We start from the raw sequence: 72,089 nt of genomic DNA on the forward strand, positions 1-72,089 counted from the left end.
TATCTTCGTATAATGTTGTTGAAAGGAGTTTACTAGAAAACAAACTACATGGTTCCTAAATGTGTTGAGTCATCGATCTTAACCATACACATTCTCAACTAGCCTCATGAATTGCAAGAATTTCGACATGATTTGAGGAGGTGTCTGTTTATGGTTTGTTTCACTGATCGCCAAGATATAACAATTCCTCCATATGTGAATAGATAATTTGTTTGAGATCTAGTTTTGTGTGGATCAGATAATTATCTAGAATCTGCAAAACCAACTAAGTTAAAATTTTATCTATTTGAATAAAATAATTCTATATTAATTGTTCTTCGAAGATAACGAAGTATATGTTTAATTTCATTTAAATGCCTTTTAGTTAGAGAGGAAATGTATCTAGCTAATAAATTTACTGAAAATGCTACAACATTGGAAACAAAGTTGAAGTTAAGGACTATCCAGACCTTAGAGGACATGTTGAGAGCATGTGTCCTTCAGTTTAATGGAAGTTGGGGTACCGACTTATCACTCATGGAGTTCACTTACAATAACAACTATCAGTCTAGTATCGACATAACACCATTTGAGGTTTTGTATGGCAAACCATGCATAACTCCTGTGTGCTGGAACGAAGTGGGAGAGCGAAGTTAGTTGGTCCTAAGTTAGTACAAATCACGACAGATAGTATTAAGTTGATAAGAGAGAACTTGAAAATAGTTCAAGATCAACAGAAGAGCTATGCATATAAATGACGAAGAGACTTGGAATTCCAAGTTGGAGATCAAGTTTTCTAGAAGTTATCTTTGTGGAAAGGTATTCTTCGCTTTAGGAGGAAAGAGAAGTTGAGTCCTAGATATATTGTTCCATACAAGATAACAAAACGAGTTGGGCCAACAACCTATAGAGACGACCTACCTTCAAAGAGACGACCTACCTTCAAAGAAGGAGACAATTGGAGCTCGTACTGATAATGTATTGTGAAAACGAGGTACAACCGAAATAGGGAAATCGAGAAAACATAATATTAAAATAATAAAATATGATATATAAAATAAATAAATAAATAATAAAATTAAGAAATTAGGAAAATTATAAAAACTAAAAATTTAATTTTTCCACTTTCTTTGGATTTCTCTCCAAATAAAAGTGCATCTTACAACTCCATGTCAATATTTACGGTCAATTTGGCAAGCATGAGATAAGACACATAACATGAGTGTTAGAATGATTAAAGGGTTGACATGTGATTATGACTAGCGTGGACACTAATAGACATCTATTATAAATAAAATTTATAATAAATTAGCCGAAAAAAAAGTAAAAAGAAAAATTCTTTTGTTAGGATATTTTTGCAATTAAACCGATATAGTTACTTAGAAATACTCATCATCTGCTGCAGCGCACGGTCATGCCAATCTCACCGTTTCGATTTCTTTCTTCTCTCTTCATTATCACCGTTTTCATTGTTGAGCCGACACGCCAACGATCTAGAATCGGGAAATAGAAGCGTTTCCCTCCATTCCCGGGAGGAATTAAGCGGTGGTGGAGAGTGGTTTTTCTTGGGCTAGGGTTTCCTAACAGCCGGTGCTTGAAAAGTTGAATAGCCATGGAGAGCGCCTTTGCGAGCGCCTCTGCTATATCAGACCAGAGGCAGAAGATCGAACAGTATAAACACATTCTGTATAATGTATTGTCGTCGAACGATAGGGTTCAAGCCAAGAAGTTTATCGATCACAGTTAGCTGCCTCCCATTTTTTTTTAAAGTTTAATTTAATACGTTGATGCTTTTTCTCCAAACTCGTCCATTTCTTCATTTTAGTGTGTAGGGCTAATCATCTGACGGTTCTTCACGTGCAGCACTATCCGACGAAGTTCCACTTGTAGTTTCGCGGCAGCTCTTGCAGACTCTAGCGCAAGAGTTGGGGAAGTTGGAGGGGGAGATTCAGAGAGAGATTGCCCATTACATCCTCGCTCAGATTCAGCCGCGAGTCGTCTCTTTCGAGGAGCAGGTTTAGTTCTGGTTTTATTATTTTATATGATATAGAAATGATGCTTCTCAGTTGTGTGAATGACAACGAAGCACCAATATTACTTCTTACTCAATTGAAACGGGAACCTGACCTTGCTATTCGTCTAAATATTCATCTAAATGGATTTTATACCTTGTTTTGTTGATTACAATTTTCCGGAAGAATGGTCATGCGTGTTTCCTTGGTTTATATTGGAATTGAATGGAAATCTTTTTTTCAATTTACTATTAACGGAAGAATTTGGGGTTCTTTTAATCACCAAACCGTCAGATATTCATTGCTTTTGGATTCATATACAGAACATTGTAAGTGCACGTTTGGTCTTTTATCAAACGGAAACAATACTTTCATTGAAATAATGAATGAGTTTCATGCTCAAAGTACAGAAGAGGAAACAAAATTAGAAAAACTTCAAGCAAGTCATACTAGGCTAAAACCAAATTACAACTTAGATACTAAAGCCCTGTAGAAAAACAAAGAACAATCCAAATCACCAAATAACTCAATAAGAAAAATCAGCAAAAAGCTTAGTAAGAGATACGGTCAAGGATTTAAACCTGAGGAAACCTAAAACGATTAGAAATGAAGCAACCATCGCATCAGCCCACAAAGTTGAACCTGAGATATAATGTATGGCCAACTAAAAATAATTGGCGAGCTCCAAAACCAAAGAAGAAACCAGCTCCCTGCAACCAGGCCGGCACCGACTTATAACAATTTCAGAGAAAATAGTAAGAAAAACTCCAAACTTAAACAAACAAAGAAATGCGCATCAAGTCTATCTACCGGTTGATTTATCCACTGTCTTTGGTGGAAAAATTAGAACAACTCTGACTAGAGCAATATCACTTATTTATAATCAATGTTTGTTTTTATTTTGTCGTCAGTTCCTATGTTTTTCTCTCATATTGTTTTGAGTGTGGCTAGGGTCAGCAGTTTTAACTACTTTTGGTCATGGATCTTGACTTGCATGGTCCATAGATTAAGGAAGTAATTTGACTCTGGTGAGTTGCAGGTGCTGATTATTCGGGAGAAGCTTGCTGAATTGTATGAATCAGAGCAGCAATGGTCAAAAGCTGCACAGATGCTCAGTGGCATCGATCTAGACTCTGGAATGAGGTACAACAGTCACTTTCCTTTCAATATGTGTATATTTTTTTTGTAAAAAGTAGGATTTTAGTAAATTCTGGACTCTCTCTTTATTGATTATGTCTTTTTGTGGTTGCTGTCAGGGTGATTGATGAGTCATACCGGTTGTCAAAATGTGTTCAAATTGCTCGTTTATACCTTGAGGTACAGTTTATTTCTGTAATTGCAGTTTGAATCTTATGACAGTTCTTATTACAAAGGGTTATATGTTAGTAATGGTAATTTGCTACGATGTGTAAAGGCATAGAGCTCTATATGGTGGAGGAGAGTGATTTCAGGTTCCACTATCCATGATATAATAGTGCAGCTGTTTTCAATTACATTGAATGTGCTTTACAGTAATTAATTGTTTAATGTTTATACTTACAAGGACAAGGAACTTTGTTTAGTCTTAGGTACTTGAGCACTCAATATTGCTCAATTTTTTCTTCCACAGGATGATGATGCTGTTAATGCTGAGGCCTTTATCAATAAAGCTTCATTTTTGGTTAGCAATAGTCAGCACGAAGTCCTTAATTTACAATACAAGGTTAGGAATCTTTCCAATTTTTGATGACTCTAACTCAGTAATGGCCATATGGTTTTTCTTCTGTGTAAATCCCCTCCATTTCATTCCTTTCGCAGGTTTGTTATGCTAGGATCTTGGACTTGAAAAGGAAGTTCTTGGAAGCAGCACTTCGTTATTATGATATATCTCAAATTGAAAAGAGACAAATAGGAGATGAGTAAGTAAACTTGAACATTCTTTTCGTGGAATACAAGTGTTTTTAGATTTGTTAAACAACCATCATTCACTTATATACTGTTTTTGGCCTTTTAGGATACCGATCTTAAACATTTGCACATGATTGGAAGTTCCTTTATTTTTACAGAACTTCCAGTTTATGTGTCAAGTTTATGCATTCTTGACATTCTTTTTGTGCTTTTTATTCACTGCGTAATTGCTAGCGTTTATTTAGTTATTAAAAATGACAGACATACCGATAAGCATTTTTCACTTGTGCTTTGTTTAGAACTTCAGAATTACCAAAAAGAAAAATTTAACTAAATTCAAAGCCAAGATATCTGTTTTATTTCTACAAAGTTCATGTCTTGATAATGTTTCAAAGGCTATCATTTTTAACCTTTTCTTTTAAGTGTACAATGGAACTGCAAAATTGGGCTGATACTACTATAATTTTTTGTGTTTGTTAGAATTGACGTTGACCAATTTTGTGACCTCTTCATTGATGTATTGTACAAAAAAGTATTCTTTTGTTGATTTTCCTTGTATATTTCACCCTGCTAAGCCTTTTCCTTCAACCATTTTCTACAATTATATTATGTATTTCACTCTTAATTTCAGTTGCTCTGGCTTTTTATTATGTATGAGGAGCTATTAACTTCAATTTTTTGAGCATTGTACATGCATGGACGAAAGTAATTTTTTTCTATAAATATCTTTTTTATGTAAAACTCTCTTTCTCAACCTATTAAACAGTCTAGTGCCTCCTTTGCAAAAGAAAATCCTGTTCTCACATACTTCTAATAACTGAGTTTCAACAAATTGGTATGATTTGTATTCCTTTTTTTCTATTCCTTTTTTTTTTTTTTTAGGAAACAGAGACAATTCATTTCACTGATATGATGAAAATGATATGATTTGTATTCTACCTTTGAGTTTGGAAATTCATGTTTTTATGATGAAAAATATGAATTCATTCATCTTGATTTTTGAAGAGATTGGTTAGGAAATGATACCATCTAACCATCTTCGGTTGACCTAGTAGAAAAAAAGAAAGTTTCAATAAATGGGTAGGAGGTCAAGGGTTTAAACCCATGGTGGTCGCCTACCTAGGAATTATATTTTCTACAAGTTTTCTCGACTCTTACATGTTGTAGTGTCAGATGGATTGTTCCATGAGATTAGTTGGGGTGTTCGTAAATTGGCCTAGACACTCACATATATATAAAAAAAAAGTAAATGATACAACCTCTCTTAACGAATGTTATTAGTTACTTTATTTGTTTTTTTTAGAGAGATTGACGAAGAAGCATTGGAACAAGCTTTATCTGCTGCAGTGACGTGTACAATATTGGCTGCTGCTGGTCCACAGAGATCCCGAGTTCTTGCCACATTATACAAAGTAAATTTTTTTTGATTTATTGATTTATTTATTGCTAATGGAATGTATCTATCATTTTGGAGGGGAGTGACTTTAACTATGTCCTTTCTAAGTGTTGATGCTTTGATGTAGGATGAACGTTGCTCGAAGTTAAAAATCTATCCAATACTGCAAAAGGTTCCCTTCCCCCTTCCTCCCTCCCTCCCTCCCTCCCTCTCTCTCTCTCTTCTAACATTCAAGAGTGTATTCTGTTTGTTGCCCTTAATAAGTGCATAAGAGTGATATTCTGTTCAATGCCCTTAATGAGTGCATAATTGAACTATTAGGTTTACTTGGAAAGAATTTTGAGAAAACCAGAAATTGATGCATTTGCTGAAGAGCTAAAACCTCACCAGGTTATGATTTTCACTCTTTACCTCGTTCTAGATTCTGGCATCACATCAAATATTAAAAATCTCTCTTTTTTAACATTTTTTCAACAGCAAGCCCTTCTGCCAGATAATTTTACTGTGTTGGATCGTGCTATGATTGAGCATAATCTTCTTAGTGCAAGCAAACTTTACACAAATATAAGGTTAATTATGTGCAGTATACTTTCTCCTTCTCCTTTATTCCTTTTCTTCTCGTTATTCTATTGTTTTTGGTTATTCTATGGCAGTTTTGAAGAATTAGGCACTTTGCTGGGTATTCCTCCTCATAAGGTGTGTGATATATCTATTATTCTTATTATGCTTTGGCAAAAATCGTTAACTTCTTGTTAATGATCTATTATGTTCCTACTGTCTGCGTAAAAATGATCCTTAAATTATTGGTTTTTAAATGAAAAGACATAAGTGAGATGGATCCTATCATGAACCTGCTTAACGGTAGGTTCCTCTATTTGAAACAAATTTCCTTTGCATTTAAAGCCATTTTAATGAAGGACCAATCAACCATATCATATTATATTTTAATATCCAGTTTGAAGATCAACCTTTTCCTCTTTTTCTTCACCTCATCAACCATCTTGTTTGAAGGATAGGTTTCAAAATTTATAAACCTCCTACAGGGCCAGCTTGGCTCTCGAAAATTATCACAAGGAGGACCCTTAAGTCTATCCACAAACTCTTGGGAGTGAGACCAGCAGGTCTAGATCATATCTGGCTTGGCAGCCAAAGATTTATTGCGAGTCCTGCATGTATAAGTTTCATTAGCGCATTTGTTTTACTTGTTTTAACGTTAATATTCAGCAGTAGCCAGTAAGACTGCATGGGCCTATAGTTTTGTCAGCCTATAAACTGCTGACAGCTAAAAATATAAACCCACTCATTTTAATGCCTTCCCAACACTAACTTGTTGTCCTCTACAATCCATAGTAATAAACCTGTCGTTTACAAAGCGTTTGGCTTTCCTGGCCCTATAGGGATTGGCAAATAATTGCGGTCATCAGAATACTTATTCTAAAAGTTGGCATCTGGCTTGTTGGGTACTTGGGATGTTTTATGGAGGACTAAGAGAACTGTTGACTTGATCTTTGATGTTTTATGGAGGACCAAGATTCCAAAGAAAATGAAGTTCTTTTCCCGATAAGTTTTGCTTGGTCATGTGAATACGAAGGATAGGATTTTTCGAAAGATGCCTTCTTTAATGGGGCCTTTTTTCTTGTATCTTTTGTTAGAAGGCGGATGAAAACCTGGATCACCTTTTTCGGAGTGTCAGTTTGCGAGATCTGTTTGGAATGGTTTCTCGCAAGAGTTTAATTTTTTGCTTGCTCGCTAGAGGGATGTTCGCTTGATGATCAAGCCTCCTCCATTTGCTTGCCAAAGAGAGCTGTTTGCAAGGGTGTGTGCTTTGTTGTGGGATCTTTGGGGAGAGAGGAACAAAGTGTTTTGAGGTGTGGAGAGGGAGCCTAGCAAAGTTTGGTATTTGGTGAGGTTTCATATTTCCATTTAGGCTTCAGTTTCAAAGACTTCGTAATTATTCTCTGGGTAATATCTTACTTAGTTGGAAACTCTTTCTATAGTGAGGTTTTTGTGGGCTTTCTTTTATATTGCCCAGGTATTCTTTTATTTTTTTCCTCAATGTAAGCAATTGTTTATATATGTGTGTGTATATATAAAAAAGAAAAATAAAGAGGGAAACTTTCTCATTTTTGATTGAAATGGGAGGTTTGGGTATCAACATTCTCACTATAAAAAATAGTGCTCTTCTAGCCAAATGGGGTTGGAGATTTCTCACCAAAAAGGATGCTCCTTGTTGGCAGGTGCTTGCTTCTAAGTTCTAAATATAAATGGTACGAGAATAGTTAGTAGACTTCCATGAAGGGCTCTTGGCTGCATAAAGGGCCATAGATTCAAATTATGAACAATATTACTCCCAGAGGACTGTGGGATAAAACCAAGATCTGGAAAGATAAATGGCTTATTGCCTCGCCCCTTTGTGTGGAATTTTGTTTACTTTTCAGAATTGTGACTATTAAGGACTCAATGATAAGTCATTGTTGGTTGACTCTCTTATGACCAGCTCTAAGCCTTTATGCCTTATAATAGAGATGATCTTATTTTGTGGATGTGGATGTTGGAAAATGATGGTTTCTTTTCAGTTATGCCTTTCTCTCAAGTTTGTTGTGAAGGAAGCAGCCTTGAACAGATGGAGATTTGATCTTAGATGGAAAGCTGGTTGTGAAGATCAAAGTCTTCACATGAATTTTCTCCTTTAAAAGGCTGAATACTTGTTGAAGATCTGGAGAACCCGGTAGAATTATGCCTTCTTCCCTAATTGGTGTGGTTTGTGTAAAAGAAGTGTGGAGTCCTTGCCTATTCTTTTTTTTGCCCCCTTGGTGTGTATTGTTGGGAAGGTTGTTTAGCTTGTCCAGCTTGCAGTGCTGTTGGCCTAGCAAAGCCTCTGATGCTTTTCTTCAGCTTATTAAAGGGCCCCAGGTTTCATGCTCAAGTGAAAATCCTTTGGTCCAATGGGATCTTTGCCCTTCTCTAGAGCCTTTGGTTTGAACAAAACTCAAAGATTTTTCTGGTCATGAACTAGATTTTTGGGCTCTTTTCACTCTTTTTGCTTCTACTCGGTCTTCTACTGCTAAATTCTTTTGAAATTATACCTTAACTCATATTTACACTAGTTGGGTTTTGTTTTTGTAACCTGTCAGTGTGTGAGATATCTATCTTTCCCGCTTTTGTATTCTCTCTTTGTTATTGAAAGTTATGATTCTTATTATTGTTAAAGAAATATGTTGGGCCACCAATCATTTGGCAGTATAGTAGAAGAGGAAATAAGGGGAGCGCACACGTTATGGGGAGTGTGGTTGCTAGAGCTGGGACCCACAATTAGTTAGTTGGAGGCAAGAGAGGTATAAATAGTGAAAGGGAGGGTCTGCGAGTGGGCATGAGAGTTTTTGTCAATCATTTGTCTACATACTTGAAAGATAGGAGAGGCAGTGAGGGGGGTAATTCTTTTTTTGTTCTTCTTTACCAATTACTTTCTGTTTAGGGATTGCTAATCTATCAATCCTGTGTATCTATTCTGATATTTTCATTGAATAAAACTCATCTCGATTCCGGAGTTCTATCATATTGGTGTCAGAGCATCTTAACCTGGGAAAGGAGAAGAGAATGGCATAAAGGAGAATTGAGGGGAAACTGGAAACGTGCGACCAAGAAATTTCTGGTATGAGAGTAGAGTTGCACTAATCACCGGCGGTTGAAGAAAATCTCGCTTCATTGAAAGGTTGGGAGAATAGGAGGAGAAGCAACAACAATTGTTGATGAATTTTTTGTGAAAGGAAAACCGAATACGTCTAGAGAAATGGAGGAATCTTCGATTAAAGGAAAACCGATCGGGAGCAATGTTGAAGGAGGAGATACGACGATGAATGAAATCAAATCTGAAGGAAGCGATATCCCTTACGATCGCAGCAAGTTCAAGAAGGTTGAGATGCCCGTATTCAGCGGCAATGATCTGAGTTCTTGGTTGTTTCGAGTAGATTGTTATTTCCAGATTCATAAGCTGACGGATTCGGAGAAGATGACTGTGGTTGTTGTTAGTTTTGATGGAGCAACTTTGGATTGGTACCGGTAGGAAGAACGAGATCCTTTCAAGGATTGGTTGGATTTGAAATAGAGATTGATGGTTTGCTTTAGATTGGTGAGAAAAGGATCAATCTGCGGACGATTCTTAGCAATCAAGCAGGAAACGATAATGGAAGAACATAAGAATTTACTCAATAAATTGGTTGCGTCGCTACCATAGTCGTGAAGGAGGTGTGGGAAGAGACGTTCATGAATGGGCGTAGTCCATGGATTAAGGCCGAGGTAGAGTGCTGGGAAACGGTTGGGCTTGTGCAAATGATGAAATTAGGCCAACGCGTGGAGAATTGTGAGATAAAGAGGAGGGAAGCGGGCCTCGATAATCTAACGGAAGTTAAGGCCCAAATGCCTTTATCTTTTAATAAACCTAACATTCTGATTTCTGTGAAAGATAACAAATCGGGAGAGAATTTTCTTGTACGCACGATTATGTTGAGAGGAGCGACGACGTCGGGGAATCGGCGTGAAGGTCCAATGAAACGTATGATGGACGGGGAATTTCAGGCTTGGATAGATAAGGGACTCAGTTTCAAGCGAAAGGGATAGTCGAACTCCCAATTAATTTTGTGGTTGGGTTGACTAATCCAGGAACGATGATGTTAAAAGGGAGGTTCTGAGAAGAATTAGTGATTACATTGATAGATTGCGCTGCAACGCACAATTTTATTTCAGAAAAGTTAGTGTCATTGTTGAGAGTTTTTGGTAATCATTTGTCTACATCCTTGATAGGAGAGGCAGTGAGGGGGGTAATACTTTCTTTGTTCTTTACCAATTACTTTCTGTTTAGGGATTGCTAATCTATCAATCCCGTGTACTTTCTGATATTTTCATTGAATAAGATTCATCTCCATTCCGGAGTTCCATCACAATACTTATTCCAAAACCTCTAGATATTGAAAATTCCATTTCTTATAAAAAAATACTTATTCTAAATGTCTAGCAAGGAGACACTAGAAAGTCTTTCGAGAAATAAGGTTCTTTTCTACTCCCCGCTCTTCTATGGAAGAGAGGTACTTTCACAGTCTCAGAGCAAAGGTTTACGTTTTTGCTTTCAAAGTCTCCCCTAGTTATGATCTGCTCTTTTCATTGAGAAAGATGAAAAGTTAAAGCTATACCATTAGATTCATAGTAAAGAAAGGTCTTGTTTTTGCCCCTCTCTCTTACAAAAGACAAATACCAGATTGAGTTGATATCTCCAAAGACTACATACAATAAGTTACAAAAGATGAATGGTTATATCAAAGGTTTAGTTAGAGAATGGCAAATGTAGCGAGAGCAAAAGAGCTTGTTTGATATTTTCTGCTTCTGGCTTGCAAGCAGATGCTCATTCACTCATGAAGTCCACTTTGCTTGCTAAATTAGACTCCTCTCTCTTTGTAGGCTGAGAAGATAGCATCAAGAATGATATACGAGGACAGAATGAGGGGATCGATTGACCAGGTTACTTCTCTTCTCTGTCTCCACTCGCCCAAAAAGAAAAGGGAAAAGGGAAAAGGGATCATGTTCAGACTCCCATGAAATGAAGGAACTAATGGAAAAACGATTTATATTTAATTAGCTCTTCAGAACTGTTTGCACATTATATTTAATACAAACCTGCTATCAGGTAGAAGCTGTGATCCATTTCGAGGACGATATTGAAGAGCTGCAACAATGGGATCAACAGGTATTCTCTCTCTGCATTTTGGTTTCTATCCATTTATTGCTCGTTGCTAAATTGCATTGTACATGTTATGTTTATGGATAATTTTAGATATCTGCATTTATTGCACCTTTTTTTTTTTGTTCAATTATATTTAAGATGCCTTTACTTAATACATAAATTTTTGATATTGTGGATCTACTGTGTAATTAATTTTTCTTGGTTGGTCTGTTTAGATTGTTGGTCTCTGTCAAGCTCTGAACGACATCTTGGATAGCATGGCAAATAAAGGTGTCTCCCTTCCTGTTTGATCTTTTGTGCTCTTAAGTTGTTCCAATCCAATCCAGTGATTTTGTAATATCTTAGAAACTTCTATCTTTTCCCCCCATAGTATGAGGCTATTTTAGTTTTTTTCTTTTCTTTTTTTTTCTTTTTTTGGAGAGGTTGAAAATTACTATTCTTTTTAGCAGTGAGGGTCATTTTTTTGTCATTGGTGTAAAAAAAAAAAGAAAAAAAGAAAAGAGCGAAAGAGAGGAGGGACATGTTGAGTTATGAAGCCTTTCTATGGGAAAAAAAGGAGAAAAAAACTTAACTTCCCCCCCGAGAAAAGGGAACAAGAAAAAGATAAAACGAAACACTGGATTTAACAAATACTGCAGACCAAATCTGGTAGAAAGTCCAAATTTGCAAAAAGATAAAATGACCTATTTGGAAATTTAAATTTTAACATATTGTAGATGAGTCCTAATTTGAGTGTGTCGTGTATACATGGATTTATCTCGTTACAGTAAACTCACTGTTTTGCGCAGTGGCTATGAATGATAGATATCTTGGATTTTTCCTTGTGGCTTCTCATTTCACAGGAATCACTTCAAATTGAACCGTTTGTGAAACCAAATAACATCCAATTCTGTGGTTCTGTTCGGTTTAATGTAATCCCAAAATCGTCCCTCTCAGCCCACCCCCATAGCTCAGCTCTCACTGCCCCTTGGTATCCCAAACTCTTGCTTCCATCTCTCCTCTTGTTGATTCTCTGACCTCTGACCCGTTATTGTTGTCAGATCTCAGATTTGACTCCTTAGTGTTGGGTCTTCGTCCAGCCGTTGTCAAGTTTTATTTCTGATGACAAAATATTCTGCAACCTAAAACTGAGTTGAATCAATGGTTCAGTGAATTAATCGCTTCATGAAATTTTTAATATTTTTCATTTAATTTTGTGCAATTATGCTTTCTTGGTAAGTTCTCACTATATGTAAAATCATTCATCTTAGTTAACTACTATTGCAAAGTTTTAAATGAAATGATTGAATTTTTTTCTGCTAAATTTATGGAGGTTATTCAGGTTTATTGTTAGAAAGGATTAACTGTCAAATTGTCCATATTTATAATCTACATTTCAATGTTCAATTTGTCGTTAGTCTAATAAAATCTGAATTTTAGATATAATTATTTAATGTATATGTATTAAATAATTGGAGTATTATTGTTAGAAAATACTTAAGTATAGCAAATTTTAGATTCTAATAAATTTAAAGGTTATATTTTGTAAAAGTGAATGGAGATAAATTTAAAATTTTCTAGTTTTGAAAATCCTTTCATAATAACAACAAAATTTTAAAATATTAATGTGGGGATGGTCTGTATTTGTTTAGTTTGGGAGTTTCTCCCTCTCTTTCATTCCCCTCAGAATTGTAGAAATAGTAATACTTAGTGAAAATGAACTCCACTTCTATCCCTTTATACCAAGGTAATCGCAAATTTTCGGAGCCTTAACTTTAGAAGGATTTGAAATTTTAACAATAATAGCTCATTGCAAGGGTGAAACCATAGAGTTTTGAGATAGAAAGATAAAGAAAGACATTTGGAGGGCAGCTCAACATTGGTTGGCTGTCTCAGCCTAAAGAATCAAGGTCGATCAAGCTCTACTTGACTAGATTGAGATTAAGCTGTCTAGTTTGGGCCAACCCAATCGTTTAACGTAGGTACATAGTTGAACCCATGGCCTTTCTCAACGGGCCTGAACGAGATTGAGCTCAAAGGGGTTGGCGTAAAGATAAGTTCATATCCAATTCAATTCATGAAAAATGCTAGGTTATCTCAGATTGTTCAAGGGAAGTTGGATAGAAGCTCATGTTTGAGAGTTCGGTTTTGAAAAACAGCAAAAATAATTTTTTTAAGAATTGTGCGAAACCAACCTTGCTTCCCTTGCAAACTGTCTAAGAGTATTTCAAAAGTGTCCTTCAAATTTACCTCACGAAATTGTAATCAAATCTCCATTTTTCAAATTTAAATATTTAAGTTGAATTGTTTTAAAACTTCATAGCTGTTTTTTCCTTGTTTGGCTCGATTTACCTTTTTTTTTTTGAAGAAAAAAGAAATATCATATCTTTTAAAATACTTTCAATTTAGTATGTTTAAAAATAAACTCTATAAGTATATAACAATGGTGATAACGACCTTGAATGACATCAGAGTCATAACAGTCTACTTTCTCTCTCCTTTTCTCTTCTTTCTAATGGAGTAAACTCCACTCGGAATCTGGGGTGGAATATGGTAAGATTCTAGTCTTTTAAAGTTTTTGTTCTTTCCAATAATTCTTAATTTATTCCTTGTCTCAAATTACATTTTGGTGACTCTCTTACCTTGAGTCTCTTCTCAATTTAAAAGGATTAGTTCTCAGAATTCATGATAAAGGCGTGGTTAACCTCATGATGGAGAATAATCAATTTAAATCTTTAAAGAAACCCAAGTTCAAGATCGATTGATCGAAGAATTTAATTTAAGTCAAGAAATAAATTATTATTACTATAAAAGAATTAACACTTAATAGATTTTAATACTACTTTCCTAAAATCCCTAGATTCTTCTTTCTCCTTTATGCTTTCTAAACTTCTCTCTAAGCTCTATTCCTACTCGCCTACGATTGTTGATACAACTTCTTCTTCCTCTTCTTCTGTAATTTTCTCAAAAACTTAAAGATCAAATGATGATCTGTTAGAAGCAATTGCCAATCACAATTCAGATGAAGCCCACCTTGCTAAAGTTGAAGACTACTTCAAAAGCTAGTTTATCCTAAAGATAAATCCAAACTAGGTATACAAGATAAATACCTTCAACTTCTCTCAGGAAGATGTCATCATCATCATAGAGGAGAACGATGAATTAGCTGCAATGAATCTACTACCTAAAGAAACTCTTTTAAGAGTAAATGAAAAGTTCAAATACCTCCACATCAGATGTGTTCAAGTGGTCTTAAAGCCCCTCTTTAGAGAAGGATCAGATGTTTCTGTCTACCTTGCTCTAAGAAACAAAAGGCATCTCAGGTTTACTCTATCTTTTCTAGGAATTGTTCAATCAAACTTGGGACAAGGTCCAGTTTACTTCTATTGTAGACCAGGACTCACTGTCTCTCTCCAAGACAAAAACATCATGGATGCTCTAAGTCTTGATGTTCACTTTCAAGGGCTTGAACTGGAAGACGAATCACTTCCTTTTGCAGTGTCCTATCACATCTACTTCAAATTAATGCATACAAATCTTTCTCCCAAAGCTCTAGGTGTTTCTCCAAAAGGTTACACCATGCTCATGGAAGTCAATGTTGAAAAATCATCCATGACTATTCCGAAAACGATTTGATAGGAAGAAATCACTCAGAATCCCGTTTGGAAGCTACAAAGAGTAACAACCCCTGCCAAAAGAATTAGTACAGAGCCAATAATCACCGAATTTTCAGATGGAAACCTTGAAATTCAATTTAATTATGAAGAAAGATATCTCAGAATTAGGGAAATCATGAGTAGTCGTCTCAACACATCTTTGGATACCAGGATCGTCAACTCTTTTTCTGAATCTTTTAGGAGATCGGGATCAATGAGAGCAGCGGTGGACTTCACTCATCCAGTCTCCAACGTTCTATATGAAAAGGAAGAAGGATTGCTTTCTCCTACCCAATCCGATACGAAAAGGAGAACTGAGCCAATCAACAACCAAATTAACGTCATTTCCAGCAATGATGATAATGCATGTTATGAGGAAATGCAACAAGTACATAGATATGTGGAGCTGCACCAAAAGAGAATAGGAAACCTATTCTCTGTCAAAAGGACTTCACCACGAGAATGAAGCAGAAAGAGCAAGCTAGGAATGAAGCTCTTATCGAAACCCTCCAAGTCAAAGGCCAAGTTGCGATGATAAGAATTCAATTGTTTGGACCACATCAAAAGGAAAAGAAATAGCTTTCACCTATCCTCCTAAGGAAGAGGCTTATTTCCCTCATCCTGTCATTCCAGCCATCAAAATGGTTTCTTCTCCCTATAAAACCATAGATGAAGAAAAGGTTCCAAAAGTTGGAGTTCGTGAAATTAAGAATATCCAACATCAACTCAACTACATAAACAAGGTTCTTTCTATAGTCTTCAAAGCAGTAGAAAGAATAGAGAATCCGGGTCTTCCCATAAACATCAAGAACCCTGAGATTCTCCATGTTGATCCCAATCAACCGATATTTCAGCCTAACAGTTTTGATACTGGTAAGCTCAAAGATGATCCTTCAGATATCTTGTCTGAAATCAACAAGCGGCTCGCCTATTTTTCTATCAACAAAGACTCGGAAGTTACCTCGTTGTCGATAGAGAAAGACAAATTAGTTTCAACAAACAAGGTTGAAAACTCGAAAAGAATCATATTGCAATATGATAAAAAGGGACTCTTTTCATCAAGCCTTTGCTTCAAAGACGCTTCTGATAGCTTAATGGGTAGATATGAAGAACCACTACTCTCAACCATCGCCTTCTGATTTAGGTTGGGATGACCTACACCATGAGAGACACTCTTATGACAGAACGTGCCTAGTCACTTGGAATATCGATGGATATTCTGAAGCACAAATGATGAACATGTTTCAAGAAATGTTGTTAGCCGCCTCAGCCTATAGCGTTAGGAAAACAACTCTTGCAATAGCCCAAATTATCATTTCAGGTTTCACTAGAAATCTAAGAAGCTGGTGGCACAACCAACTAACAGAGCAGGAAAGATGCCGAATCTTAACTACTACGAAAATAGTTGTCAAGCAAGAAGGAGAATCCGCACCTAGACAAGAAGAAGAGCCCGATATGGTCAATCTGCTGGTCTACACAATGACAAAGTATTTCATTGGTAGCACTCATATTCATTTCAATCTTGCGACATAGTCTCTCCTACGGTTAAGGTTTTACAAGATGAGTCGATATAAATGGTATGAAGATACTTTTATGGCACGACTTTATACCCTAACCACCTGCGGAGCCGACATCTGGAAACAAAATTTTGTTGAAGGACTTCCACACTACATCGCTAAAATTTTTTATCAAACAGTGGCAACAAACAAATCGACTGGTCTGAATTAACCTTTGGAGACATATCAGCCATAGTGTAAGCAATATGCATTAATCTCTGTACAGAGAATAAGCATACTACAAAGGTTATCAAGGACTCTGACTATCGAAAGGAACTAGGGACCTTCTGCAAACAGTATGGTCTTGACAAGGGGTCTAAGATGATAGGAAGAAAAGGAGAAAGTCTTCATCCAAAAGGCTCTTCAGTAAAAGCAAGTCTAAAGATCCAGAATTTCCTCGAAGGAAGAGGAAATACTACAACAAAAACAAGAGCAAAAATAAGTATTCTTCCAAAGCCAATGCCACTTCTTACAAATGCAACCGCAAAGGTCATTATTCAAATCATTGCCCTGGCCTGAAAGAAAAAATCAATGCTTTGATTATTGATGAAGAGACCCGAAAATCTCTTCTTCATGCCATTAGGTCTAAAGAGGACGACTCTTCCCAAACTGAATCTTTTTTCGATGAAGAATGTATCAACATCCTTAACGACGAAGGATCTTCGAGTGAAGAAGCCTTCTTTTCTCAAAGTGACTTAATCGATAACGAAGGAGCAATTTCTTGCACGAAAAGATGTACTGGCAAATGTTCGGGACATATTAATGTCATCACAAAAGATCAAGAAACTCTCTTTCATTTTATCGATCAATTACCAAATGAGAATTCTAAGCAAACTTGTCTTCTAAAGCTAAGGCAGAGTATCGAAGAGCAAAATTCTCAAGGAAGAATCGAGAAAAGCCCGATAATATATTCTTATCAGGATATATTAAATCGTATCAAAGGCAAAGCTAAAAAGCCTGTTCAAGTCGAAGATCTCCACTCTGAAGTGAAGATACTCACAAGAGAAGTTGCAAACAATAGTCAATGACTCACAACTCTTGAACAAGCCTTCAGTACGATTCAAGAAGCTCAAGGTTCGAATGAAGTCCCAGTAATTCAAACGAAAGGAACTTCCTCAAATAACCCAGAAAGCTCGGAAAAAGCCTTAACCAGAATAGCCGGAAGTATCAACTACATCAGTAGAGTTCAAAATAAAAAATGGATGTCAAAGATAGTTTTTAAGGTAAAACATTTTCAATTAGAAACGGTTGCACTAAAAACGATCCCTAAAAAATCGTTTATTCAAAGCTAAGAATTTTTCGAGTCCTCACACCATCTTATTGGAAACAAAGGATGTTCATAGGAAAGAAATTCTCTCGTCCTTTCAAGCCACCATCCTACAATTACCGTGACTACACCAAGGCATAGTATCTTGTATTTTGGCTTCAAGCTTACAACCATTGGTTTGTGACGTTTTGTAAGCAAGCTTACAAAATGAACTTTCCAAACTGATTTCAAAACTGGTAGATGTACTTCAGACTTTCTAAAGAAATCTTTCCAGTTGAAGTTCTACATTCATACCATCTTTTCCAACAAAGTATCTACTTGTCTCCTCTTTCTAATAATTTTTTTTGTTAAATGACTAGGTATTTATGTGTGTTTTTTTAACTATAAAGTAAAGACATTTCTTTTCTAGAAAAAAATAAATTTCTTGTCACGCTTCGCCCCTTCGCCACTTCATGTGACCAAAAGGAGGCATGCCACTTAGACTTCCAATGCGTACCTCTTCGCGAGATAATGAGTTAAACGCCTAGTAAGTGGAACTTCTCAATCAATCTTAATCGCAGAGTTCCGACCTTAACTTGGAAGATCTCCTCAACTCATAGTAGCGAAAATACTAGGATGACCAACTTAATTTAAACGTCTGGTCTTCCACACTTAAACTCAAAGCTAAGCGAAAGTACTAGATGAATACAAACATTTCACAGCGGAAAGATAATAAAACGCAACTATGATTTTATAACTTGGTCCAACTCTTTGCAAATACATTTTTTCCTCACAAGCCACTTAAAGAAAACTTGAACTTTAAGCTCTGGCCTGCCTGCCTTCCTTCACTGGAATGCCTCTCTTTGCATCAAGGTGTTTGGGAGTATAATAACCCCTTTCTTATAATAACCCTTTTATTATCCTTCTCCATGATCGCCTAGCAATTCATCTCAAGGACAAGGCTCATCTCACACACAAAACTAAGATGCTGTCCTCCTTGAACGTAATAACTTTAAACCATCCGAAGACAGATAACTTGGTCAGCTTTTCCATGTCGCATCTGTTAACGGAATGGTCTCACATATTTTATTTCAGAATATTATTTAAAAAATTGGTTAAGGAATTGGTTAAGATCTTCCCTTAAAAGATGGTCCAAAAGTGGTTAAGATCTTACCCTACCTAAGGAAGTTTAAGGATAAATATCGATTACAGTAAGTTCTTCTTTGCGGCTTTTAGAAGAAAAAGAAGAAAAAATTGACAGAAGAAAATTTTCAGTCAATTGGAGTTGAAGTTGAGTACATCATTGATTAGTGCTGCAATTAAGGGGGAGTTTCGTCCCACCCTCTAATTAGTTATGATTAATATGTTATATCATGATCAAGTTTTGTTGAAACAGTTCTAGAACAGTACGGTAACAATAGTGTAGAAGTGTTGTTCCTTCGGTCATAACTACGTATTCAACATTTATTGTATTCGTGATTAATACAATCTTCTATCCCATGCAAATAGCTCCCTAGATGTAGATGCTCATTCATCGAATTGGGTTAACAAATGTTGATGTGTTGTTTGTTTCTTTTTATGTTACTATAGTTTAGTACGTTGCACATAACTGTGGGCACAACTGTTATATATCACTAAAACCATTCTTATTTCAGCCTCTCATTTTACCTATTATTACTTGGCCTCAACGCCTGATTACCTGGGGAAGGGAAACTTTAACACGTAAGTCAAATACATAGTGAGTAAGAGTTTTGAAAAAACCTTTTTGGGAATATAAGTCAAGCACAAATATTTTCATTTCTTAAATGCGTGTTCCAATGCCTCATTTCACAAATCACAGAAACCTCACATTAGCTCATCGTATTCCTTTCTAACAGGAACATGAATTCTTCCCCTCGCCAAGCATATTGCGATTCATTTTTGCCAGTACCTTGCGATTAAGCTACTGTAATGTTCACTTCATCCACAGCATTTGGGACGTTTCCTAGTTTAATTCTTTCTTGCTGCATCGGACGTCGCAGTTCAAACTATGCACACATCCGCATATGCTTACTTGATAGGAATTAGGCTAATGGTTTGCACACAGTCCTTACAATCAACAAATAGAAAACAATCATTCTCTCTTTACAACCAACAACAACAATAATATTAATAATAACACAAAGATACAGAACATGTCATGAATAAATTAGACTCAGAAAGAATCCATTAAGAAAAAGTCTACAAAACATAGCTTATAAACCACACAGAAGTGTTTAGTTTAAGAAAGTCACTCACACATGAGTATACAGTTTAATAAAGTCACTCATGCAAGCTTCTAATTCTTTCTTTCCTGAATTCCTCTTCTCGCCTATTGTTCTCTCGACAATAACTCTACTCTTTGCATTCTTTTGACAAAACTTTCAAAATGACAGCACTTTCCTTAAGGCTTTTACCCCTATTTATACCAATCTTTTGGATCACATACTTCCTTTGCATGTCAATTCAGAATTATAACTTTACACGTGTTACCTTACCGCTTTGCTACACTATGCAACCAACAAACCCAACACGTAGGCCAAACTTCGAATTAACATTCCTTCGAGATGCAAACGTTTTCATCTTGAAAAGTCAAACTCTTCTTCGTCTTATCTCCTCGGGAAGCTAAACTCCTTTTTTTTGCCTTTGTCTTCCTTGCTACTGGTTACAACTGCTCACTTCTTTTATGATTTCACCTCGTAGTACGTCACCCAATCAACACAACTTCCTTTTCTTTGAATTTTATCTTTAGAATGATCAATCTTTTCATTTAGAAGGATTGTCTCACTCAACGCCTCTCTTCTTAAACAGGACTCCCTTTCTCAGCTTTGGGCCTCACAACTTCTAATTTTAAGAGGGAAAAAATTAGAAAAATTATAAAAAATAAAACATTTGACAAATATTTACACTTCATAGAAAAATCAAGTGTAATTAATTTAATCTTTTAGTGGTTTTGTTTTATGGGTGTAAATAGTGTCAATTTTTCTATTTTTAAAAAAATCTCAAAAACTTATCTTATAAATTTAGAGACTATTTGTTATTCAATTGAAATTATTGAGATTTGAAATTTGTTATCTTTTTTAATCAAATTTGTTGTCTTTTTGTAATATGAAATTTCTCTTAATCAAATCGTAATTCTAGTTCTGTGTTATGGTATTTCTGTTTTCTAATAATTTAAATTTTTTATTAAAATTCTTTTTTTGGCATTTAAAATTTTTTTAGGCATGTTAATATTTTTTAGAGGAGAAATTTGGTGGATACTATCAAAACTAATTCATGTTGAATGGTTCTTTGCACCGGTCTACCATGGTAAACTTTTTTCGTCCTCCAGTCCATCACCTCTGCATGTGTTACAATCGACAAGGATTGGGGATGACGTCAAAGTAATTGGCCTTATGTTATTAACCATCAATTTAACTAAGTTGCTGGAACTGAAGCTGAATGAAAGAATAAGCAAAAGAAACTTTGTTTTTGCAGAAATTGAAGCTGGAGGCTTTTCTTTTAGTTTAGAGGATTTTTTGTGATTGCCCGCTGCTCTTTCGTGGGTTATGGTGTTTGACGCTTTACGTCAATAGAGATGAAGAAGACGAACAAAGGAAGGTTTTGAAACTGGCTTCAATAGAGATGAAGAGGACGAACGAATTTGGAGGAAAATTGAGGATTTTATGGCTTTTAACTGCTTTGGTTGTTTTTGTAGGGTAAAATTAGGTGGAGAGCTGAAATTTTTATATATTTGTATAGTTAATTTTTATATATTTGTATAGTTAATTTTTTGTACATATTTGGTCGGTTATAATTTTGTATATTTATATTTGATTTAGTAGACCGGAGAAGATAACTAAATTTGTATATATTTGTACAGTTAGTTTTCTATCTCTCTTTGACTAGGTAGAATGAGGAAAATGTTAAAGGGACATTTATAAATTGTAAAAGTAGCAAATTTAAAAACGGACAGCCTTTGATAGCCCTTTGATATATCTAATTACTTATCGTATTTGTCATATTTTGTATTATGCAAAAAATATCTAATTACTTATCGTATTTGTCAAATTAACCCTTTTTCTAATTTTTTTTATCATATGATGTAATTTCTCAATATTAAAGCAAAACTTGTTAATAATGAACTAAATTGGAACAATTTATTTTTGGTATTTTAATTATCTTCATATAGTTAAGAGTCATTTTCGTCTATCACTAATTAGCATGATAGGGCTTGTAGGGTATTTTCATCTTTTGCTAATTAATGTTATCTATTTATAAAATTCAATTTGCTATTTTTTACCATTTTGAAACATTTTTGTTATTTTCTTGGATGATCTTTTAAAATTTGCTAATTTTCTTTGTTTTAACTATGGGCCATTTCGCACCCTTACCTATAATAAATACCATTTAAAAATTTACGATTAGCTACAGTTTCAAAACCCTTAATTTTCTACTTATTTACTATTTGCTACAATTTTTACTATTTAAAATTTATCATTTCCTACCTATTTACTATTTGCTACAATTTTTACTATTTAAAATTTATCAAATTTTAATTATAGACTACAGGGTTTATCATTTCCTTTTCAAACTAAAATAATCTATCTTACAAAATACATACTATTATAACTTAAACTAAAATAATCTATGCATTAAGTTCAAACTATTAGAATTCAACTATAACCTAATATTAATAATTCACTCCTTATCCCAAACACCTCTAAATATCTAGATTCATGAAATAATAACTACAATCCAACTGACCAATTTGTAATTAATTTCTATAACTTCTTTCTTTTGGTTAATAAATTATTTTTGAAAATACTCTAATTTTCAATCATGTTTTTAAACATTTAACTTAAAGAAATTCATAAACATTTCTTTAAAGATACCAATGATTTTCATCCATATGAAGGTATTTTGAAAGTTAAGGATGAGTTTTGAAACCAAGTAGGAAGTTTAATAGTATTTTCTATAAATCAAGCTTTATTTTCGCTGTTAATTCAAAAGTTCTTAACTTCAAACATGAGAAATCTGAAGTCAACAAAATTGTGAGTTTACATGTCCCTTTATTAGTTTCTTGTGTGGCCTTACTAAAGCCTTTACTAACTACTGTAGACATTTGGGCCGAAATAAAAGGCCGAGGTCTCCGCCCAACAAAGCATTGAGCAAAATGGACTTTCAAACATAAACTAACACAAACAAAATTACGGCATTGAACTCACATCCAAATGCAAATGTGTGAGGAGGCCCTTATCAATATTAAAATCTCCCTTCAGTCTTTATTGGCTTCTTCATGTGTGTCTTCTCCAATTTAAATGATGCAAATGCAGAACTCATCTGGCTAGACTCTTCCCCAAAAGTGCATGGTTTACGTTGAAGTTGCAAAGAAGATTGCCTCAATATATCAAACAGTGAACTCCCTGATTTAATTTCTTGTACACTGTTCTGTGCACTTGGTCTCACTTGAGAATAACTAAACTTAGCTGAAGAAATTCTTGTAGATTTAATTTCATTCTGACCCTGCAAAGTCAAGTTAGTTATGTTGTTAGTTGGACCATGCTCGTCCAAGGAACACTTAATCGGTTTGAATTGAACTTATCAATGATGAGATCAAGTCATATAATGCCTCTCAAGTCATCTAGAAGTAACATAAATATATACGACTGCTTCAGCATCCATATTGTTATAAACTTATAACTAGAGCTGACCTGATCAGAAGATTCCTCCATTGTTGGAATTGCACTCCTGCTGTTGGTATCATCTCGACCGAAAATGAATGAACGACTGCTGGTTGATGATCCATGCTTATGGGATGAAGAAAGAGAGAAATTTGAACTTCGGCCTAAGAAAGATGACTGCAATAACTTATGTTAGCTTTACAGAAGATGAGGTCATTTTACAATAGAAATGAAGGTTTTGATAGCTAATGCATTTTGGAACTCAGAGATTATGCATACAGATACCTTTGAAGATGTGTTCTTGCCTACACCGGTTAGTGGAGGGTCTGAAAACACTGCATAATGCAGGATAATACATAAGGATAAAGGATGGCAGATTTTGTGGATGACGAAAATAAGGTGAAGATCTTACATTGTGCTTTGGGTTTCTTCTTTACATCTGGTACAACATTCAGCTTCTTGATAAGGCCAAAAACTTCTCTAGTGCTCTCATCCTCAGCAGGCGAGAGAAATGTGGATTTTCCATTCTGTTTCAAACCAATGATTAGATCATCATGTGAACTATATGGTTGAACGATGAAAAGACAAGTAAAAGACTTCGTTCATGAAAGAATAGCTCAAATCTCACAGCTTTATCAAATACATGTTCTCTTTCTAGCCTCCTTTCTGTTTCCTCATCATCAGACATGTACGGATCATCTTGATCCGTATACATTTGAGGAAGCATTTGCTTTACTTTTCTAATGTTCATTCGAGCTACATCCAGTGGAAGAGAATCTTCTGCATCAGCTTCACAAAATTCAAAATCATCATTTTCTCCCTCATTATTTTCATCTTCCAGTAAAGATGGTTTAGTAAGTTTTGAGCCATATTTCAATTTCTGTAGAAGATTTTCTGTTCCAGCAGCATCTTGCTGTTCAAGCCACTTCTGATGAAGCTTATTGCGTTTTTCATTGTCTAATGGATTTTCTTCGTAAGCAGTTGCTATCATATCTTGAAGCTCTTCTAAATCAGCGTCATCATCTTCCTCGTCATCATGGAAGCGCATATCATGGTCACTGTCATCTTCTTCCTCGGCTTCATCATCAACAAAAGCTTTAACAGGATCCCCGCTTACTGATGAAGGCAAGTCCGACAAACCATGTGGATGTGGATTAACATTCTCCTTGTCATTATCCTCTTCTTCATCAGAGCTATAAAAAGCAAAATTACATAAGCTTTCTTGAAAACCAACACTAAACTTTATCAATTAATTAGATATGGCCCTGCTTAATATTCATGTTTTTCGATATTAAGAGAGTAGGAACAAAAACCAACATGCAATTGCAAACCAAAATATCATGAATATGTCAAATGAGTACTATGCAATCAAATTTCCAATCACGTAACATTCTTACTCGTCAAGCGCTGCAGAATCGAGCCTTAAATCCATTGCCAATACCGATGGTGTGAAATTTTCTTGCAGATGACTGCTGGATGTCTCGTTCAACACATCATCAAGAAGAGGAGATTCAAGCTTTAAATTCATTGCCAATACCGATGGCGTAAATTTTTCTTGCAGAGGATTTTTGGACATCTCGTTTGATGCATCATCTCCAATGCTTGTTTGGGAATCAGAAAAGAGTTCCTGGAACATGAAAAACAAAGTACTTATCCTGAATATATATGTGTGTACCTGCGTGAACGCGTGTGTAAAAGGAACATTGTCACAATTCACGGAATGAAAATACCTGAGTGTCGTTAACAGGAGCCCGAAATGGTTCTGTGACCTCATTATCAGTAGCCTGTATTTCATAAAGGCAACAAGTGAATCAAGTCAGTTGCACATTTGAAATTCTAACTTCAATGCACTTGAAATTTGAGAATCCTTAAAGCAAAAAAAAAAAAAAAAAAAAAAAAAGAAATACTACTAACAACAATTTGTTATTTAGGTCAAATTAACAGGCAATAAAGAAAATGGCATGTAATTTAGCTTCTTTCAAGTCTTAGTTACTGTAATGACTCAGCCAGAACTAGCCAATACTTCCACCAATGTAATTGTTATTCCTAAGAATGTGATCTATATATTTGAGACATTTTAATTGATGTACCAAAGAAATAATACAAGTTTGTTCAAGGATAAACTAATTTAAACTTAATAATGGTATGAGAAGGGGAGGTGGAAGCCATCTAACCCTTTCCCTCTGTGGGGGCATGTTTGTCCCATTACTTCGTTCATGTATACACATTGTATCTTTTTTATTCTCCTCATCGGCAGGATGCTTATCCATATCCCCACATTCTTTTTCTACAGAATCCGCCCTCCCTTCTACAGACAACCTATGCTTGGTTACAACCTTTGTGAACTGATAATTGTCATCATCTTCGTCGTCGCAGTCTAAAATGGTATTCTCAATATTGATTGATCTGCATAAATAGTTATTACTTAAGTTCACAGTCTAAGCATAGATGTATGACTAAGAACAGGATACCCACTTCGTAGAGAGCTCAAGCTTCCTTCGTCGTATCTTCTCCAAAACTGAAGATATCGGCTTCTGAACAACTGGCATGGGCTTGAACGCCGCTCCTCTAGTATCTAACAAAAAGAAAAAATCAACCTTGAGAATGCAAACGAGGAACTGTGGCTTAATATTGGTCTTTCAGAGGAATCATGAGACGATTGTGAGAGTTAGTTCTACAAATTACCTCGCAAAAGTCGCTGAGATTCAGCACGGAGTTGCACGACGTATTCTCTTCGCTCCTGACAAAAATATAAGCAATGAAGTAAGCAAACACTGAGAAATTTAGGAAATATTGATATAAATTACCACGGTTAAGTACATCGGAAGTTTTCATACCCTCTCAAGAGTCATTTTGGAGACCGCTGCCTGGTTGAAATCTCCAGGCTCTCCACTACTCTTGAGTCTTTTGTTCTTCGATTTCCTCCTCTTTGCTTCTCTCTCGTCCTCAAACGCGTCCAAACTTGGCCGTTTCTTCTCCAGTTCATCCACCAGTGCATCGCCATTTTCCATTCCCATCCCCGGAATTTGATCTCCACCTTTTTCATCAATTCCAGCCACAGCATCAAATTCCAAGCCCTTGTCCACTCCAGAATCGTTTCCCTCACCATCCAGACCAAGACTAACTTTTAAATTACCACCATCATCCAAACCCGTCGATCCAGATCCCGATTGTTGAAGGTCATCGGAGTCATCCAGATCTTGTCCTTTCAACTTATCGGAATCTTCCGCTTCAGACTCCAGTGCACTCAATTCACGAATCTTAAAGCCATCATCAAACCGATCATCAATCCTCGAAAATTCCCCCAACAATCCACCGGAAAATTGATGATCGGTCTTCCGCAGATCTTCGGAGAAACCAGTAGCTGCTTTCTTCAACCGCTTCAGCTTCCTGCCGGAAACCAGAGGGGAATCGACCTGAGGAGAGGAAAGCAACTGGAAATCGTCGTCACTGTCCATCGTGTAGGAGCGATTACGGAAAGAAAATGGAAGATAGAGAAGTAAGGAATGAAAATTGGGGAAGCCGCTAAGAGAGAAAACTGTAGTGGCGGCAAAGGGAATTCGAAAAAATTTGTGAATGAATGGCTCGAAAGGCAAAGTGTTGAGTGAAGTGAGGCGTATTGTATTATTTATTTATTTATATATATATATATAGTGAAATGAGAATGGGCAAAAAATAAGCAAAGTAGAGAGAGCCCGCCAAAATTACGTGTTCGTTGGACGACTCCACGGAATCTTTTGATGATCTGTCGGTCATAAATGTACAAAGACATCGGCCCGGCCCAGTTGTTTCTCCTTTTTTTTTTCTTCTTTTCTTTTCTTTTCTTTTTTTCTTTTATGTTACTTTCTTTAAATATTATTTAACTTTTCATAATTTTACTTATTTTCTCTTTTCTCTTTAATATATATATATATATAAAGAGTTTATGGTGCCTTATGTGATTCTACTTGAGATTGGATCGGTTGTTAAGTATTTACATATGGGATTATATTTTATTATGTATTAATATTTTATTTGTGATTGGCTTGATGTAGATTTATTTCACATAAACTTATTATTAGAAGGAAAAAAGGGGAGGATGGCTATTTCCCCATTAATCTGTCCTATATTAAAGAAAAAAAAATAAAGTTATTATACTCAATCTGTCCTATATTAAAGAAAAAAAAAATAAAGTTATTATACTCTAACTATTTCACTATAAATAAAAAATAGTAAATATAATTTCAAAAAATAAAATATAAGAGGAGTAGAAAATAAAAGATAGCAAACATTGTTATTAAGAGAAAATAGAGAAAAGGTTGGAAATAGTAAATACGGTGATTTAGAAAAAAGAGAGGATGATTAGGAAATAACAAATATGATAGCAAAAAAGAAGTTATGAGTAGTAAGAAATAATAAACATTGTAACAAATAGAGATTTGAAATAGTTATATTGTAAATCAGCTCTATGGAGCGAGTTAGTTCGATCCACCTATTTGACGTCTATTTTCTTTGATTGGTCTTTTACAGTTAAGCAACATAATCTAACTACAATTGATCAACCTTTTCTTTAACCACAAACTGAGTCCTAAGCTATGTAGAAGTTGATAAGTTTTCGATTTGAAATAATATAAAAAAAAAATTGAGTTGTAAATAGTTATAATCTATGATGAAATTTGATGGGCACATCCTAATTTGGAAATTTTTCTTAACAAAATTTAATAATTAAGATCATTAATCTTGCTTTAAATCAATCTTGTTTTATTTCCTTATGAAGGCCGAGAGATATCTTACTTTTTGTTTTTGTAAGATTATTCTCTCTTTGTTTTGTTATATTTGGACTATAAATATATATATATATTTTGATCCCTAAGATAATGAGATTTATTAATCAAATCATACAGTGAATGACAAAGCATGTGGGTACTGGCAAAGTTAAATTTCTTCATATTGTTGTGCAAGTGTAAGTGGCATGTGATAGGTTTTATAATGAGTTTATTTTTTCTTTTAAATTAATAATAATTAGTAGCATGCAATGCATATTATTTGCCTTAGAAGTTAAGTTTGACCCCCAAACACAATTTCATAACGACAGCTTGAGTCAAATTGGATTGTTCACGTGAATTTTTCATTACCTTATATAGTCCATCCCTAATATAATTATACAGTGCCAAATCATCACAAAGCAGGGGTCCAAAAATAAACTCTGCTCAGAATTTTTCACGCTCGGTATTTTTGGCATCCAAATCAAACATAGCTTAGTCTATAAAGTACCAATTACCATATGAAATAAGATGGGTTCATTCTTTTGATCTTGCTTCCATTGATATTAATCTTCACATTTGGTATTGGAGAAATGGTGAACTAAACAATCCATTGTTTTATTGTGGAATGACCATGACTTGAAAGCAATTGTAAAATCATCTCATGACGGATTCTTCTCAAGGTTACCAAGACATTTTTGATAGATAGACACATCTCATAAAAGAGTTGGAACTAAGAAAAACTTCCCTAAGGAAGAATTAGAGAGATGGAAAACAGAAAAAAGATGAAATATGTGTTTCCAAATGTCGAGTATCGGTCTTATCTATATAGGAAAAATTCAAATATGTTTCATACTAATTTGTAAAGAACATCATAAAATAAACATAATCAAATTCCACATTTTATAACATTTAAGTAAATTGGTGAGAAATTCAGTGGCAACCAGAACTTAACTCAAATGGCATCCGAGTATATTATTGTACTAAAGAAAATCTAGTTATTAATTCTAACACTCTTTATGTTCAAGAACTTTCCTCAAACTATATATATCAGCAGATTCAGTACTTTATTGGAATTCAAGTTCATTCAAGCAAAACCCTAGATTGTCTTCTAGATCTTGGTAAGGAAGAGCAGAAAAAAATAAAATAAAACAGAGTAATTTTTTTTATCTTCTTTATTCAAATTGATAATCTTTCGGCGACTAAATAAAATGGCAGAGCATGAGCAAAATGAAAGTGGCAATCGCTTGAAAAGAACTGCTTCTTATGATTATTGAGGTGTATTTTAACTTTCAGTGCACAAAGTATTTTCAGATTCAATCATCAAAATGTATTCAGGAAACTCCACAATAAATCACAACGGGAATTTAAAAGGAAGATTGATTTAAAAATTACACTTCGAAGTTCCATGTCGATTCTGCAGTTACTTTTGGCCTTTTCGATTCATCTGCCATATTGACCGATGCTACAACCTACACAAAAAAAGATAGGGTAAAAAAACCTGACATGAGAATCCAACATAGTGACTAGCATTCAAATCCACTAAAAGGCATCACTCGGGTTGTGGAATAGTGCGTTGTTAGAATATGTCTCAACTTGAACAAGTATATTGAAATGGTACGATCAAGAAATACAGACTAAACCAAGTTCACGGTCCTTGGAATTTGGAAACCTTCCTCTTGAGCATACTAACTCAAGACCTGAACCACTTAACTAATGCCTACCTTCACTCACTCGCCCTCCCTCCCTTCATTTATAATAAGATTCGGTAACTAGATTTCTACCTAATTACCATTATACTCCTTAATGCTATCGTACTAATATTCTTATCTGGGTACCTAACACTCATCAACTACCACCGAGCCGATAACTGACAGAGGTGCCAGCCACTATATTTTTATCCCAGAATATAATACTTCTACTTTTGTCACCAGGGGTAAACAATCTAGTTTCGAAGTGATAAAACAAAACCAGTTCCATCGAAACTGCGTAACCTCATCTGGGAAACCACCACTACAAGCCTGCAGGTATTTGGCCTCTTCTAAACTACTCCATGTCAGTGCATCCCCAACGCTTGCACGTGGCCTACTCATAAAATTCTCTATATGGAAACGCTTTCATCAGCCATTTTCCAACAAAGTATTGGTGTTTAAAACTTCTTAATACACTTGAAAAAAAATTGTGGTGAACCCTTATCTTGTAACTGCTGGTACAGAATGCGTTTCATCTGAATACATAATTCAAAACGGTATTGTGAAACTCTGCCCCAACTATTAATCTATTGACTACTTCAAAACCAAGTAACACTTAATGATTTTAGAAATCCAGATCCCACCTCGAAGACCGAAGATCCTGTTTGTTTGTTTACCAAGCACCTGTGCATCGCCCAGACTACATGTCTTGAATTTCCTCAAGCTCCCACGTGGAAAGGGGGATTTTCCAAAGATGAAATGATAAAATCCCCAAATAACACTCGCAATCACCACAGACCAAACATAATTGTATTTTCAAAAAACACTAATCAAACATCAGATTACCAGATGTAAAGTCTCAGTGGAAAACCAAGTACTTGATTTAAAACCCAGTGTCTCATTTACATAAGCTGACACCGGGCAAAGATACCAATCTAATGGAATATTTTTTTTAAAGGTCCAGGGGAATACTTGACCATATTTAATAGATTATCAACTATTTACGGAACAATTAAAAATTCTCAAAGAACTCCTTGATTCTCAATTTCCTGCAAGGAAGTCTCCGTTCCATTCTCTTCAGAGTCATAGTATCAAGGCCTACTCCCAATAAACCATAAGGAGATTTTCGAGCACCCCAAAATTGGCTCTCAGAACCTAAAACATTTCAGTTCACTCATTAAAGCTTTCTGCCTGGGGGCTCGAATCCATGAACATAGAGAACTTCCCCTCAGAAATATCCCAATCCTTTACTAGAAGGATTGCCCTCTGGGGCTCTTTTCTTTCATTATTGGGTAATGATTTTCTGGATTGTGAATGTTTGATTTTACCCTCAGCTGAAGAAACAATATTCATAAATTGTGTAGCTCTTGGAACTTACAGGGGAGACATTCTTTCAAATTAAGTGTCGACTGTTTGGCCAACGCGTAAGGATAATTATTAGGATGTGTTCATCAAGAATTTGACAACTAGAGTTAAATTCCATCTTAACTGTACCAAGAAAGTGCATTTTACATATATGGTTGGATAAAACTACAATATATCAAGGTCCTCAATAATGGTTTATCCATGGTAATCTTCCCTGTTCAGACAAAGTACTTGAAATGAAACGTCATATCCAGAAATTTAGATCTACGAAACAAACAAGCAATCAAAAAGTACAGAAATATAATGACAAAATTACCAACCTTGAAATTTCCGCTTGACTTCAAATTCCTTGTCCATTCTAATCCCAGTACCTTAGATGTCGTCTGGTACGTAGCCTTGAATACATCATCACCATAAACCTTCCTTGAAACAGCAAAGTCCCACGAATTCTTTGCAACATCGTAAGAAGGTTCAAAAGTAGTCGCCCCCTCGTGCACGTAGGTGTACTTCAATTTACAATTTCCTGACCCAAGAGTATGATTAGCAGAAACCTTGTTAGCCGAATCAAAGACTAGAGTCCCGTCGAGAATTGTTCTGTTATCGGCCCAACTATGGATGTAAGTCAAATTCAAAGGCTTCTCCGCTACCTTCACAGTATTCATAAACTGAAAGCGAAGGTCCTGTACAATAGCATGCAATAAAAAAACAAGTTAGCACGAGATTGAATTTGATGATGCGAAGAAGGAAAATGAATTCTAGAGAAACCTAACTCAAGCTTCCAGCAAAATAATCGGATTAAACTAAAAAATTTCAATACAATGAATCAATTTCACGTCCAGCCTAAACAATTACATACTCCAGCTTCCAAAAACACCGTGCCAAATTTATCATAGATTAAACCAAATGGTTCGTTCTGGTAATAGGTAAGATAGACAGCAACCAAATTGCAGTCCTAACAAGAAGTTTCACTTCGTGAAATTCTACGTCATCTGAACTCGAATGCATCAAAGAGCCATAAGAATCTTGAAAAACTGAGGAGTCAGCGTACCTTTTTGGGGACATTGTAGTCGACTATGAAGAAGCCTGGTTTCTCGACGGAAAGAGCAAGGCCGTTCAAACTAGGACCGTTGATGATTGTGGCATCGGTAATGGATGCTCGAAGCTTGACATCACCGGCGTTAACAGCCAAAGTAGAGGCGGCGCCGCTTTTGTCAGCGTCGTACTTGGTCTTCAAAGTTGCCTTCATTGGGGAAGGAGATAAGCGAGGTCTAACCCTGTCTCGATGCCAAACAATATTTTCACTTCTTTTTTCTTTTCTCTATTCATTTTAAAGCTGCTGCCTTGGATGCTTTTTCCAACCAAACGGTCCGAACCAATTACACCTAAATTTTATACTCTGTCTAAAAAATAACTCTCTTCTAATTTTAAAGTAAATTAGGAAGATCAATCTAATAAAACATCCAACTATTTACTAACTTCCGTTTTCTCACCCCAATTTCTTTCATCATTTTTCTTCTTTTCCTCTTTTTTTTGCTGCGACTTCTTTCATCGTCTTTCTTCTGTTTAGTAAACTATTGTTTACCTAAGATAACAGAATTTAAAAAATTGTGTATAAAAAATCTTGAAAAAAATCATTTACATTGGAGTAGTCAAATGTAAACGATCCTCTAAAAAACAAACCAAGCATGGAGATAAATCTAAATGATTGCGTACCAAAATAATTAAAAAAATCGTTTATCCAAATCTAAACGGTATTAAAGAATCTTGAAAAAAAATAAATGATCGTGTAGACAAATCTATATGTAAAAAACTAAACTATCGTGTATCAAAAGAATTAAAAAAAATCCTTTAGCAAAATCTAAATAATCGTGTACCAAAAGAATCTTGAAAAAATTTGTTCAATCAAATCTAAACGATCATGTACTAAAGAATCTTGAAATAAACGATCGTTTAAACAAATCTAAACGATCATGTAAAAATAATAAACGATCGCGTACAAATTTTTTTAAAAAAATCGTTTAGCCAAATATAAACGATACCAAAAGAAAAACGATTTGCCTACCCAAATCGATCCTGTAACTAATTTTAACCCTAACCAAATTTAACTACCGTATAACCAAATTAAACCATAGAATTTAAAAAATAATTAACAAATTAAATGGCCAAATCTAAAAGCTCGTCTACCAAACAATAGCCAAATCTAAACGATCGTGTATCAAATATATTACGCGTGTGTTGTTGTAACAAATATATTACGGGACATTTTTTATATTTTACATGGTGCGCCTGTGGACTTTTTCTATTTTTGAAATTATTATATACCATGTGAATAATTGTTCTAATATTCTCAACGACAAAAAATATATAAAAAATCCAACTTTAAGGTTTACAATCTCACACAATTTGAAAATAAGAAAATCTCTAAAAACTTGCAAAATAATACATATTCAAATAGGAAAGATTATGTACATGGCAATTAACAAATGCTCAATTACTAAAGTTGAACTTTGTTAAAACATTTGTGAGTTTTAAGTTCCTCTTGCTACTTTCATTATTCTCTTTCTTTTTCTGAATAATTTATGTATATTTATAGAAGGGGCTATGAGACATACACATATCAAACAGTTAATAATTAGAAGAGATGGAGGGGAGAAAAATGAGAATAGTGTTACCTCAAGGTGATGGGCGTAGATCAACCACAAGAGTTAAAACCTTTTTTTGTTTCTTTGGATAAAGAAACTAATACAACTTTTGAAAGTTTTGAGATATTTTTTTGGCTAAATTATAAACTGTCATTAAACTTCCAAAAGGAGTTTAAAAATATATTTATTGTTAACTTTGGATAAAAATCATTAAATTTTTGCTTTAAAAATATTTATAAACTTTGAAAAGTTTCAAAAAGTCTCTTTAAAAATATTTTTGTTTACCTTCTTACGTTTCTTAAAAGCCAAAAATGTTCTACAATAGAATTTCATTGAAAAGATGAATATATTTATGAAGTGTTCTAATGCATATTCATCGTAATATATGTTTGAAAGATAAGAAGATTGAGTATATATACGCACACATATGTATACATACCTTATCAAATGTGTTCTACCACAAAATTCAATCGGAATGAGATTAAGGTTTGATACATTTTTTCACCATCTAACGTGAAAAATTGAAAAAAAAAAATATATAAAAGATAGCACCTAAAGAACTATAAACGATCTACTTAAAAAAATAAGAACTAAAAAAATCTATAGATGACATACCTTCTTACATTTTTCATTATCGAATGTGTTCTTCGAATTCCATTGAAATGATTAAGGATTGATAAATTTTTCAAATAGATTTAAGTACAGCACCACTTCGAGAGTTACAACCCCTAATTTTAAAATGCACACATTCTTCTGATGACGTAATACACCTGTCAAGAGTTCTCACATATCTTCTGACGTTTACCAACAACGCGTCGAAAGATACCCTATAAAGTTAGTTACACGTTGGGAGTTAAGATATCTCCTGACTCCACATCTATGCTCAACACGTGGAAAGAGTTCAAGGGAGACTACCACATGCATTTTAAGCAGTTCAACGATCCTGAACAAGCACATGTTCACCCACCAAACAGATTGGTGATGTTTGAAAGATTAACACTTCCTCTGTGATCACTACTTGAGTCGATAATTTTAGGCGATTTACATCTTTTAATGTTTCTTCACTTACTTCATTTTGTTGTTTGTATGTAACATTTTTATTGTTTGCATGTGAGAGCAATCAAGGACCAACAAGGATGCTAGAGCGAAACAACCTTACAACTATTGTAGCGAGTTCAAGTCGTTCCTACAATGATAACATGAGCTTACTGAACAACAAGGTCAACCAGCGGACCGTGTGAAGTTGGTTAAAGAAACACATACCAATAGAAGTGACTAATTCGTTTCACAAGCGACTGCAGATGCGCATGTAAGTTTATGAAAACTTTTTTTTTTTTTATTTTCTACTTTTCATTGTAAGTTCATAACTTAACACTTTTGGTACAACATCAAATGCAGGAACTCTAGTCCCAACCCACTTTGAAAGGTTCTCAACCACTCTCCAAGGATGAAATATGCGAGACCGTTTTAAGTAGACGACCGAACTACTCAAAAGGTCTTGGTTGGGGCTCCAAGCCCAAGTCCTAGAATAGGGTAGCAGTTCTTCGTCTTCATATTTGCAAGAAATGCACTCTAGAGAGGTTAGTGAACTAAGGGTTGTATATGCATTATGTGATATATCTTGGCCTAATCTTGGGAGAAATCATCACCAAGATTACCCCATAAATGCATGTGCAAAGCAACAAATCTCTAGACTCATTTAACAAACTCGGAGAAATTTCTTCAATCTCGAATGAGATTCTTTATCTACATGAGCCCTAATTAATGAAACTGTCGAGATTCATCGAACGAAACCTTCTGCATTAACTTAAAATCAAGTTCTATGTTCAACTACAACAGAAAACCAACTACATATTTTCCCACTTGCCCCAAATTCACAGAATACTATAACAAAATTTAAAATCCAGTCCTAGACTATGAAATCATCCAAAGCAAATCACTTTCATAGATTTAAGCTTGAGGGTGACATCTTGAAATTTTGGTGTGCAAAAATAAGTCAAATCTCTTCAATTTCGGGAGCAAACACGTTTCATCTTTGCTAGAATGAGCATGGGCTTTAGGGTTTACAAATATCAAATGTTCGAGTTTCCAAGGGTATTTTGGTCAATTGAGAATACCCTTTATTTTGAAATTTAAAAACAAAGTCCAAAATCTCGCTGCCAAGTCCAGCCAAGATGAACCGATAAATTATGTTGAAATGATATTTTAACATTTGAGAAGAATCTTGATGTCGAGGTTGGCCGAAATTGATCGAGAAAAATAAATTTATGAACTTTTAAAAAGTGTGCTACTTTTGAATTGTAAAACAAAAAAACGTGCTACTTTTGTTAATTTCTCATAGAATAACCAGGAGGAAATAAATATACGCTAAACTATTGACTTAGAAATTAGGAAAATTGTTTTATTAAAAATATAAAAACTATTAAAAATATAAACAAATATAGTAAAATTTTGCTTTCTATGATAAATCAGGATAGATTCAAATAGACATCTAATCGACTATCTTAGTTTATTGCAATCTATCATAAATTAGAAGTAAAATTTTGCTATATTTATAAATAATTAGTTAGCACATTTTTTTTATTATTTGGAAACATCACTAAAATTCATCTAAATTGATTCATTAATCGATGTTCAGAATTTAAATTGATATTTAATTTGTAGTTCTAATTTGGATAATTATTGTGAGTAACAATTTTAGAAATAATAATCAAGTTTATAAAACCTTTTTAAGAAATTTCAAATATAACAAAGTATATTAGTGATAGACCAATATTTAGAATATGATCTATTAATGATAAATTCTTATAATTTATAGATTTTGACTGATTTAACTATATTTATAATTTTTTAAAAATGTTGCTACATACGTTAATACTTTAAATTTAAATTTAGTTGCTATGATTAGAATGGTCCCTTCTAGCATAATATAATCTCAAATTTGAGGGTCTCGACTAAATAAATCTGGCAAATCATGGATACATACAAAAGGATAGATACACAACATTAACTATTATACACACACCTAGAGAGAGATGTATTAATAATATTGATATTCACATAGTTATACTTAAAAAAAACTTTATTTAAAAAAAAAAAAAAATAAGACTTCCTATTTAAAGCCTGTAGGGATCGGCTTTAGGTAACGCTTTGGCCAAATTTCTTGTGTTTTGGCAAATATGGACGGGAATTCATCTGCCGCCCATCGTCATGGAATTCAAGACGTTTCCATTTCTGATTTTTTTCCTCCACAGTTCGTTTCTTCTCTTTTTGATGAGTATCTTCTTTTGTTCGATTATGTACCTGAACTATATTATCAAATTGGGATGAAACATAGATGAGTTTTGATCCGAGTATTTAAGATCAGATTATTAATTCTTGTTGTAGTATTATTAATTATCTCTTAAATTATCTTAATCGATCATGATGATCTTTTTTTTCTTGTGTGATTTTTGGTTGATAGATTCTCAATCTTCCAAACAAAGAGACATATCTGCGAATCTTGATCATTCAAGAATTAGTTAATTTTGTTTATTTGGTCCTTGAATACAATTTTATCGATTCTTTCTTGTGTTCTTGAATAAAGCATGCGTTATCGATTCTATATGGATAATGAAATAAGGCAATAGAATGCCAAACTCATTGCTTTCCATGAATTGGGTATGCAGCCCAACAACATGCCTCTTTGCAAATCGGAGATCATTTGGTGTATTCGACATTCCAACTCCAGGTATAATATGATTACAAACTTTTTTCTCCTATCTTATATATTTAATATTATTGAAATTAGATCAAGATTTAATAATACTAATTCGAAGATTATATATATATATGTATGTATATATATGTTTAGTCCTGTTTTTATCTAATCCACGTTCTTTTCAACCACTCTTTCAATTTAGGCTCCCCACATTATCCAAATTTTGATCCAGCAAAGAAAAGAAAAGAAAATTAATCAGTTACTAATTTTGCTGTTGCACAAGGTATAAACACTATGATCATATCTTTATATTTTAATCGTTAATTACAAATTCATATATTGTATTCAAATAAATTTCTTTACTGTTGTTCAAACTATAATGCTTTGTGATCATATCTTTTTCTTTTAATGTTAAATTACTAATTAATTAATATTGTTGTACAAAGTATTAATACAATATTTATTAAGGTTTTTGAAATATAATTCTTGGCTATTGCAAAAATTAGAGTATATCCATATTGTTATCATATCTTTATCTGTAAATGTTGAATTGTTTATTGATTTTTGAAAATTTTATGAGTACTGATGAAGCTTTTTTCCACCTACTTTTTCAAGGGATTGCGGAAGATTATTTGAAGGAAAAATGTGGAATTTGATGTCATGTTTGGGGTTCTCTGTTTCCATATTGGTCCTTGCTTGTATACAGAGTATTGTAGGTGAGCATCACATTAACTTTATATTAAGTTCTCTTCTTCAAATTATTCTTTTTGGTTTTTGGGTTATGTATTTATGGTAATTATAAAATTCATTACACTTATTTGTTGTGTGTGTAATTATTTCTAACAAACAGATTGTGGGGATTTCAAACTATAAATGTTGCCGAGTATGTTCAAGATGATGGTGATGGTGATCTAGGTCTATGAATACTTTTAACTTTATGGGTTTAAGGTCCACCAAAATGTATGTTTGGTGCAGCTTAAGGTTCTGAAAAAGAAAGAAATAATTGAACTCATTTGAGTGTAGTTTGGTCGATCATGACTACGAATTTAGTGATGTATATCATAATGGACCTTTGCCATGACGGGTGCGCTTGCTTGGCAGGTCAAAAAAACATTAATAAAATTACATTATTTTGTGTGTTTGGGGAAGGAGATGTCACGCGACTCTCCTTCCCTGTGTTGTGCGTGTCTCTTTCTCTTCCCTCTTTCTATTCATTGTGTACAACACTAATTTGAGGTGGAACAATTACTATTAAGATGAACTCCACCAATATTTATTTGTATATTTGAATCGATGACATTTGATATTATTTATATGACGCAACTCGCCTTCGTATCTTCAATTTATGGATTCTTTCCTTTATAGGTGGTTCTATAATTTAATTATTTTTTATTAAGAGATTTTATTTTTTTAATTCATGCTATTTATTCCTTATTATAACTCCTATTATTTATCAAGGTATGAACACTTTCGAAATAAATGAAATAATGGTTTTTTTTTTTTTTTTGCTTTTCTGGCATATCTGGTCTCGTTGCGCTTAGGTTTTATGTAGTAATATTAAACAATTTAATTTCTAGTTAGTTTGAACACCAGTAACATCTAAAATCTTCATCAAATTAAGTAAGTACTATATGTACAATACTATAAAGCAATTCTTTAAAATGTGAAAATTAGTGTGTAAAGATTCATCTGAAATAATGTTTAAAAACGTAACTATTGAATATAGTGTAAAAATTAAGAGATTTTAGGGATGTGTTCTGAAAATCAATAAAGATAAAATTGGAAAATCATAATTTTTTTTTTAAAAAATCATATTGGTCTAATCTATCCAACAGAATAGATCGTATGCAATCTCCTTTAATTAACTTACTATTTTAGTTTGTGATTAGTTAATGTGGAAGACAAGTTCATGTTTATAAAAAAGAAGAGAATTCAGAGGTGGCAGATTTCACAAAAGGAAATAGAGTGTCAACAACTTTTGTTGGTGTTGAAGAAGAATGATGGTAGTCTTCCATTTTTATGCAGAAAAGAAAGGTTGTGAGTGATTTTTTTTAATTCTTGCATGGAAAAGTTGTGAATTTGTAAGGGTGATTCATGAGCAATTTTCTTGGAATAAAAAATTAAAAGATCAAGTGTTGTAGATGTTTATCTTTAATTTTTTAGTGGAACTTACAAATGTTGTAGAAAAAAGTATGTCACATTGGACGAACCAATATGGAGTATCTCCTTATGCTTTGTTAGTAAGCATCGAGAGATATGTCGGAACTCTTGATGGGTGTCTTAAATCGTCGGGAGAACGGGTGCATTTTAAAATTAGAGGTTATAAGTTTTGATGTGCATGTACTTAAATCTATTTGATAGATATATTTTCATTTTTCACATTAGAACACATTTGATAGTGAAAAATGTAAGAATGTATGCCATTTATAGATTTTTTTAGTTCTTTTTTTTTTTTTTTTTTGGTAAATCGTTTATGGTTCTTTACTTACTATCTTTCATATTTTTAAAATGTTTCACCTAAAGATAGTGAAAAAATGTATCAAACCTTAATTCCATCTCAATCCTTGGGATTGAATTTTGTGGTAGAACACAATTGGTATAAGTATATAAGGTATTTAAATCTTTACATGTATGTATATATATATGTGTGCGTGTATATATGTACTCGATCATCGTATCTTTGAAGCATATTTTGATGAATATGCATTAGAATACCTAATGAACATATCAATCTTTTCAATGAAATTCTCTTTTAGAACACTTTTTGCTGTTAAAAAGTAGACTTTTTTTAGTTTTGATTTTTCATCCCTTACACTACCATGCTGATTAGTTGTGATTTTTTTGCGTACTATTGTGTGCCTTCTTGAATTATTAAGGGTTTTATTTTCAAGAATTTAATTGTTCATAGAGATTTCGTTCGGTTTATTTATTATTAGGCCAAAATACATTTTTGGTCTATGAGGATTCATAATGGACATTTTTAGTCCTTAAGTTTGAATAATGGTTCTAAACCTATTTGACTATTGACTTAACAGTTTGGTGACAAATGATGATGTGTTATTTGATTTTATTAGGTTAAAATGTTATATGGTTTAAAAAGATTAAAGAGAAGAGGTTTTTTTAATAATATAACAAAACGACAAGTTATTTACACAATTTTAGAAGCGAAAAAAGCCCATAGGCCCATAATGCGAAATACCAAAAATACCCCAAAAAACCTGCGATTAATCGTTCCGTGCGCGCGACTAATGTTAATAAACGATTATTAGACGACATCATGTAGAATAATATACAATTGATATACGATCTTGTAAATTACCAAATACATAAACGATCAACAATAAACGCTAAACAATAAAAAAATATTTTAACGATTATCTTTAACGATCACGTAAATTATCTCTAACGATTATCTCATATGTGCATCTGATCACGTTTGAAAATATAAACGACAATCATACACGATTCTGTACATTATATAAACGATAATCATATAAATAAACGATAAGGTAATAAATAGTAAAAGATGACGAAAAAGTTTAAGTATACACGATCGTATAGAGAAATTTCAATGATCGTTTATATAAGTATAAACGAACATTTACAGAAACTCCAATAACTCTTAATGACAAAAATGCCATCACAATGAAGGGGCTATAAAAAGGTGAAAGAACTTGCTCACACTTTTTCGTTCATCGTCTTCCTTGTCAATCGTAACTAGTTCAACAAAATTGTCGCGATCAACGATCTAACTTGCATACAAAAAGGTTTGAATCTATATTCATTTCGATCTGTCTCCATCATCTACATATATCTACCACGATCTATATCGCATACACAAAGATCTAAATCTATATTCATTTCGGTCAATCTATATCTATTGCGATCTATCCCACATACAAACATGTCTGTTTCTATACTGATTGTATACATTTCATTGAATATAATTTATATTAGTCTTCTTTTTACAAATAGATGGTGAGCAAGAATAAAAAAGGTCTGAGTCTATATTCATTTTGATCTATCTCCATCATCCACATATATCTAGCACGATCTATATCGCATACAAAGAGGCCTTAATCTATATTCATTTTGATTAATTTATATCTATCACGATCTATCCCACATACAAACATGTCTGTTTCTATACTAATTGTATATATTTCATTGAATATAATTTATATTAGTCTTCTTTTTTACAAATAGATGGTGAGCAAGAATTAACAAGCATCGTATAGAAAATCAATAAGGTGTAAAGCAAAGATAGATAAAAGAAAAATAAAGAAAGAAAAACGAATAAAGGTAACAAACTAGAATGTGAAAATCTTTCTGTATAGCATTGTATATTTGTGTATCTTTTTCTTTATAGCGCTCTGCATTTGTAAATTTGTTTACACCTACCTTTGTTTGAAACATACTATTTATTATATCATTCAACAGGTGAAACACTATCCAAATGATATTATTATGGAAGATGAACAAAAATACCTTAGAATTATTGTATACTACAGCTTAGAAACATTGAATCAGATCAAGTAAAAAATAGACAAAAGAATTCTCTCTCGAGTTTTGACAAGCAGTCATTTTGGCCAGTTTCTTAACATTAAATGACCAAAATACCAACACAATTCCTGATTTTTCTATTAAGAAAGCAATGCCATACAAAAAAACTAATGTCCTTGCTTTCAACTTCAATAGACATTTAGCAGAATTTAGGCTGAAAGACTTTTGTTTTGTGACTGGACTAAAAGGTCACAAATTCCCTGAGTTAAATCTAGGAGAAAGAAAAGAAAATGGTCTGAAAAATGCGCTTTTCCGTCATGATGACTTTATAACAAGAAGAGATATAAAAAGAACTTTCAAAGCGTTGTGCAACGAGGAAGACTTATTGAAAGAAAAACTAGTTAACCTCTATATCTTAGAAGCATTTTTAGTTCCCAAACAGCAACATAAATCTCCTACATCTAGACATATTGGATAATGAAGAAATCTTCAAAGGCTATCCATGGGGAGGTTATCGTACATCCTAACATCTCAGTTCTTGAAAAAAACATATTGGATGCTGTATACCTTCAAGGGTTTTCCCTAGCTTTAGTCTATTGGGCTTTTAAGAAAATACAAAGACTTTCCAATTTAGATGTTGGGTTTGGAAGAAAGCTTGCAATGGAAGGGCCACCAAGTGTAACATGGAAATGTTTGGAAACAAGTGGCTGAAGGACTCTAAACATCAATATTGTTGAATCTGAGAATGTAAGTAAACTTAGAGCATGCTTTATATATGTCTATCTAGATAGTCAATGAAAGATTTTCTATCCATGTCTATCTTGAATAGATGATGATATAAATATATCACTATTTATCGATACCTTTGCTACTACTTTTTCACTAATAATCTAATATAATTTTATTTGTAGTTCTCCATGACACCTCTAGACTCATCAGAAGAAAAGTCTCAAACAATTTTGAGATATTTAAAAAATATTGAGAAGTAGGAAAGAAAAGAAAAAGCAGAGCAACAGGAAAAAAAGAGAAAGAAATGGAAAAAAAAAAACAATGAAACAAATAAAATCTTAAATGGAATAAGTGAAATCAGAAAAAATCAAGAAAAAACAGAAACATAACAAAATATTATTAAAACAAGGAATAAAAGAAATAAAAAGCATGTTGACAATGGTTATGACAAGCTTGAATGTTCCACCACCATCAACCAAACTTCAACAACAACAAAATGAGAAAGAAATTGCATATACAAAAGTCGTGGAGAAAAATAGACTACCTACTTGTAGGCTTGATCTTCTTGATGATGATGAACAAGTTAATACAATAGTGAAGTATGCAACAACATATTGCCCTACGGTTAGTGCCTTATTCATTATGTACTCCTTTGTTTTGTTTAATGTTCCTCAATTTCCAAATAAAATAAAATATGAATTTGTTACAATCTCTATATCCAAACCAGACATATTCTGGTCGGACCATGCAAAAATATCTTTAAACTCGTGAAGCAAGGTCACCAGATCTGATTGATCCTGCTCTAGAGCTATCGCACTTCTTTCACTTCTTCTGGTGTTCCCAAATTGATAACCTTCAAAGTCTCTTGACATGACATAGTCTTCTTTTCCTCTTGCTCTATCAATCTTAGTAATTCAAGAGATATATCACATTCATTCTCTTCAATATTCTGCTCAAGATTATAAATTGAAACCTCAAAATCAACAACATCATCGATGTCGCCTTCAAACTTTGGCGTCCTTGTTATGGATCCCAAATTGTATCGGTAAAAGGGCAAAAAGATGAAAAGAGGGAAACAAGAGAAATAGATACGTTATTTGGGATATAATCAACATTCTTAATTTCTTAAAAAAACAAATAAAGGAAGTACATAATGATAATGGTATTAAAATGAAACTTTTTAAAAACAAGGAAGGATACCCTTATTACAAAAAGAAAAAGAAACCTTATGACCTTAGGTATAGTCAGAGGGTGTATAACACTCTATTACTTTTGTGATCCATTAGAGACTTTTAGCGTCTTCTTGATCTCTCAATTGTTCTGGTGGACACTGATAAACCAATGGATGAGGCAAAATAGTATTCTTGGAGATAATGGCAATTGAGGTTTCATTTGAAGTTTCCTTATTAAATGAAGCATCAGTAATCATATTGACCTCGATTTCTTGCATGCTCATCTGTCCTACCAAGAGAATCTTTGCATCCATTAGCTTTTGTACCTCATTCTTAAACTCACTACAATCCTCAATAGAATGGTCATCTATCTCAGGGTAGAATAAACATTGCTTCCCGTAGGCACATTCAATCTTCTCCTCTTCATCATTGTTAAACCTTAGTGACAAATATCCAGCTTCATAAAGGATTTAGAAAAGTGTATTCATTGAAGTAGTTACATCACACACCTTATTCTTGTATATTTCTGTGAATGTATCAACAACATTTATGGCGGGACCCTCATGATTTGGTAAAGAGTTTTGGTTGACTTCAGGCTCTCCTTCTGTCTTCTTGAATTTCAACCATCCAGCCTTGACTAGACTTTGCACTTTAGCTCTCAAAGAAAAACAATTCTCCGTACAATGTCCAACTGCCCCAGCATGATATTCATATTTTGCTTTGGGGTCATACCATTTAGGATAGGATAGTTGCATAGGCTGTTGTGGTACGATAGCCACATGATGACTCTTTAAAAGTTAAGGCAAAAGCTTTGTGTACGACATAAGTATGGGATCGAAAAAGGTTGGCTTCCAGTAGTTCCTTGTGTTTCTCTCAGTTAATTGACCGAAATAAGCTTTGTCCTCCATTTTGATAACTAGGAGAGTAATTTGTCTGTCCTATAGTTGGTGAGGATACATGTGTCGCTACTCATTGAGGCAAGCTCAACTCATGTACTTCTCCCTATTTTGTTTTTTGGAGTCATCATGATTCTTGGCTTCGAAGTAAGATCAGTGATCCTTCCATTCTTCACTCCAAATTCAATCCTCTCTCCAATTGTTATGATGTCTTAGAAGTTAGTCGAAACACTTTCAACCATTCTATCATATTATGGGGCTCGAAGAGTGTTTATGAACATGGCTGTCAATTCTTTGTCGGTTAGGGGATGTTGCACTTGTGCAGCTAACTCTCTCCATCGTTATGCATATTCCTTAATAGTTTCAACATTCTTTTTTCGATCCTCTGAAGATCCAGATGGTCAGGTGCCATATAAATGTTGTACTTATATTGTTTTAAGAATAAATCGGCAATATCCTTCCACCTATGCACTTGTGAACCATCCAATTGCATGTACTAGCAAGAAGCCGGACCAACTAAGTTGTCTTGGAAGCAATGAATCAACAATTTATCATCATGAGCGTAAGCTGACATTTCTCGACAATACATAACTAGATTACTTTTTGGGCACATGGTTCATTGTATTTCTTAAATTCTAGAGTCTTGAATTTGGGAGGGATCACCACATCTAATATCAAACATAGTTACATTGGGTCGATACTTCCATACATGTCTGCATCTTCAATCACGCGCAATCTTTCTTCCAGAAATTTCAATCTTCTTCTACTACCCTACCCTTATGAAGCTTTCTTACCACTTTCCACAATTGGAGTAGATTGGCTGTTGGGTTTTATGTCCTAAAACTCGTAGATAGTAAATATAATCAATTGACCGTTATTAATAAAGTGTTTTATTATTATAAGTTCAATAAGTGTTATTGATTATATTATTAGTTTTGTCTTAATAACCTAAATCCAATAAACTAACATCCTAAGTTGTTTGATGAGTCTTGAACAGTATGTAGAGACATACGGGGATCAATGTTCAAGATCAGCTTAAAGGGTCTATAGTATAAGGTTAAGGTTGGGTACCTTATCCTGTTAACACTATTGATACGACTCACTTTGTAATTGATACAAACACATTGATCTAATGCGTTCATGTATGTGACATGCGAGTGAGAGTATCCTATGCAATGAGTTTGCATAAGACTGGACCATGGAATAGTAATCACTAGATGTAACTCCATTAATTAGTTGGATTTTTATTTCATTAGGTTGACCTAGGTAACTTAGTCTTAATCCTAGGTAACTTAGTCTTAATCCTAAGTGTATTATGAACTTCTATTTGCGAGAGATTGTCCTTTGATTTGTACGGGTGAGAGTGGCTAGATTGCTGACTCAATATGCTTATCATTTTGGGAACAAGACCGAGTGGGGAGTTGGGAACATAATCACACAAGATGGAATTCACTCCTTCCCACCTTTAGGGTAAGTAGATAAGTGCTCCCTTAAATAGTGTCTCCGGGACTTGAACAAAGGACCTTACCATCTCTATGGTACGAGAGGGGTTTTCTGTTTAGTGGTTGGACCATAAACAGGTTGTTCATTAGAGCACCACTAGTATTTAAGGACTAGAAGTAACCAAGGGGTAAAACGGTAATTTGACCCAGATGGTGTTACGAACACTTGTGAAGGACTACCTTACTAGTATTGGTCTATATCCGTGGACACAGAAATATATCTACAGTAAGAAGAGTTCAGCTGTGAGTCTTTAGTGGAGTGTACACACAGTTAACGAATATTGATTAATGTGGTTAATGAGTTTAACTAATTAATCTCATATTGTTGTAGCTTCTATCTGTAGGTCCATTTGGTCCCCTTTCTAGCTCATAAAGAATAATGAGATTTATTTATATGTAGTTTGAAATGTTCAAATTTACTTTGGGAATTAATATAATGTATATTGATACATTATAATATAAAGTATATTTTAATTAGACTTTATTATATAAATTTAATTTTGGATATGATTCAAAATTAAATTACGAGAGAATAAAATATTTGAATGAGTTCAAATATTAGTTTAATGTGAATTAGATTCATATTAAAACTATAGGTTATAATTTAATGTGTATGTGATACGTATTAAAACTATAGGTGATGAGAGAAACTTATGTTTGAATATGATTCAAATTTTTGGATTAAATTAAATATCTATATTTAATTTAGAAATTAATTAATTGGAGAATAAATTAATAGTTTAGTTTAATTTAGTTTAATTAAATTTGATTAAATTAAATTAATTAAATTAAAACTATAGGTTATGCGAGAGATATTCATTTAAATATGATTTAAATAAAATATTAATGAAATATGATGTAATTAGTTATTAATTTAATTTAATTAATTAATTATTTTAATATATATTAATTTAATATTTATTTATTAAATTAATAAGAAACGTGGGTGGTTTTTCCACGTTCCCATTTATACTCTCTAACTTCCGTCTTCTTCCGTTTGAAGAAGAGGAAATTCTTTGCGTAACAAAAACACACAGAAGACATTCTGTGATTTTTTTAAGAAAAAAGGATCATCACATTCTCTCTAGAAATTTTTTTTCTCTGGAAAAATTCCCTCAATCCAATTTTGGTTCCCACAAACCATCTCAATCAGAGAATAGGAAGATTTCCAAGTGGTGGTGCCCAAATTGGTGATTAGTGGATTTAGAGTTGTCAACGAGCGTAAGTTCTTCTTCTTTGTATTTTTCTTGAAAGCATGCTTAGCCATAGAAATTATTTTTATAATTTTGCAATGTATTGGTATTTTTTAAGGTTCCAATTAAAATTGGGTTTCTGTAATTCTTCCGCTGTAAAGGGTTTTCATCCCTTCAATGGGATCACTCATGTAAGCTGTCTGTTGTGAGGTCGGGTTAGGATTTTGCACGAGAAACGATCACTACAAGAAAATGGAGCATTCCTGATGCCTAAAAGGACGTCGGTATAAAGAACGTCGGGAATAAGGGCTTTCCCGACGTCGTCAACAACGCGTCGGGAGATGCATCGGGAAAACAATCTTTCCCGACGCACCACGAAGGCGTCGGCAAGAATACGTCGGAAAACGGGTAAATTAATTTTAAAAAACGAACTATTCCCGACGTCGTGAACAGTGCGTCGGGAATATGGGTTTTTCCCGACGCCGCATGAAACGTCAGGAAAAACATTTAATGAGCGTCGGGAATTCCCCTTTTCCCGACGCATTTTGAGGGATTTACCGACGCCACGTCACTGCGTCGGGAAATCCCCTTTAAAATCGTTTCAGTTCTGTATTTTACAGAATCGAAACCGAGAGGGGAAAAGAAAGGAGAAGCCGAGATCGTCGTCACGATTTCCGTCGCCCTTCCGTCGTTGTTCCGCCACCCTCCGTCGTCGCCCTCCCTCGCCGTTGTCCCTCGCCGCCGTCTGCCACTTTAGGTAAGTGGAAAATGAAAATTTATTTAGTTTAAGTTTATGTTTTAGGGTTTTTTTTTATGAAAATTAGTTTAGGATTTTCTTTTGGAATAGATTTTTGTTTGTTAAATGTATTTTTGTATAGAGCGTGTGTAATTTGTGGTTGAATTGAAATTGAAATTTGAAATTTGAATGGTTTAGGATTTTTGTTTTAGAAAATTGAATTGAGGGAGAATTTTATAGTTAAATGAAAATTGAATGGGGGTTGAATTGGGGGAGGGGGTTTATTGTTAAATTGAAAATTGAATTGGGAGGGGGGTTTATATTTGAATTGAAAATTGAAATTGGAGGGGAGGGGGGTTAATTGAATATGAGGGAGGGGGTTTAAGTTAAATTGAAAATTGAAATGGGGGGGGGGGGGATTTATAGTTGAATTGAAAATTGAAATTGGGAGGGGGGGGGGGGGGAAGTTAATAGTTAAATTGAATTGGGAATGTAATATGTGTGTTAAGATTTGTTTTGGCTATCCTGCAGTTATGGTAACCTGTTTGTGTTGAATATTTTTATTGTTGATTTGAGATGACTATCCTGCAGTTATGGTAGCCTTTTTTGTTTTGAATTTGCTGGTTTAAAGAGGTGGTAGTAGGATAGCTTGAAGTATTTTGTTTTTAATAATTAGGTTGTGTTGGCTATCCTGCAGTTATGGTAGCATCTATAGTTTGAACTTAGTTATTGAAAAATAGTGAAAATTCCGGGGAGTAAGTTATGGATGTGAGAGAGTGAGAGACATATGTTTCTAATCAAACCTATTTATGTTTTAGGGACTTAAACGATGGATAAAGGTTGGATGAAACTTAGAAATAAGTTATCCCTTGAGTGTAGACATGGAGTGACCCAATTTTTAGAATTTGTCAAATTTCACGTTGATGCTTACGGACGATTGAGGTGTCCAGGCGATAGGTGTGTGCGTGCGAAAGACATTTCCCGTCCGTTGTCTTAAGTGGGCGGATGTTGGGAGAGAATACATTGAGGTCATCAAGGGCGACCTCCAGGTAATTAAATGCACTACACATTTATATATGATTTCATTTGAAACATATCTAACTTTAACCAATCTAATGTGTTATGTTTGTAATGTGTAGCGATTGTTTGTGCTTGATTTCAATGATCAAGCAATGAACAGGTTTGTTGAGCATCAGATGCTCACGACCTTTAAAGAGTTCCGGGCCGACTGTCATAGACATTTCAAAAAGTACAGCGACCCGGAGGAGGCTCGTGCCAACCCACCAAACGCATTGGTTGGACGTGATGAGGATTGACACTTCCTCTGCGACCATTATATCAGACGTGCATTCCAGGTATTTGTCATGATTAATTATGATAACAAGTTTTAATATGTATAAGAAATAAACAATATAATTGTTTTAATGCAGGAGCAATCACGGACAAACAAGGCTGCTAGACAGAAGCAGCCTTACAATTATAGTAGCGGGTCCAAGTCGTTTCTACAACGACAGTATGAGCTCGCTGAAAGAAGAGGGCAGCCGGTCGATCGTGTGGAATTATTCCGGGAAACACACGTTCGAGCTGGGACATTCGTGTCGTAGGCCGCCGAGGATGCGCATGTAAGTTATACCCTTATTAATTATCCACTTTTATTATATATTTTTGCGCGTTACCTAACATAATTTTTAAATTTGTTGCAGAATCAAATGCTGGAACTCCAATCCCAGCCTACCCTAGAGGGTAGTCAGCCACTCTCTGAGGATGAGATATGCGATAAGGTGTTGGGTAGACGACCAGGCTACTCAAAAGGCCTTGGTTGGGGATCCAAGTCGAAGGCCCGCAAAACGGCAAGTGCAAGCAGTTCATAGACATCTTGTTCGCAGTCCACAGAAAAAGAGATCGAATTACAAGCTCAACTTCATGAAGCTTTGGAACGGATTGAAGTACAAGATATAAATCACCAAGCATTAGCTTCACAAGTGGAAGCTATGAAAAAGATGATAGAAGAACTAACTCTTGCACAACAGGGACCACCACATGATCCCTAGCTCTGCGGTACGTCGTATATGTCTCTATTATTCTTAAGTTTTTACAATGTATGATTATGTATTAAACTTAGTTATTTTTATACCATTTTTAGGACCGAAGGTGTAGAATGACGCGCATACGCACCTCGTTGGGAGACTTTTCATTATGTTTATGTTTTTTTCTATTTTGAGAACTATATTTTGTTGTACTCAACTTATTCGTATTATTAATTTTAATTCTATTTTTTTAATTTGTGTTTGTATATTTATTAATTTATTTTAATTTAATCCAAAACGTCGCGAAAGTTTTTTGAGCAATCCGAACATCATTGTGAATGTTTGAGCAAAATATTATAAGAAAAAAAGTAAAAATAAATTATTTAAAAAAATATATAAAAAAGATTTCCCGACGTTCATTACGTCGGGAAAAAAACGTCGGAAAAGAGGTTTTCCGACGCCGGAAGATGCGTCGGCATAGATGGCGTCGGGAATAAGGTTTTCCCGATGCCGTCTATGTCGACGCATCTCTCGGCGTCGGGAAAGCCTCTCGCGACGCATTTCTCCCGACGTTCTTCCCGACCTCGTTTTGTACGTCGGGATATCCTTTCCCGACGTACTTTGCATTTTCGCCGACGTATTTGTGCGTCGGGAGTACTCCCGTCTCTTGTAGTGGATATAGGATATGTCATATCTGTCATGTGTGAACTGGACGACCTTTGGGAGTAAAACCCAGAGGGTATGCAGGAATGTCCTCTAGTACCTGGTTCAGATCAACTTCCACTTGTGATGAAGTCCCCGCAACACTCTTTCCTCTTCCAGTAGTGAGTAGTTCTAGGACCTTTGCCAATTGATCTTTGAATCCTTCAACATCCTTATGAAATGCTTGAATCTGATCATTGGTTTGCTCATCAATTATTCTAGCATTTCTTCTTATCTAATATGGACGCTGAGAAGGTGAACCTTGAGCTATTTTGCAAGTTTTGACTTTTTATCTTTTTAAAAAAAGAATAATGATTCAATTAGGGTGAGTGTAGATGTAAATGTCAAATGCGAGAAAGAAAACAATCAAATAATGCAATGGTTCAAACAAACTTAGTGAAGTTAATGCTAGTATCCTATCTGACACAGACCCTCAAAATGGTGTATAGTCATACTTCATCACACAACCAAAATTGAATGAAAATTTTTCGTGTGCCTGCATGGGTGCAACAAATCCTTGAAAAACAAATTAGCGAGTTTTGACCACTTAAACAAAAAGGAAATCGAAAAAATAATTTACACTTAAACAACCATTATTACTTAAAATTACATATAGGTGAACACAGAAACAATATGATTTGATTATTACAATGTAACAATTATTGCAAATATATAATAATAATTTGAGATTTTGAAATTTTCCAATTCAAAAAATAATAATTTGGTTATTTTGAAATTTTACTTTGAAATAAACTCAATGCTTGGGATTCTCCACACTCAAAATAATAATTTTGTTATTTTGAGATTCAACCAATTAATGTTATTTTGATATAAAATCTATGGTTGAGATTCTCCAAACAAACCAATGGTTGAGATTCTCCCAAATTCAAAATAATAAGTTTGTTATTTGAGATTCAACTAATTAATGTTATTTTGTTATAAAATTTATATTCTCCAAACAAACCAATAGTTGAGATTCTCCCAAATGCAAAATAATAATTTGGTTATTTGAGATTCAATCTATTTTGATATAAAATCTATCGTTGAGATTCTCCAATTTGGAAAATAATAATTTTACTATTTTAAAATTCAATTAAGGTGATAAACAAATCAATGCTTGAGATTCTCCAAATTTAAAATAATAATTTGGTTATATCGAGATTCAACCAATTAATGTTATTTTCATATAAAATCTATCGTTGAGATTCTCTAATTTTGAAAAATAATAATTTTGTTATTTTGAAATTCAATTAATTAAGGTTATTTTGAAATAAAATCTATCATTAAATCATATTCTCCAAAATGAAAACTAGTAATTTGGTTATTTTGAAATTAGTAAGATCGAATAGAGTTGTTAAAATGTTGAATCAATTAGTTGAGTACCGAGATATTAGGAAGAAGTTATGATATTGGTTATTATATCTATACGATGTCGAAAATAATTAAAGACCCATAAATGCATAACACAAATTAATTAGAGACGAAATAATTACAGTTTGGGAATGCGGATACTTTGGTATTTTATAAAATACCATGCACGTGCAAAAAAATGTCATTTGCTAAAAATCAAAAGAAAAAACGGTTTTGCCATTTTCGAAAATGACCCCTAAAAATATTGCTATATCCATTATTATTCCATTCTACAATTACATGTCTTATTCTCCAATACGACACATCTTTAAGTCTCTTGTCATAGAAAATTGCAAGAATATTAAAATGTCTTCTTCTCATGAGGGTGTGATATGGAAAGGACTTGGGAGTCTTGGTAGACTTGATTTGTGTAGCATCCTCCAATTGGAGTATTTACCAAAGGGTTTGCAAAATTGACGACTCTTCAAAGTTATGAAATATATGATTGTCGAAATTTGGTATCTATTGAAGGGATTAAGCATCTCACTTCGACATTATCACTATTGGAAATTGAAGGTTGTTCTTATTTAAGTTCCTACCCTCAACAAATGAATCAACTCACTTCACTATCAGTCTATAACATTTGAGAATCGATGGTTTTGGTTATTCCAAATTAATAAGGATTTGGCCATGTGACTAAATTATAAATACTTATCGAAGGTATGCACTAAATTTATTTTCTATTAATAATTATAATTTTTGTATATCTAAACATATTATTTTCATATATCCTGAAACTTTTAAATGCAATTTGTTAAACGTTTTGGCACTATTAAATAACTCTTTGATTTTTTAAAATTCTCGGAATAACCATCACTTACGTACACCTAATGATTTATATATTCTTGGTTGTCTACGTAGAAAAAGTAATTTTCAATAACATTGGCTAAGAATTAATTATTTAAATAATATTTTCACAAAAAGGATGAAAATTTTGATTAATAAACTGTGAGAAATCAAACAAAATATTAAAAATTAAGAAAGAAAAACTCTTTAAAAAGCTTCTTTCTTCTAATTTGAGTTTTTTTCTATCAAGAATTAAAAACATTTCTATAAGAAGAGTAAAAAAAACATAGTAAATAGGATTGGGAGGAAACAAAATTATTATTAAACCAAACGTATACTTTTAGCTATCCTTTAATTTCAATATAATTGTCCAACTTCTCCTTCTATATTTATGTATATATACATATATGGTGCTTCTAAGAAGTTGAAGGAGATCAAAACTAAAAGGATGGTCATGGTCATCCAAATGATTATATTTAAATGTTACGAAATCAATACAAAAATTATATTGAAATACAGATATATATGTGCTTTCTACATTCATAGGTGTGAGATATATGTGCTTTATTAACGGTATGTTAGCTACCATCTATTGGAATGTCTTGAATTTTATTTATGTTATTTACAATTTTGGCCTTAAAATTTAGAGAAGTACGCAATGTAAACTATCTAATTCTACCAATAATTTTAGGTTTGTATTTTTTTTTATATTTTTATCTTTAATAATAAAGTGTTCTCTTTTGCTGGTGAACATAATAAGCTAACACATTAGAAATCTTTGTGTTGATTTTCTACTATTTACATTTTCTATTTGTATTGGATATTGTCGATTTCGTAACACCATCAAAATTGACCTTGAATCATTATCCAATTGAAAAGAAAGCAAAGAAGATGATCCAAAACAATTTGCAAGAGATGAACAACACATAAAGAAACAACTCACTGATTGGGTGCCACTTTTACATAACATATTTATATCTTTTTAACCGTTATATTTTTGTCGGTGGATATATTTTGAATACGGTGAAATCTTTAAGGAGATCGTTTTCCACGATAAATTGTCAATGTCTCGTAGCTATATATATTATTTTCGACCATGCTTGATATATGATTGTGAGATTATTAATTAAATGTCTCTTAATCACAACACTACCTCAAAAACACACACAATTAAATATGTAATTAATGAATAGGCATAGGTAAAATTCTTTGACATATCACACCATTTTCTCATATAACCATAGAAAAAGCTAAAACTTTTCTTTTTTTCATATTGACCATAATTAACTACATGCACAAACTTGAGACTATATATATATATATATGCTTAAAATTTGGAATATGGCTTTTAAACAAATGGTTTTTTTTAACCATTGGTTTTTGTTTATTCATATATGGTATATTTGAAGCCAATCCCAACTCCTTCTTTCATGTTTTGGCTTGTTAAGCTTTCATGCATGTTTGATCACATGTATTCACACAACTTTCGACTTTCTTCTCGGCTGTCAAGTTCATAGAAAACAATCCAACATGATGAAAAGCATCAGTCAAAACTCTAGAAATAGTGAGATAAAAATTTAATATAAATGTTACTGATCTTATGGTCGACATCAGCAAAATGGTCTTCCAATGTATTTTCATCGGGAGAGACTTTTTGTCGACACTCATAATGCTTAAAGCATAAAATATAATGATTTGGATTGAAAATATTCCCTAACACAATATAATAGTATAGAAAATTACGTACATATATTACTCTGACTTTTACGGTCAACAACATTTAAAATCAATCGATGAAAAATCTAATTAAAATAAATAAATAGTAACGAAAGTATTAGAAAATTTCTGACCAGGGTCTTTCTTGGTGCTGAATTTGGTGCAACGAGAAGTGGCACAACCAAGTTTGCAAAAGTAACGAGTGTCTGTATGATTCAAATCCATAGGAGAAGAAGCAATGAAAAGACAATCAGCCAAACATTTTGCACCACAAGTGCCAACGGGAATGCCTGGTGTGATAGCACACACTATAAAGCACTTGGCATAGCACTTCCCAAATGAGGCCGTGGATCTTCCTGCAACTAAACTCAAAATAAAGCAAATTAGAAAAACTGACTTCATTTTTTCTCAAATTTGGATGTGAGTTACTCTTAATCTAATTTGTGTGGTTTAAGGTGTGGGGAAGAATGATTCTTAAATAAGCACTTGTATTTGTGGAAAATAAACAGTAGGGAAATGATTGAAGCCTTGACTTGTAACTATAGATTGGTGTTACCATTCTAATTGAATACTTTTAAAATAATCTTAAATTGCAGTACTACTCTTAAATTAATTTTATTATATCCAGGAAATTAATTTGTTTGGAAACGCTTTCTTCGATATTACTAATCCATACAACTCTTAACTGTGAAATTTTGATAAGATATAGTATATTTGGGGCTAATATATTCAGAGTTGATAATACTCTATGTCTGTAGAATTACTTAAAAAAGAAAAAAGAAAATGAGGTTTGTTTTATTTTGTATGTGTATATATATTATAGCTTAAATATTATTATTATTCTTTTAGATGGTTATAAACCATATATTTATTAACTGTGACATTTTTGGCCAGAATTTCTCCTCCAACTTGAATTATAAAAAATTTATTAGAATGATTATTTTGGTTTTAGTGAATACATCACCAACCTCTTTGCTATATTGGAAATCCAGCTGTCACAATGTGATTGCATGGTCATCTCATAGTTCTTGCCCACTAAGCTTATTGGCATATTTTCACTTAAATTTCAAATTTAAAATTCCTATTGCCATGCTTAGAGTGTTGGAAAAAGAATAGAGAAAATGGACCTGAATCCATCCATTAATTTAATATTTAATTTATAACATTCAGAGATAATATAAAGAAAAAAATTAAAAAAAAACTTATAGTACCTTTTTTTTTTTTCATATTGCAAATATAACAAATATGACAAGTATTGAATGATACCAAACGACTATTAGAAAGCAATTAGAGAGTTATCGGAGGACTATCAGGAATTATTCACTTTTAAATTTGGTACTTTTGCAATTAAGAAAATGTAGTGACATGCGCACTGCTATAATAAATTTGTTTGCTATTTTTGCAAACGCACTGTAAAATTGTAATTCTTCCCCTTATGTAATGTTAGTTAGAAACCCACCAACTGATAGTTTGTGGAATGAGGATCTAACATCTCACTGAGCTTATTACGATTGAGTTAAAACTTAATTTAGAGAGTAGTACATTGTTTATAGAAGGTTTGGAAGGAAACATGTTGCACTTAATTTATTCAAAGTCTTAACGCACGAGTCGTACAAAATTAATGAGTAGGCTGAAATTTGTGAATTTGACGATGTTTTCCATTAGGGAAAATTTTAATTGGAAGGAAAAGGAAAACCCAAGATTATCATCAATTGGTCTGATTTCTAATCTTATCAAATACCAAAGAAAATCTTTATAAGTTCCCTTGGAAGATTTATATAGATAGGTCTTCCATAATTGCCAAAACAGTTTAAGGTAGACTTCATTAGTTTCGAAGTCAATGCACAAAGTTTTATGAAATAATGTTTGCAAACCCTTTTTTGATAGACGCTGCAAATGAACAAATCGTTCTTTTTTTCTTTTATGAACATTATCCGTCAAGAAAATCCAAGATGATTACTTGATCGAAAGTTGTCAAGAAAAATATTTTTTAATATCTATTGTCTATTGAAAAATATTTTTCTTGACATTTTCTGACCGTCAATGAAATCACAACCTAAGAATCTATCTTATTTGATGCTTTTTTTGTATTTGTTCAATAAAATAAGGGAATTTTTCTTAAAGTATACATGAACATCAAAATAAATAATGTATCAAGAAAAATATTTTTCCTGATGGTCTTTTGTCATGACCATCAAGAAATCAAACTTTGTGTGCATCCAAAAATCTCAAATTTATAGTAGTGCGATTTTTAGCACCTAAACATATAAGAAGAGTTCTTTCTTAATTCATATATCAATTTGCCAAACTCACTTTTAAATAGAATTGAGGAAGAAAAGGAAAAGGTGATTATCCCAAAAACAATGTTCTTTTGTTAGATGATTTGAATTTTAGTTGTCATATTGGAGAATCATTTGTATTAGATCTTTCATAACATAATTGACATGGTTTTCTTATAAGATTTTAATTTTTTTACTGTTTTCAATCTAACTGTTATAAAGATTTTTAGATCAGGATCTTTGCAAATAAAATTAAGATTTTTTTCTTAATAGTTTTTTCGTAAATAAAAATAATTAATTCATTCTTTAAATAGTTTGAAATTTTAATTTATCTGAAGAGAATAAATTTTCAAGAAAAGAAAACTTCTCTCTGACTTTTTGATTGGATATGATCCATTTACACAAACTAGTGATGTCTTTAACTCATAAATAAATAAGGTATCTGTTTACAAGATGAGTATAGCTCCACACTAACTGTGCTTGTATTGTTAAACTCAAGTTTAATGGTTTGATTTCTTCATCTTATACATAAATTAACTCAATACCTTTAATAAAGAACACCCATCAACACGAATGCACATAAATAGGAAGGATAACCCTTCAACTTATCTCTCCAACTAACAGCTAATTAATCAAAAGGAAATTTGGACAAAAAGGAAAAAATCTTCGCATGTCAAAGTCAATCGGAACATGACATGACAATATTCTTCAAACTAATCTAACAAACAAAAGAGAATGAATGAGTCTCTTCTATTCCCTTCAGTGATCTCTCAAATGTTCATATCACACAGATTGACAAACTTAATGCAATCCACTATGATTAAGTCGTCAGTTTAATCTACTTAACATGCTCTTCTAGAAGTTAAAAAGCAAGGAAAAGAAAACATGAAAAATTAGAAAACTCACAAACATTCTAACAAAATCTCACAAATTCTATAAATTAGTGCCCGAGAACGAATCTCAAAGCAACGTTTCGAGTATTGGCTAAATCAAATAAAACTGAATCTAAAGTGTCTTATAATCTTTTCCAAAGAAAATCCTAAAAATGAAAAAGGGATTAGTATGTGCTTTGTTTCTAGGGTGTGACATGATAATTAATTGTATTAAAAAGAACACACAATAACTATTTTCTTTAACTTGGATAGTCTTTATTTTATCCCTATATAATGATGACGATGATAATAATAATAATAAAAAGAGTATTTAGATTCCCTAACCGACTAAATTGAGCCAAAACGAACTTAAATTTTCGATAATTGAAATGACTCTCATTCTAAATTGTGGGTAGTTCGTATCTCCAAACCTTCATTGTAGTACTTAAAAATAAAGAATCATGCAGTTGAAGGATAGATTTAAAGGGTTTAAAGATGGTTTCTATAACATCGATGATTTGATGGACAAGCTCTCCTATGAATCCTTGAGAAGAGAAGCTATGACGACCAAACATAAAAGTAAGTACACTACAAAACAAGTATGTATATTCTTCTCAAAAAAATAATCAAATTGCATTTTGTTTGAAAATGAGTCAAAAAAAATCAAAAGGATCAGGGAGAAACTAGATGCTATTGTTATATGGATAAAGATCAACTTAAACTTTCTGAGAATACAAAGGATATACAAGATGATGAACCGACGAAACGACGAAAAACTTCCTCTTTTATAGATGGAGGAGAAGTACTTGGTCGAGTTGGTGACAGAAAAGCTATTATACATTCTCTATTTGCCATCATTGGAATGGGAGGGTGAGGAAAGATTACTCTTGTTCAATCAATTTATGGCGACGAGAAGGTAAAGGAACATTTTGAGTTGACAATGTGATGTGTATAGAGAAGAATTAATTTGATGTCAAAGAGTCATTATTGAAAATGTTATAGTCTTTCATAGAAAAAGAGATCTAAGCTCAACCTTCAACTCGATACATTGCAAAGTATGCTTTGAGAGAAAAGTGATGAAAAAAGTACTTGCATTTCATGAACGATGTATGAAATGAAAACTATGGAGAATGGATTCGTCTAAAAAGATTCCTTATGGGTGGAGCACTTAAAGGAAGTAAAATTTTAATTGGAACTCATACTCATCAAGTTGTACAAACTTCTAAAACAATTGGCCCAATGGTTTAAAAGAACACCAGACAAGAACAAACCTTGGGAATTGTTTGCAAAAATTGCATTTTCCAACAAATCAAAAGAGCAATCAGGGAATTCAAAGTTGGTTGTATAATTGTTAAAGAGACTGTAGAAAAGTTGAAAGGTTCTCCTCTTGTAATTAAATAAGGCTATAATTGGGAGCTATATGTATACTAAGAAGTCAGAAAAAGGATTATAGTTAGTTGTTATTCAAGGTCAACAAACTTAATACAATCATGCAATAAGAAAATGAGATACAATCGATACTAAAGATCAGTTTTAACCACCACTCATCCAGTTTGAAGTAATATTTCACATATTGTGCTTTGTTTCCCAAAGATTATAGGATTCCAAAAGATGAATCGATAAAATAATAGATGACACAAGGCTTCATTCATCCATAAAAATTAAAATAAGAAGAAAGTCGAAGATGTTGGTGAGATGACTATTTCAAAGAACTACTATAAGAAGGTCCTTTGTTCATAAAATACACTTACGAGGATACGAAAGGAGAGAAGTAATGTAATTGGGTGTTGGAGGGATTAGGATTCTTCTTCAACTAATAATGTGTTTGTTAGATCACTATCTTTCTAAGGATTTGGGAGACTGATTGTGAGTTTCTACCACATGACTATTCTCCAATATGACACATCCCGAGTCTCTTGTCATAGGATGTTTGCCAGAATTTAAAAATATCTTCGGATGCTGATGATGGTGTAATGTGGAAAGTACTTGGAAGTCTTCACAAACATGAAGCTTTGATAAATAAATATGATCGTCAATTAGATAACAATCGATATCAAATAGCAAAGAATGAAGCTAATCAAATAGCAATCAAACAATATAAAATATTACTATGATAAAAATAAATAATCAAATGACCATTAAAAGGTAATGACTATCTAATCATAATGCTAGTAAAAATTGAAAAAAAAAGTCGAAGTTAATCAAACAACTAGATAGTAATAAAATGATAATGTCATAACCCTAATTAAATTTTAAAAAGTAAAAGAAAATAATCAGATAACAATCACGTGACAATCAAATTTCTTGTAATGTTCGTGAATTGACAAGGGTAGTTAAAACTTTTTCGATCTCAATTCCTCTTTTAAATGGGGTTGTGACGTCCAATTTTGCTTTTATATTTTTGCAAAAGAACCAAACGTTTAGACTATCAACATTACTCTTTTAAATGTCTTTATTAGTATTGCAATCACCAAAAGATATAACAACCACCTCTCACCTTGTTTCAAAAAAAAAAAAAAAAAAGGAAGAAGAAGCAACGCATCCGACTCTTAAATGTGAAAAGAAAAGAAAAGTCCACATACCAAAGTATACGGGGATGATTCATGATCACCGGTTTTATTAGAGAAAAAAACTCAAATTTAGGAAAATGATTAGTATAGTTGCCCAAAGTCAAAGCGGTGGATGGTAGGTCTGAGGATTGAGTTTTGTTCATCCAAATATCCTACCAACAAAGAAAGACCTTACACACTTCATCCACGGCAGAATCAATTCTGTTCAGTCTTGCAGCAAATATTGCAACCAAATTGGGTTCTTTCCCACTCCAAGAGCTTGGATTGTTGTGGACCGGTTTCCATCAGGAGCTTGACAAACTGAAAGACACTCTTTCCGCCATCCAAAGCAGTACTTCTCAACGCAGAACAAAAGCAGTACAAGACTCATGCCATGAAAGAATTGGTTTCAAGGCTCAAAGATGCTTTCTACGATATTGATGATTTGATGGACGAGTTCTTCTATGAATCCTTCAAAAGACAAGTTATGACCAAGCATAGAACCAACAGAACCAAACAAGTATATATTTTCTTCTCAGAATCTAATCAAGTAGCATTTCGTTTGAAAATGGGTCATAAAATCAAAAGGGTTAGGGAGAAACTCGATACTATTACTATGGATAAAGCTCAATTCAATCTTTCAGAGATAATAAGAGGAAATGCGAAATGACAACACGACAAAACAACAAAACGACCGGAGACTTCCTCTTTTATACTTGAAGGAGAAGTAATTCGTCAAGATGATGAGTACATTTTCTTTTGGATACCAACATCGCAAAGGAAAATGTTGTTGTGGTTGCTATTGTTGGAATGAGAGGATTAGGAAAGACTGCCCTTGCTCAATCTATCTACGGCAATATGGAGGAAAATAAACATTTTGAGTTGAGAATTTGGGCATGTATTTTTGAAGAATTTGATGTCAAAGTAATTTTTGAAAACATTATAGTCTCTAACAAAAAAGGGACCTGAGCCCAACCTTCAACACGATCTATTACAAAGTATGTTTTGAGAGAAAATTGATCGATGGAAAACTATACTTGCTTGTCATGGATGATGTGCGGAATGTTAACCGAGAGAAATAGATTAATCTAAAAGCATTTCTTATGGGTGGAGCTAAGGAAAGTAGGATTTTGATCACAACTCGTCCTCATAAAGTTGCACGTATTTCTAACACAACTTTGTACCATCATTTAAATTAACTAGACCAAGGACAACTCTTGGAAGTTGTTTAGAAAAATGGCATTTTCCAACTAATTAAGATGCTTGAAAATTCAAAGTTGGTTGTAATCAGGAAGGAGATTATGGCAAAGTTGAAAGGTTCTCCTCTTGCAATAGGGATAATTGGGAGATATCTGTACTCTAAAAAGTCAGAAAAGGATTGGTTGTCATTCAAGGACAACGAACTTGACACAATCATGCAACATGAAAATGAGATGGAATCCATACTAAAGATCAGTTTTAACCACCTCTCATCCAATTTGAAGCAATTTTTCATCTATTGTGCTTTGTTTCCTAAAGATTGTGAGATTCAAAAAGATGAATTTGATAAAACAATAGATGTCACAAGGCTTTATTCAACCACAAAATAAGAAGGCAACGAAAGATGTTGGAGATGATTATTTCAAAGAACTACTAGGGAGATCATTTTTTCAAGACATAAGAAAAAACAAATGGGGAGAGATCAAGAAGTTCAAGATGCACGACATCATACACGATCTTGCATGTTCCATTGTAGAAAATGATTGTGTGCTTGCTAATGATGACACTAAGTCCATTGACAAAAAGACTCGACATGTGTCAATTTCGGCCTTCAGCTCAAAGACAAGATGGAAACTCATTACAGAATCATTAATAGAGGCAAAGAATTATTTGTGAATATTGAATTGTGCTCGTTATGAAATAAACCTCTCTAATTATTTGCGGTTACGAACATTGAATTTGGAATTTCAACGTGTTCCCAAGTGTATTTGTAAAATGAAACATTTGAGATATATTAATATTTCTTATTGTCGTATTGATTTCCTTCCCAATGTAGTTACAAAACTGTACCATTTGAAAACACTCAACCTTCGTGGCTGTCCGCTAAGAGAACTGCCAAGTGATTTTAAGAATTTAGTTAATCTTAGGCATATTGATATTAAGGATTTTAAACATGTTTGGAGTTATATGTCAAAAGGAATGAGTTCAATGATTACCTTTCAAACAATGAATTTGTTTATATTGGCAGAGAATAAAAGGCAGTGAGTTAAGTGAACTCAAGGGATTGATTAACTTAAGATGATCATTAAGTATCCCGACAATTGCAGTTCTGCAAACCCATTGGTCTAGAAAATGCTAAATACCTTGAAGAAAAATCGAGAATTCAAAAGTTGAAATTACATTGGAACAACTATTAAAGGGAATCTAAAGTTGATGATGAAGCTGAGAAAGTTTTAGACTGCTTGAAACTACATCCAAATCTTCAAAAAATAAGTATAGAAGGATATAGATGAGTGACGAAATTATGTAATTGGTTGTCATTTGGTTCTATAGGTATAGTTTGAACCATAAAGCTCTGTGAATGTGAAAAATTAGAACATCTCTCTCGATTTGATCAATTCTCTTTTCTCAAACATCCTCATCTCCAAGATTTACCCAATATTGAGTTTATTGATAATGAAAATTCTATTTCTTTCTTCATTAACAGCTTTCTTTCCCTCCCTTGTAAAACTAAGTATCATTGAGTTGCCTAAGTTGAAAGAATGGTGGAAGGGGAACTCATAGATCAAACTATCTCATTTCTAACGATTTTACATCACCTTTCATAATTGAAGGTTAATTATTGTCCACACTTGGGTTCTATTCCACAACATGTACTTTTTGGATCATTGGACATAAGTGGTGTTAGTTTGCTATTTTTTGAGTTGGTCATGGAAATGGCTACTACAAACATTATTGTTGGACAAAATTCTTCTTCTTCAACTACTAGATCATTATCTTCTCTAAGTATTCGGGACTTGAATTTTGAGTTTTTACAATAACATGATTTATTCTCCAATGGGACACATCTTAAGTCTCTTGTCATAGGAAATTGCAAGAATATAAAAATGTCTTCTTCTCTTGATGGTGTGATATGGAAAGGATTTGAAAGTGTACGTGTACTTGTTTTGTGTAGCATCCCTGATTTGGAGTACTCTTCAAAGTTTGGAAGTATATGATTGTCTAAATTTAGTATGTATTGAAGGGATTTGGCTCAATTCACTATCACTATTGGAAATTGATCGTTGTCCTAATTTAACTTCCTATCCTCAAAATAGGCCAACTCACTTCACTATCACGTTTAAATACCGATAGTTCTTCCAATTTAATAAGGGTTTTACCATGTAACTAAATTATAAATATTTTCTTGAGGTATGCACTAAATTTATTTTCTATTAATAATTATAAGTTTTGCGTATCTTTGGAAAAGAAAACAAATTATTTTCATATATCCTACTATTTGTATTGAATATTATTGATTTTGTAACACCATCAATATTGACCTACCTCTATCAGAATGTTTTGAATTCTATTTATGTTATTTACATTTTTGGTCTTAGGCAAGTGCTTATGTAAATCATCTAATTCTACCGGTGACTCAAGATTTGTATTTTTTTTATATGTTTTCTCTAATAATAATGTATTCTCTCTCTTTTTCTGATGAATGTAGTAGCTAATATACTGAAAATTTTTATGTTAATTTCCTACCATTTACGTTTTCTATTTGTATTGGATATTGTCAATTTCGTAACACTATCAACATTGACCTTGAATCATTATCCGGGTAAAAGCAAGGCAAAGAAGATGATCCAAATCAATTTGTAAGAGATGAACAACACATGAAGAAATGGGTGCCACTTTTCTAGAATATCTTTATATCTTTTCAACTATTACATTATTGTTGGGGGAGATTTTGAATACGTTCACGTGGTTTTTACTTCTTTTCTTTAAGGAGGTTTTCCATGTATAAATTATGTCAAGTTGTTAATGTTATTTTCGACCATGCTTGATTCCTAGCACTTAAACAGATAGGAAGAGTTTTTTTTTTCTGAATTCACGTCCATGTATTAGAACTCACTGTTAAATAGAATTGAGGAAGAAAAGGAAAAAGTGATTATACCAAAAACAATGTTGTTTTTGTTTGATAATTTGAATTTAATTGTCATTTTGAAGATCAATTGGATTAAATCTTTCCTAACAGAATTGATATGGTTTTCATATTGAAGATCAATTTAATTTTTTAGTATTTTCAATCTAATTTTACGTTTTCTTTTTAAAGATTGTTGGAATATTAGGATCTTTGCAAATAAAATTAAGATTTTTTTTAATAGTTTTTTCGTAAATAAAAATAATAAATTCATTCTTAGATTAAATTTTTTTATTGATCTGAAAAGATTAAATTCTTATTTAAAAAAATAAAAAAGAAAAACCTTCTCTATGCATTTTTTATTGGATATGGTCACAATTACCAAAAACTATAGGTGTCTTTGACCCGCAAACAAATAACGTAGAGGAAAATTGCAACAGATGACAATAAAAATTAGAAAAGAAGCCCATATATGACAAATGATTAGATATATTTTATACGACTATCAAGAGGCTAACATATGGTTATTCTTTTTAAATTGGTTACTTTTGCAATTTCGAAAATGTACTACATGGGTCACATTATCCTAAATTTTTTTGCTATTTTTACAAACATTCATAACGTAAATGTTTAAAAAATGAGCATAGCTCCACTAACGTGCTTGTATTATCAAAGTTAAGGTTAAAAGTTGAATTCATTCCCCTCATACGTTAACTCAATATGTTTGATAAAGAACACCCATCAAGCACAAACCAATCGAAAAAAAGAAAAGAAAAGATAACCCTTCAACTTATCTCCAACATACAGCTAATTAATCAAAAGGAAATTGGACAAAAAGGAAGAAATCTTCACATTTTTACATCCTCATCCTCCTCGTCTCTTCCTGATAATTCTTTTTTCTTAAGAAAAAGAGGATGTTTGAATTCTTCTCCATTCACATTTCACACAGGAAGAAGTCATTCAAAAGGGAATTTCTCATATGACGATTTAAGCCTTCAACCATAAGTTGTAGAATTGGAGGGATAAATTGCAGGAGAAGAAGCAGAGAAAAACGACCATAGATCTAAGAATTTTGCTATATTTACTTAAATGCCTTTAAATTTATTTTCAATCGGGTATCAATAGTGTATCAATTTGTCTATCAAGTGTTTAATTATCAATTGTGTATCAAAAGTAAGGGTCTATAATAAGTAGATTGACCAGTACGTTGGTTGGTTTCAAGATTTTAGCACTTGATCCTAAATTTAGAAAGTTGTCTATTGATTTCATAAACAACAACTTGTAATTTCAATTTGATTGTCATACGATTAATATCTAATTTATATTACAAGATTGTATGATATTAAGTATTGTGTGATTTTTTTCAAATTGCTATTTGAATTTTCATGTTATTTTTCTCATTAAATATTAGATACCTTCTTTGCAATTTTGTTTGATTGTTATGTAATTGATGCCTTATTTTATGAATTTTATTAAAATATATAAATTGTGCGGAAAAAAAAGGTAATGACAATCGAAATCAATCAAATGACTAACCAATTAACAAAAATAAAAGGTTTTCATATAGTAATTAGATCAAAATCAGATGACTATATATTATACTAAAAATATAAGGCACGATTGAACCATTTTATTTTCAAGTAAGCAAACACATGAAGGTTTGATACTTAAATAAACATGAAAGCCTATTAGATAATGTAACGACCCAACTTTTCCGGACTAAGCTGAGGTCACTACCAAATACCAAAACTCGACCATTCAACATAAAATTTAAAACGGACCAGGTACGATTCATTAAAACAGTATAAACCTTACAAAAGACAGTTTCGGGCCCTATTTTAAATAATTCAAAAAGTCACAAGATAAAATGTTAAGTCACCAGTCCAAAAATCACAATCAAAATATTATGACAAAATACATAGCGGAAGCGAAAGAAAAACAGACGCGTCCATATGGCCTTCACGCATCCTTCCTGCCTCTCGTCGGTCTGCCCCTCGCTGCACCCCTACCTGAAAAGTTAAAGAAGGGAAAGGGTGAGTATAAACATACCCAGTAAGGGACCCACTACTGGGCCCGTTAGGGAACAACAGTTAACTTCCTATTCGGGGGTACCCTACATAACAGTCCAGTGGTTCCGTAGAACGCACATATCAGTCTAGTGCTCCCGAAGGATGCACATATCAATCTAGTGCTCCCGAAGGATGCACATATCAGTCTAGTGCTCCCGAAGGATACACATATCAGTCTAGTGCTCCCGAAGGATACACATATCAGTCTAGTGCTCCCGAAGGATACACATATCAGTCTAGTGCTCCCGAAGGATACACATATCAGTCTAGTGCTCCCGAAGGATGCACATATCCGTAAGGCACACTACCCCATAGATGAAGCTAACCGTTACCCCTCAGTCCAAACTAAACTGTCTGCATCCGCCACATCCCAACGGCATTCATATTACAGTCCCGCCATAGGCTTTGTCAGTCAGATAGTATAGGTTTAAACATCCACACCCTCAGTTGCTATATGCATTACCGATTCGCACACCAATAGGGAAACCCTAGGTCCAATCGACTAACCAACCAAAACCGGACTCACTGTCCTTCCCCGTCCAAGTTCCATGAACCACATCCAGACCAGTGCTTTACTACATACTAAACCGTAACTTTAAGGTCCATCAACATGTAATTTCAATCCACAAATAGCAGTCACAGTATATTTCCATCAGACAAAAATATAATATCAGTACTTAACAGTCAACACGCATACAGATATTCAGTACAGTCACTAACGTGTAATCCCCTGTGGATTACTACGGTTTTAGCCTGGACTCGGGGTCCAGTAGTAGGAAAACCCTTACCTGAAACTCGGTTATGCCCCTCGATCGAAAACCACGCTCGACAGATCTACCTAACGAAACACGAAAGTTTTAGTTGATGAATTCAGTAGCAGTTGTTTTAAAAAGGTCATCCGTTGACTTACCCCAGGAAAGGAAGCTATCTCCAACCAGGCCTGCCGCGGAACCCGAGAACTTAAGCGTCAACTCTGTACTACCTTCAAGGGAGAAAAGTAGGGCCATATCTTAATCCAACATTCAAACTCGAATCGGACGAGGTAACATTGGGAAATTCATCAAAACAATCCTTACCGAAGACTCACCGTGAACCGAAGTGGAGGAAAGAAGGCTTAGGTGGCTCGGCTCGGCTCGGCTCAGCTCGGCTCGGCTCGGCTCGGCTCGGCTCGGCTCGGCTTGGTTCGGCTCGCGGCTCGGCTCACTCGGCTCGCGGCTCAGCTTGGTTCGGCTCGCGGCTCGGCTCACTCGGCTCACGGCTCGGCTTGGTTCAGCTCGCGGCTCGGCTCACTCGGCTCGCGGCTCGGCTCACTCGGCTGGCGGCTCGGCTCACTCGGCTCGCGGCTCGGCTTGGTTCGGCTGGCGGCTCGGCTCACTCGGCTGGCGGCTCGGCTTGGTTCGGCTGGCGGCTCGGCTTGAAGCGGTTTCGGGTCGGGTCTTTGCAGCGCGAAACGGGCAACACGGCTTCGATGATCCTTTCTTCCGGCGAACGACGGCGTGTCGGCGTCGGAAACACGAGCTGATGTCGGAGATGATGCCGGCGGTGGTAGAACGACGAGAGAAAGATGAGAAGCGCCGGCCGATGGAAGCGAAACGGAAAAAGGAAAGGAGGCCGCGGCGGCGTCGGGCGAAACGAAACCGAGAGGATACCCGAACGGATAGTCGCGGCGGCTGTTCACTTTCGGAGACGGAGACGACGACGCCGGCGGCGATGCAGAGACGAGGAAGGAAGGGATGGAGGAAGAAGAGAAGATGGATGGTTCGGGTGGCGGTGGCGCGGCGTCGGGGAGAGGAAGAAACGGAAGAGAAAGAAGGAAAATTTCGATGGGGGGGGGGGCGGCGCGAATTAGGGTTTTTAAAAAAAAAAATTTATTATATATATATATATATATATATATATAATTCTTAATAAATTTATAATATTAATAATTTAAATTAAATAATAATATATATTAAATATAAATAATAATGATAATAATAAAGTAATAATAATAATATATTAATAATATTAATATTAAATAATTAATAATTTATTTTATTGTTTTATAAATAACAATATTTCTATAATATTAATTAATAATAATAATTATTATAATATTAATATTATAACAAATAAAATAAATATTAATAATAATAATATAATTAATATTATATTATTATTATATCATCTTGCAATTTACATAAAACGAGAAAAATCTTACCTTAAATTTTCGGGGCGTTACAGATAAAAATCAATGTCTCAAATAGCAATTAAATGCGTTGGAAGAATGAAACTAAATCAAATGACGATCATAAAGCAGTCAAACAATATAAAAAATTAAGTATGTACGTATTTTCTTCTTAGAATCTAATCCAATTGCATTTCGTTTGAAAATGAATCATAAAATCAAAAGGGTCAAGGAGAAACTTGAAACTATTGCTAAGAATAAAGCTCAATTCAATCTTTCTGATAATACGAGGGAGATACGAAATGACGAAACGATGGGAGACTTCCTCTTTTATACTTGAAGGAGAAGTAATTGGTCAAGATGATGACAAAAAAAAGTATTGTACATTTTCTATTGGATACCAACATCGCAAAGGAAAATGTTGTTGTGGTTTCCATTATTGGAATCAGAGGATTAGGAAAAACCGCCCTTGCTCAATCTATCTACGATGATATGAAGGAAAATAAACATTTTGAATTAACGATGTGGGTGTGTATTTACGAAGAATTTGACGTTAAAGTAATTGTTGAAAAGATTATAGAGTCTCTCACGAAAAAGAGATCTGAGCCCAACTTTCAACTCGAGATGTTACAAAGTATGCTTCGAGACAAAATTGATGGAAAAAGGTACTTCTACAAGAAATTTGGTCTTTAATGTCGATTGGCAACCAACATCTTTGCGACCGTTATTAAAGGTCTTCAATGTCGGTTATAAACTGACATTTATGATGGTGTTATTGAAGACCTTTATTGTCGGTTGAGCTTTAATGTCAGTTTAGAACTGACATTAAAGATGTCTTTAATGTCGTTTTTAAACTGGCACTAAAGATGCCTTTAATGTCGTTTCTAAACTGACATTAAAGGCCTCTTTAATGTTAGTTTAAAAACGACATCTTTGCCTTGTTTCACAATTTTATTTTTATTAAATTATTTCATTCTTGTCCATTTTTTATAAACCGACATTGAGTCAATATAGATAAATATTTTCCTCACTCCAACAAATCAATAAAATTAATATTTGCCTTTTACATTTGTATACACAAAATGAAATCTTAATATTGTATTTATATATACATTCTACGACAATACATGAAACAAGATCCTAATACAAGACTTTAACAAGAAATTCTAAACGTCTTCTTAGTCTTCAACTTTCAACAATAGTCTGGCTATCTACACAATCGCTTCACTTTCAACTCGATATGTCTTCAATCATTCTACAACCAATATCAAAATAAACCATTTAATTTGACTACTGAAACATTAAAAAATTTCTTTACAACGATTAAAAGGACATTGAAATTGACTTAAATAAGAGAAGCTAACACGAATAAGGATGTGCATCTTCACAAAAAAACAGTTAAAACCCAATATATTAAAAGGTAACTATCCTCTGTTCGAGCATTAGTCTTCTGAGTTTTGATGAAAACGACTTTCTCAAAAGCTTCCTTTGTACTATTTGTAGGTCAGTCGTCAAAATAAGCTACATGATGCAAGACTTGCTCTAGAGCTATGAGACTAAAATATAAAATACTTGAAAGGTTAGCATCTTGGACTTGGTCCATCTTCGTCGGTAATTAATGCAGTACATCTACTCAATCTACAAATACAAAGCATCACTTCAGTCTAATACAACCCAAATGAGGGACAAAAGTAATTGACAGAAATAAAAAGTCTTACTATTAAAATACCTTGGAATATCACCTCGTAATATATTTAATAGAATTGTTCCAACCATATCAATTGCATTGTGCCCTGTGGCTAGCTTGACTACTTTCAACAATGCAACACCTCTGTCAAGAGCCTTAAGGAGAAAAAAAAATCCATCAATACAATGAAACCACACTTAATAAGCATAGAACCAAAAAGAGAACAATACAAGATACCTAAACTAGAATAGATACAATCCCAGTTAAGTATAAGTCATAAAATTTTGCAAATAGAATAGAGAGAGACACCAACAAAAAGAAGCTTTTTCTCTGACAACTTCAAATTAAATAAGCTAAGGCTGATGCTTGTCTTGAAAATACATTAAAACCTTGCAAAATTAGCATTAAAAGAAAAGATATGAGTCCCTTCAATAACCACCAATCAAACAGAACAAAATGAATGAGATAAACAATGATATGGAAGCTTCTACAAGCCTTAATAGAGAAGAATATTCTTTGAATAAGAGACAGCCAATAAAGCTCGAAGGGAGAATTAACAAAAAAGACCGTCAAGAAGGCTATCAATAGATTATGGCTAATAACCACACCCTCTTATGAAATCAATAGATTTTGAAAAACCATCTCTCATCATCCTTCAGAAATCAATAGATTTTAAACAAATGATTTTAGGCAAAATTTAAATCTAATTTGAATAAGTTACATTAGGAAGAGAAAGAGGCAGCAACATAACGACATATTACAAATTAAATTACAGACATAAGTTCATAAGTATACAGACATTAACCATAACAAAATATTAAACAAAGCTTTTGTGTCAAACCATATTACAAACTAAATTACAGATGATGTTTGGTGCTAAATTTAAAATTTTATGTAACAAAAAAATTGAATTTCATACTAGAAAAATGCCCAAAATATGTTCACAATAAATATAGAAATGGAAGAGACTCTAACTAATAAAAATTATGGTAAGTGGTAATAAATTCAAGAAACGAGTAATTTAATATGCAAGCAGGGGAGAGTATAATTCGACTTCAAGTTATTGAACAACATGAAGAAAATGCCAAATGAAAATAGATGATATTGCCAATGGTTGTATGTGGAAAAGAAATGTGTAAGAGTGAAAATAGCATGATTAATTGTTAAACAAACAAACCTGCTAACATGAGTATATAGTTTAACTAATACGATTAATGTTTGTATACACTATATCTAATCTCAATCTTAAAGATTCGATCCATTTTAAATTATGATTTAAATATGATGTTTAAGAAAGTATGGTCGTAGAAGGACATATCACGATGAGATAATTATTATTGTGATTATTATAGATTTACCAGATAAAGAGACAAGATTAGTAGAATTAAGGCCAACGTTGGCAAACTTGACTGTAAGATTTGCAAGAGGTTCAAAAGGACTTGGAAGATTACTCACAGCTCCTGATCTATTTGCTATTCTGCTATCTCCTCTTTTTAGTTGAACCTTCCAACCCCTTCCTCCTGCCTGACAAATGATAAACAATTGTAATTACTACAAAAAAAAAAAAAAAAAACATTCCATTAACAACTTACGTCTTTGTAAGATTAAAGTATCTATTTTGAATTCACCATAAATTAAGAAAGTGACAAATAACGACTTTACCAAGACGATGGCTGAATTAGATGCAATGGCTAATGTCAGCACAGGAGACAATGTTTGGACA

General features: G+C 33.5%; 3 protein-coding genes and 2 long non-coding RNA genes across 8 annotated transcripts; 2 read left to right on the forward strand and 3 right to left on the reverse strand.

Annotated features, from left to right (window-relative positions):
* Positions 1–1,353: 1,353 nt before the first annotated feature.
* LOC103503958 (COP9 signalosome complex subunit 4) lies at positions 1,354–11,830 on the forward strand. 2 transcript variants are annotated; one of them, XM_008468363.3, is made up of 14 exons: positions 1,357–1,721; positions 1,843–1,994; positions 3,031–3,134; positions 3,248–3,308; positions 3,601–3,693; positions 3,789–3,889; positions 5,182–5,290; positions 5,402–5,446; positions 5,596–5,664; positions 5,752–5,843; positions 5,928–5,970; positions 10,726–10,785; positions 10,952–11,011; positions 11,224–11,830. In XM_008468363.3, exons 1-14 carry the CDS (start codon positions 1,592–1,594, stop codon positions 11,296–11,298), a joined length of 1,194 nt encoding a protein of 397 aa, XP_008466585.1. In that variant the 5' UTR covers positions 1,357–1,591; the 3' UTR covers positions 11,299–11,830. The 2 variants fall into 2 exon arrangements, with proteins under 2 accessions (XP_050939168.1, XP_008466585.1); XM_051083211.1 differs by having other exon boundaries at positions 1,354–1,721; positions 10,952–11,830.
* A 10,583-nt stretch (positions 11,831–22,413) lies between these two features.
* Positions 22,414–26,750, reverse strand: LOC103504036 (uncharacterized). The gene is made up of 11 exons (XM_051083212.1): positions 25,964–26,750; positions 25,812–25,866; positions 25,602–25,701; positions 25,301–25,532; positions 24,857–24,910; positions 24,524–24,753; positions 23,755–24,319; positions 23,539–23,653; positions 23,412–23,461; positions 23,157–23,303; positions 22,414–22,968 (listed from the first exon to the last, which is right to left on the reverse strand). The coding sequence occupies exons 1-11, from the start codon at positions 26,582–26,584 to the stop codon at positions 22,708–22,710; spliced, it is 2,430 nt and encodes an 809-aa protein (XP_050939169.1). The 5' UTR covers positions 26,585–26,750; the 3' UTR covers positions 22,414–22,707.
* Positions 26,751–29,115: 2,365 nt separating this feature from the next.
* LOC103503959 (outer envelope pore protein 24, chloroplastic-like) lies at positions 29,116–32,267 on the reverse strand. 3 transcript variants are annotated; one of them, XM_008468364.3, is made up of 3 exons: positions 31,973–32,267; positions 31,245–31,604; positions 29,116–29,340 (listed from the first exon to the last, which is right to left on the reverse strand). In XM_008468364.3, the coding sequence occupies exons 1-3, from the start codon at positions 32,168–32,170 to the stop codon at positions 29,260–29,262; spliced, it is 639 nt and encodes a 212-aa protein (XP_008466586.1). In that variant the 5' UTR covers positions 32,171–32,267; the 3' UTR covers positions 29,116–29,259. The 3 variants fall into 3 exon arrangements, with proteins under 3 accessions (XP_008466586.1, XP_050939170.1, XP_050939171.1); XM_051083213.1 differs by having other exon boundaries at positions 29,116–29,333; positions 31,241–31,604; positions 31,973–32,263; XM_051083214.1 differs by having other exon boundaries at positions 31,241–31,604; positions 31,973–32,243.
* Positions 32,268–36,690: 4,423 nt separating this feature from the next.
* Positions 36,691–38,608, forward strand: LOC103503960 (uncharacterized). The gene is made up of 5 exons (XR_540900.3): positions 36,691–36,819; positions 37,235–37,296; positions 37,469–37,549; positions 37,882–37,982; positions 38,117–38,608. It is a non-coding gene; the product is annotated as an uncharacterized LOC103503960 (long non-coding RNA).
* Positions 38,609–54,092: 15,484 nt separating this feature from the next.
* Positions 54,093–55,090, reverse strand: LOC103503961 (uncharacterized). The gene is made up of 2 exons (XR_540902.3): positions 54,773–55,090; positions 54,093–54,424 (listed from the first exon to the last, which is right to left on the reverse strand). It is a non-coding gene; the product is annotated as an uncharacterized LOC103503961 (long non-coding RNA).
* Positions 55,091–72,089: the final 16,999 nt, after the last annotated feature.

The sequence above is a fragment of the Cucumis melo genome, chromosome 4 (assembly GCF_025177605.1).
Source record: "Cucumis melo cultivar AY chromosome 4, USDA_Cmelo_AY_1.0, whole genome shotgun sequence".
NCBI lineage: Eukaryota > Viridiplantae > Streptophyta > Magnoliopsida > Cucurbitales > Cucurbitaceae > Cucumis > Cucumis melo.

Coding starts and splice junctions, on each gene's coding strand:
- LOC103503958 (XM_051083211.1), top strand. CDS start 1,592: ATGGAGAGCGCCTTTGCGAGCGCCTCTGCTATATCAGACCAGAGGCAG. Junction 1,995..3,030: donor TCGTCTCTTTCGAGGAGCAG/GTTTAGTTCTGG, acceptor GGTGAGTTGCAG/GTGCTGATTATTCGGGAGAA. Junction 5,665..5,751: donor AAGAGCTAAAACCTCACCAG/GTTATGATTTTC, acceptor TTTTTTCAACAG/CAAGCCCTTCTGCCAGATAA.
- LOC103504036 (XM_051083212.1), bottom strand. CDS start 26,584: ATGGACAGTGACGACGATTTCCAGTTGCTTTCCTCTCCTCAGGTCGAT. Junction 25,702..25,811: donor ATCTCAGCGACTTTTGCGAG/GTAATTTGTAGA, acceptor TCTTTTTGTTAG/ATACTAGAGGAGCGGCGTTC. Junction 23,462..23,538: donor GAAGAAACCCAAAGCACAAT/GTAAGATCTTCA, acceptor TGCATTATGCAG/TGTTTTCAGACCCTCCACTA.
- LOC103503959 (XM_008468364.3), bottom strand. CDS start 32,170: ATGAAGGCAACTTTGAAGACCAAGTACGACGCTGACAAAAGCGGCGCC. Junction 31,605..31,972: donor ACTACAATGTCCCCAAAAAG/GTACGCTGACTC, acceptor GCTATTGTACAG/GACCTTCGCTTTCAGTTTAT. Junction 29,341..31,244: donor AGTCAAGCGGAAATTTCAAG/GTTGGTAATTTT, acceptor TTTTTTGTGTAG/GTTGTAGCATCGGTCAATAT.